The 66,201-nt window shown below is 51.4% G+C and overlaps 5 protein-coding genes across 5 annotated transcripts; 3 read left to right on the forward strand and 2 right to left on the reverse strand.

Annotated features, from left to right (window-relative positions):
* Window positions 1-9,052: 9,052 nt before the first annotated feature.
* LOC309685674 (olfactory receptor 14J1-like) lies at window positions 9,053-9,988 on the forward strand (the record flags this gene model as incomplete). The annotated part of the gene is made up of 1 exon (XM_082501403.1): window positions 9,053-9,988. One exon carries the CDS (start codon window positions 9,053-9,055, stop codon window positions 9,986-9,988), a length of 936 nt encoding a protein of 311 aa, XP_082357529.1.
* Window positions 9,989-14,628: 4,640 nt separating this feature from the next.
* LOC309685675 (olfactory receptor 14C36-like) lies at window positions 14,629-23,580 on the forward strand (the record flags this gene model as incomplete). Its single annotated transcript, XM_082501404.1, has 2 exons — window positions 14,629-14,656; window positions 22,586-23,580. The coding sequence occupies 2 exons, from the start codon at window positions 14,629-14,631 to the stop codon at window positions 23,578-23,580; spliced, it is 1,023 nt and encodes a 340-aa protein (XP_082357530.1).
* Window positions 23,581-35,371: 11,791 nt separating this feature from the next.
* LOC309685676 (olfactory receptor 14J1-like) lies at window positions 35,372-36,301 on the reverse strand (the record flags this gene model as incomplete). Its single annotated transcript, XM_082501405.1, has 1 exon — window positions 35,372-36,301. One exon carries the CDS (start codon window positions 36,299-36,301, stop codon window positions 35,372-35,374), a length of 930 nt encoding a protein of 309 aa, XP_082357531.1.
* Window positions 36,302-44,457: 8,156 nt separating this feature from the next.
* Window positions 44,458-45,390, reverse strand: LOC309685677 (olfactory receptor 5P76-like; the record flags this gene model as incomplete). The annotated part of the gene is made up of 1 exon (XM_082501406.1): window positions 44,458-45,390. One exon carries the CDS (start codon window positions 45,388-45,390, stop codon window positions 44,458-44,460), a length of 933 nt encoding a protein of 310 aa, XP_082357532.1.
* A 7,354-nt stretch (window positions 45,391-52,744) lies between these two features.
* On the forward strand, window positions 52,745-53,680 carry LOC309685678 (olfactory receptor 6E1-like; the record flags this gene model as incomplete). Its single annotated transcript, XM_082501407.1, has 1 exon — window positions 52,745-53,680. One exon carries the CDS (start codon window positions 52,745-52,747, stop codon window positions 53,678-53,680), a length of 936 nt encoding a protein of 311 aa, XP_082357533.1.
* Window positions 53,681-66,201: the final 12,521 nt, after the last annotated feature.

The following is a 66,201-nucleotide window of genomic DNA, read 5'->3' on the forward strand; positions in this document are numbered from 1 at the left end:
CTGAGCCCAGGGCGGTAATCACTCCCACTGGCTGTGCTCCTGTTCCTACCACCCAGGATGCTTTTGGCCTTTGCTGACGGCTCCATGTTTTGCCTAATGAAACCAAAGGACCACCAGAGCCTTTCCTGCAGTGCTGATACCAACCTAGGCAGTCCCTGCCCTTTGTCACTTCCGGCCCTTAGTCAACCTCAGCGAAAGAACTTCAGATCTGTCCTTGTTGGATAACATGATGTTACTAGTGGCCTGTCCTTCAAGCCTGTCTAGGTCCCTTGGGATGGCAACCCTGCCCTGTAATATAGTGTCTGCTCTCCTCAATGAGGTGTCATCTACAAATGTTATGAAAAAAGCAATTTCTCATCTCCTTTGGGTAATTAAAAGCCCTTGAAACATGGTGGAACCCGACTAGATACATCCCTCTGGGCAGAACACTATGCGTTCACCACGTTCTTCCAAGCCCGACTACTGATCTCAGTTATTACCCATCTACTTATCCACCCAATCAGACCACAATGTCCTAACTGGACACAAGAATACTGTGAGGAATGAGGCTGATAGCATAGTGTTTGGCGCAGAGTCTAGTTGGAGGCCTGTAAGTAGCAGTGCTCCCCAGGGGTCAGTACTGGCCCGTCTTGTTCAACATGTTAATCAACGTCCTGGATGAGGGCACAGAGTGTACCCTCAGCAAGTTTGCTGACATCTGTTGGAAGGGTAACACAGCAGGGCATAGGCAGTCCAGGAGGTTCTTGGATTGTATTGCCAATGTCTTTCTCCCAGTGATAGAGGAGCCAATGAGGAGAGGAGCTCTGCTGGACCTTGTCCTTACCAACAAGGAAGGGTTGGTAGGCAGTGTCAAGCTCAAGGGCAGCCTGGGCTGCCATGACCATGAAATGGTCGAGTTTGAGATCCTCAAGGCAGTGAGGAAGGTGTGCAGCAAGCTGACCACCCTGGGCTTTAGCAGAGCTGACTGTGGCTCCTTGATGCAACTGCTCAGTATAGTGCCATGGGATGAAGCGCTGGAGGGAAGAAGGGCCCAAGTAAGCCAGTTAATATTCAAGGCTCACCTCCTCCAAGCTCAGGAGTCATGCAACCCTACAAAGAAGAAGGCAGGCAGAAAAGCCAGGAGGCCTGCATGGATGAACAAGGAGCTCCTGGACATGCTCACAAGTGAAAAGGAGGCCTATAGGGGGTGGAAACAGGGGTGGGAAGCCTGGGAGGAATACAGAGAAATTGTTCAAGCAGCCCCGGATCAGGTGAGGCAAGCTAAAGCCCAGATTGAACTAAATCTGGCCAGGGGCATCAAGACAAACAAAAATCCTTCTTTAAGTATGTCAGCGAGAAAAGAAAGACTAGGGAAGATGTGGGCCCTCTCCAGAAGGAAATGCAAGAACTGGTCACCCGGGACAGAGACAAAGCTGAGGTCCTCAATGACTTTTTTGCCTCAGTCTTCACTGGCAAAGACTGCAGCCACACTACCCATGATGCAGAGGGCAAAGGCAAGGAGTGGGAAAATGAAGAACTGCCCACTGTAGGTGAAGATCATGTATAAACCACCTGAGGAACCTGAAGGTGCACAAGTCCATGGGACCTGATGAGACACATCCGCGGGTCCCGAGGGAACTTGCAGACAAAGTTGCTAAGCCACTGTCCCTCATATTTGAGAAGTCGTGGCAGTCTGGTGAGCTTCCTGCTGACTGGCCAAGGGGAAACATAAGCCCTGTTTTCAAAAAGGGAAATAAGGAAGACCTGGGGGACGACAGGCCAGTCAGTCTCACCCCTGTGCCTGGCCCGATCATGGAGCGGATCCTCCTGGAAACTCTGCTGAGGGACATAGAAAATAAGGAGGTGATAGGTAGCATCCAGCATGGCTTCACCAAGGGCAAGTCATGCCTGACAAAATTTGATGCCCTTCTATGAACGCGTTACAGTGGTACTGGACAAGGGAAAAGCAACTGATGTCACCTGCCTGGACTTGTGCAAAGCCTTTGACATTGTCCCACACGATATCCTGGTCTCTAAATTGAAGAGACATGGATTCGACAGATGGACCACTTGGTGGATAAAGAACTGGCTGGACGGTCACACACAAAGTGTTGTGGTCAACGGCTCGATGTCCAAGTGGCGAGCAGTGATGAGTTGCATTACTCAGGGGTTGATACTGGGACAATATCTTTGTTGGTGACATGGACAGTGTGATCGAGCGTACCCTCAGCAAGTTTGCTGATGATACCAAGCTGTGTGGTGAGGTAGACACACTGGAGGGAAGGGATACCATCCAGAGGGACCTGGACAGCCTGGAGAGGTGGGCCCATGCCAACCTCATGAAGTTCAACAAGGCCAAGTGCAAGGTCCTACATCTGGGTTGGGGCAATCCCAAGCACAAATCCAGGCTGGGCAGAGAATGGCTGGAAGCAGTCCTGAGGAGAAGGACCTGGGGGTGCTGATTGATGAGAAGATCGAAAAGAGCTGTCAATGCGTGCTTGCAGCTTAGAAAGCCAGCCGCATCCTGGGCTGCATCAGAAGCAGCGTGGCCAGCAGGTCAAGGGGACTGCTCTGGTGAGAGCCCACCTAGACTACTGCATCCAGCTCTGGAGCCCTCAACAGAGGAAAGACATGGACCTGTCAGAGCGGGTCCAGAGGAGGGACACAAAGTTGATCCAAGGGCTGGAGCACCTCTCCTCTGAGGACAGGCTGAAAGAGTTGGGGTTGTTCAGCCTGCAGAAGAGAAGGCTCCAGGGAGACCTCATTGTGACTTTGCAGTACTTAAAGGGGGTCTACAGGAAAGCCGGGGAGGGACTTTTTACAAGGGCATGTAGTGATATGACCAGGAGGTATGGCTTTAAACTGGAAGAGGGGAAATTTAGATTAGATATTCAGAAGAAATTTTTCATTTCAATGGTGGTAAGGCACTGGCCCAGGTTCCCCGGAGAAGCTATGGTTACCCCATCCCTGGAGGTGTTTAAAGCCAGGCTGGATGGGACTTTGAGCAACCTGGTGTAGTGGAACATGTCCCTACCAAAAGCAGGGGGGTTGGAACTGGATGATCTTCAAGGTCCCTTCCAGCCTAAGCCATTCTATGACTCTATGATTCGGCTTTCCAGGAGAGACAGGCAGGAAGGATCTGGGGTGGGGTTCACTGAAAGTGAAGAGGTTTACTGGATGTATGGAGCTACTCTGTGGACCAGGTGAAAAGTTTGACGAGCCCCTGTAAGGGAAGGTCAGAGGAGAGGCTAGCAGAAGTGGCCTCCCATAGTGGGAGTTCAGGAACCTGCAGGCAGGGTGAGGAAGTGGGCATAGCCTTTGCTCAGCATGCCAAGGAAGTCTCTGGCTGTAGAAGCCTGAGTCTCCCTGGGGACTGCAGTGCCCCGGGCATTTTCTGGAAGGGGAATACGGCAGCGTGCACACTGCAGGCAGTTTCTGGAATGTCTGAGGACAACACCTTAGCACAGCGACCAGATGGGTCAACAGGGGTAATACAAACCCGGATCTGATCCTTGCAAGCAAAGAAGAGCTGGTGCGGGATGTGAAGATTGGCTGTCATGACCCCGAAACAGGGGGGTCCCAGGTCCCGAGGGGAGGGAGGGACAAGAATAGAAGACTGCAGATGCTGGGCATTAGAGAGCAGACTTGGGACTGTTCTGGGCAGTTTTAGTGGGGATCCAATCAGCAGCAGCACTGAAGGACAGCAGAGCTCACTACAGCTGGTCTTCAAGGACAGCATCTTCCAAGCATTTGTCTGTATCAAAACCCAGTGGAAACCTGAGGGCAAATTCAAGGGAATCATAATGATCTTTGCCTACCTCAGGAGCAATTAAAGAAGAAAACAAAGATATTGACTGGACACTGCTGAATTGAGTAGGAGCCAGCGTAGATAGAACTGAGATACTCCATGTGTGTCTTGCCTCATATTTCACCAGCAAGGTCTCCCAGGCCTTGGTGCCTCAAGGCAAGACTCCGGAGGAGAAGAGCCAGGGCTGGATGGGAATCAAATCAAAGGTGATTTGGGCAAAGTCAACCAGTACCAGTATGTGGGAAAAGAGGTAGCATGCAAGGGTGCCGAGAAAGGAAGAGAATGTCACAGTGAGGCCACTCTCTATCATCTTGGAAAGGTCCTGGAGGCTGGGGGACTCCATGACAACTGCAAAAAGCAAAGTGGCATGCATCTTTCCAAAAGATCCAGAGGATGAGCTGCGGAGCTGAGGCTGCTTAGCTTCACTTTAGATGAGTGTCCTGGTGTGAGGTAAAAGAGAACCAATTTTGTTCAGTAACTTCGCTTCTTAGCTGGGCCTCTTCTAACTACTGAAATTAACTGCATATTGTGCAGACAATGTTCACTCTCTCAGAGTGATAAGACCAATTGTTTATAGCTGATGCCCAGGCATGGTATGCAGAGAGGCTCCTGCTTATACTCATTGCTATAACACGCAAGGCCAACCAACTTTGTTATATGCCACGTTGGAGGGTCGGAAGCGGAAAAGCATAGTGGGGTCCCACCTGCAGGGAGGAGCGGACAGGACAGGTGACCCAAAACTGACCAACAGGGTATTCCATCCCATCTGCCTCATGCTCAGTATAAAAGCTGAGGGATCAAAGGGTCACGGGCTCTTCCTTCAATGGCTGACGTCTGAGGAGGACTCTGTTCGTCTAACTGTGATCCCGATCCTGAATCCAGATCCGGAATCCAGTTCCCGTCCATCACTGAGTCCAGCCTGGGACTGCCCCAGTGCCAGCCGGTGACATGACTGTCGTCTCGGGAGCTTGATACGGTTTTGTATATATTTTTCATTTTTTCTTTTTATTTTATTATTAATATTTCATTAAAGTAGCTTAGTTTCTTCTAAACTCATATGTCTCTTTTTCCTCCTCTGCCTCTCTCTTTGAAGAGAGGTAGAGGGGAGCATCTGTCGGTCCCGTCTGGGGTCCCTCGGGTCCCCAGTGGTGGATTTGGCCTAAACCACGACAATGAGGAACATGTCCCAGGTCATGTCCCCTTGGATTGCTTTTCTGTGTGCCTGGAAGAGAAGGTGACTGGATGAACTCGGGCAATATGTGGATCAGTTGCCATCTAGCACCGACTCTCACAAAGAAAGGGATGTCAGGAGGGAAGCGCTACCAGGTGGGGGCAATGTTGGATAGCAAAGAAATAAAAGCAGGATCTATCCAGTTTACCTAAACATCATTGCTCCCGGCGCCATTTAGATGTGAAACGTCCTGATAGAAACATGTTCTCGGAACACATTTTCTACATTCAGTTTGTTGGAGGAAATGTGGTTTTGCAGATGGCTGCACAAATCTCTGCGTACATAGGATCAGAGAAAGTATGATCTTGCTGGTCTGTGTCTTATGAAAAACATGAGAATGTACAGACCAACATCAAAGTTCTCAAGAGGAGGGCTTCTTACACACACCTTACACCAAGGCCTTTTCCACACGTGTTTCAGCTTCTCCATTTAGCTGTGAAATGGAGATGTAAATAAGATAACAATTTGTCCCCTTCCTCTCCCTCATTATATGTTCTATAGGTCAGAGCAGAGTTGTGCTGGACCTCAGCCAAGGTACGAGGACCACACTCAGATGTGTAACAAAGAAAGCTGGTGCCAAGTGCCCAAGGTCCCATGCAAGGCAAAGGTTTTGTTCAGAGCATGCAGGGGTGGATGGCAGATGGCAATGGAAAGAGGAAATGAGGTGACCCGAAGAAGAGCAAACCCTCAGGACCAGAGAGAAGCAGGGCTGGACTGTGCAGCCGTGGCAGGAGAAGGCTTTGCTCTCTGGGACGTCTCTGCAGGCCTGCAGGGCCTGTGGTGCAAGGGGAAGCTGATCTCCAGGAAAGACAAGGTGCTTTGGAAAATGTCCTCGGCGATGGACATCCTGTGATCCAAGAACATGGGGTAAATCATTGCTCTGTTCCATGATTGCATCATCAAAGGGATGACTAAAGGCTGCGGGAGAAGCACTGCCTACATCTGCTGGATGGAGATGGGACAGGACTTGCCTCACTGCAGCTGCATGAACAAAGGCACTGAACGTCCCAGAGGTTCTCTTGGGGTGTGTTACACGGCTGCTCTGAATGGCAATCGTGTTCCTGCAGGTCTTGTGCTGTCCCTGCTGGCTGCATGCGGCTGTGCAGGAGAGCCCTGGCACCTCCCGTGGCACCACAGGGTGTAGGTCACCTTCCAGTGGAGCAGCTGCCCTGAATGAGGTTGGGCACTGTAGGGGTGTCTGTGAGAAACGGGCCATGGGTGCCAAAGGAGATGGGGTAAAGACAGCTGGTGGAGGAGAGAGAGTGTCACCACCATGCCCCACCAGCCTCAAAATGATGACTCCGGACACTGCCCTGTCCCTCTTAATATTTCCATCAGTTACGAGCACGTGTCTTAGACCACCTCTGGCACCTCATGTGTCACCTGTGCTTTGCATGGGTACAGGAGGTACAGGAGACTCCTGCCTTTCACTGCCTGGGTGTGCTGTCTCCCAGTAGGGCAAGAAGAGGGGATTCTTGGACATAACTGTCTCCAAAAGGGAAATGGCACTGCAGGGAAGAAGTTTCTCTGCCCAGCAGAGGGAGAAAAGATCAGTGATGACTTCAGCTTGTTTCCCAGGTGGTTCCCCTGGAGCCCCAGGGACATCTCTGAGGGAGCCCAGAGGGGACAGAGAGAGTGCCACCATGGGCTGGTCCTCTGCTGCTGAGCTGGGCTGGGCTGCTGGGCTGGAGGGAGCTCCTGGCAAGCGGGCAGCGCTGCAGAGAGACAGCTCTGCCCAGAAGCAGGACTGAGGGCAGTGCCTGCAGGCAGAGAGGGAAGAGAAGAGAAGAGAAGAGAAGAGAAGAGAAGAGAAGAGAAGAGAAGAGAAGAGAAGAGAAGAGAAGAGAAGAGAAGAGAAGAGAAGAGAAGAGAAGAGAAGAGAAGAGAAGAGAAGAGAAGAGAAGAGAAGAGAAGAGAAGAGAAGAGAAGAGGTAAAGGCAGTCTGGGGTGGGAGGACAGGAGAGAGCTCAATGGGGGACAAACCTTCGCAGCCTTTCACATGGTAAGTCTCTGGCTGTGGGGCAATGCAGATGAGTTCCTGGCAGTGTCTCCTAGAGCTGGCACACGCCATGGCTGATAGGAGCTGTCAGGACGGCTCTCCTGGCTTGTCTGGTGTGGAGCAGGAGGATGTGCTTCAGAGCATGGATGTCCTGCTGCACCTTCAGAGGGACAATGACGGACAGCTGCCTTCTCCCAGGGATGGCTCCGGGGTTTGCAGATCGGTGTGCAGGCAGGGGTGGGCAGGGCTGTCCTTGCCAGCAGGGTCCCCGCACCCCGGGGGCTGTGTGCTGGGGCAGGGACTCTGCCAGGTTCAGCTCTGCGCCTGCCCAGGGAGCTCCCATGGTGCTGTAGGGAGAAGCTGTGGGTGGAAGGAGTGACACCAGCATGGTAGGGTAGGGATGATTAGGTCAGGGCATGGTGCTTCTGCTCTCAAGAGAGTGCAGCAGCACAGGTGAGCTCTACCTCATGATATTTTTCAGAGGACCTCTCGGGCAGCACACCAACTCAGCAGCATCTTCCCCTTTGCAGCCACATCAGGTTCGCTGTGAACTGGTCTTTAGCCCCCGCACACTCAGAGGTGCCCCTGGGCAGCGCCCCGTCCCTGGAGGTGTTGGCAGGCAGAGGTGGGCGCACAGCAGTGCAATGGGGTTTGTGAGCACTGACGGGAGCTGAGCCGGGGACAGGGGGACGGCTGCTGGCAGCAGAGACATGGGCAGGGAGTGAGAGGGAGCTGCTGCCTGAAACACTGGCGAGGGGCATGTGGTCCCGTCCGTGCTGTCCCTGAAGCACAGACACCTTCCCCTTGGCAGCTACTGCCTGGTCTCCGTTCCCAGCCGGGGCACAGCTCTGCCCTCCAGCCCACGGGGTCTCGGGCACGCATTGACCCTGCAGCAGCCAGAGCCCAGCAAAGGGCGAACCCCGGATTGCCGTCTGCCTAGCATGTCCCTCCTCCCTTGTCAGGAGAGTTGTGGCATTTCACTGCCGTCCCCTCCTGCCTGAGCTGCCCTTGTTCTCACCGTTGGATAAACTGAGTCAGTGCAGGGGGTGGGGGTTGCGGGTGGCAGATTCAGCTCCCGTTCAGATGCCGACCCTTTGGGTCCTGCTCTGCAGTCGTGTCTGTGGGAGCAATGTGCCCAGGACTCCTCCAGGCAACTTAAGGACATCAACTATTTCCCTGAGGAGTCCTGTGGGGCTGCAGGGTGCTCTCCAGAAGGGCACAGCTCTCCCATAGTATCTCTCTGCTCCCTCGGATCCACATGGAGAAGACATCTCGGTGCTCAGGCCATGGAAATGCTGCTGGGCAGCTGTACGTGGGCAGCTTCAATGATCCCTCCTGGTCCCAGTCTGGGAGGGGAGAGATGAGAAAAGGCAATGAGCCTGTATATCTCCCCTTTGAACCTGCATTCCTTTCTTCTCCGCAGTGTCCTGCTTCTTTTGATGGCAACACCTCAGAGGGATCCTCCTCCAGCTGCAAGCTGCCAGCACAGGGCAGTGGTAAAGGGGACTGATGGGCAGAGCTGCTCTCCTCTCTCTGCACTAAGGGAGTGTCCCTTTGCCTCTCAGGACCCACAAGACTTCAACTGGAGTGCATTAGAAATGTCAGGGATTTCAGCCATCCCAAACCGCTCCGAGATGTGGCAGGTACAACCAGAACAAAACAGAGAAAACAAAATCCCCTCTCCTCTGCTGTGCAGTTGGGCAAATTGCCGACAACAACACTGAAAAGCTCTTTGATATAACACAATTACATTTAATTGGAGACAGCCCTGCTGTCCTATTTCCCTCGTGCTGCACAGCAAGGAGGACTCCTCGGGAGCCCATTGCCCTGCTCCCAGTGGCAGCCTCAGCCAGCAAAAGCCGGAGCTCAAGTGAGGGAGCTGCAGAGAGGTGCTCCTGAAAAGAGGGTCTGAATGTGGGGCTGCAAAGACATATGCAATCCATTTTGCCAGGAGAAGTCTGCTCTGACTCAGTACTGTCTTTTCCTCCTTAACAGATAGTCACAGTTAAGAATAAGAGATACCCAGAGGCAGCAAATGTCCAACAGCAGCTCCATCACCCACTTCCTCCTCCTGGCATTTGCAGACACACGAGAACTCCAGCTCTTGATCTTCTGGCTCTTCCTGGGCATCTACCTGGCTGCCCTCCTGGGAAACGGCCTCATCATCACCGCCATCGCCTGTGACCACCGCCTCCACAGCCCCATGTACTTCTTCCTCCTCAACCTCTCTGTTCTGGACCTGAGCTGCATCTCCACCACTCTCCCCAAAGCTATGGCCAATTACCTCTGGGACACCAGGGCCATTTCCTATGCAGGATGTGCTGCACAGATCTTTTTTTTTTCCTTCTTGTTTGGTGCAGATTTTTCTCTTCTCACCATCATGGCCTACGACCGCTACATTGCCATCTGCCAACCCCTGCACTACGGGACCCTCCTGGGCAGCAGAGCTTGTGTCCGCATGGCAGCAGCTGCCTGGGGCAGTGGGTTTCTCAATTCTCTCCTGCACACAGCCAATACATTTTCACTCCCCCTCTGCCAGGGCAATGCCCTGCACCAGTTCTTCTGTGAAGTCCCCCACATCCTCAAGCTCTCCTGCTCACACTCCTACCTCAGGGAAGTTGGGCTGATTGTGGTTAGTGCCTGTCTCTTCTTTGCATGTTTTGTTTTTATTGTGGTGTCTTACATGCACATATTGAGGGCAGTGCTGAGGATCCCCTCTGAGCAGGGACGGCACAAAGCCTTTTCCACGTGCCTCCCTCACCTGATGGTTGTCTCCCTCGTTATCAGCACTGGCATGTTTGCCTACATGAAGCCCCCCTCCATCTCCTCATCATCCCTGGACCTGGTGGTGGCAGTGTTGTACTCGGTGGTGCCCCCAGCAGTGAACCCCCTCATCTACAGCATGAGGAACCAGGAGCTCAAAGAAGCATTGAAGAAAGGGGTTCAATGGGTTCACCTTCAGCAGCAGTAAGCTGCCCATGTCTCCTCACAGGCTGTCCCTACTGTGCTGGATAATAGTGAGGCCTTCGGTAAATGTGTCATCACAGCATCAGAACTGCCTTCCTGAGGAGCATCTCCGTAATAACAGGGCAGCTCTCTCTGTTGCAGGAAAATTGACATAAACTAAGAAAACGAAATATAAAATGACATTGTAATTGAAGCAACCAAGGACACCTGCTGCTTTTCAAGTCCCCTGTACTGCCCCAACCCTATTTAATAATTTACATAATATGAAAATAGAAAAAGAGTAACTAGACATGATTTATCTATGACTCAGTTAAGGAACTACCACCAGACAATGTAGCATTGTTGAGAAGCAGGGGATTCCTGTCAAGAGAGTGATGAACTGTAGGGCAGGTCAGCGAACCCAGAAAACCTCTTGGAACTGCCAAGATCAGAGAAGTGGTAAAAGGTAATTCTGCCAGGGGGAGATCGCGACCACTGACTCACTGACCACCTACCCAAATGATACCACCTACTCAAAAGAGAACAATGGAAGAAGAAGACAGAGTCTGTGCACTAATTTACATGGGAAACAAAGAAATCTCAACCAATCCTTGAAGAGAATAACAATGAGTAACTATGAGTATATATATGAATTGTTTGAATATGTAAACATCAATGCATAGAAGTGGAGTCTTTTGAAGCTAATTTGTGCTCCCGTTTTGGGCTGAGCACCCCATTTCTGCGCATTAATGGAATAAACTTGGAAATACCTCTGCTCTGTGTGTTATTGGCTTGCACACCGTGTAATAAACCCAGATTTGGGATATCAGGAGGGTGTCATACTGAAGTGAAATAGATCTAGTTTTGTCATTGAGGCAGCAGCAGAAGGATGTGCAGTTCCGTGTGGTGACATGAAGCTAAATAGAGGATTCAAATGAGTCTATGGGCTGAGACATCTTTGGCATCTGAGGAGCATTAGGAGGGCTTTGGAAGAAGCTGCACAGGTTATGGGGAACTCACAGCCCTTAGGAAAACCTCAGAAAATGACAGCCTTGTGTTTGAAGAAATAGTGAAGACAGAGTCATCAGTAGAGCTTGGGACAGCATGGGGTCAGAGTGGGGTGGGGAAGCAGGGGTGGTGGTTGACATCTGCAGAGAAACAGCCACCAGCATAGGGAAGTGTCGAACAGCCTGTGGGGGGTATGGTCCCTTTGTTGGGGCTGGGACCCCCCAACAGAACTGAAATCCTTGTCCTTTTGACTATGGTTGTGGTCTCTTCCACTGAGGCCCCTGAGAGCACTCCAGTTCCTTACATCAACGGGGCCTTCTTGCCTCCACCCCACCCTCCAGAGGGCTTGAGAGGTGTCTTGCCCTTGGCATCACACACCCCTTCATCTCACTGCTCCCAGGAAGAGCCCTGAGCTTCCTGTGTGGGAAAGGATCCCCATTCCCAGGGTGTGGGGGTCAGTGCTTGGACATCCCGCTTGATGAGACAGGTCAAGGGCTTTCACAACCACTTCCATGTTTGATTTTCAACCTGTAAGCAGTGCCTCTGACTTCCTGCTTCACCAGCCTCCAGGGACAGTCCCTTTTCTGGTCATTCCCTCCAAGGTCTTTTCAGGGGTGGCCCTCAGTGCAGCCCACTGACATGCTCAGAAACTTGGAGCTTTGCTGCTGCTTTTTACTTCTCAAGAGGCCAGTTCATTAACATGCAAAATGCCCTAACAAGCCAAGGCTCTGAGCATAATTTTCTTCACTTTACAATTCTTATTTGAGAGATTTCAGAAGTGAAATGATTTTAAAAATGAAAGAAAAGAAAAGAAAAAAGATTCCTTTTTCTTCCACTTGTCTTTGTTTATCTGCTTACGCATTAAGTGATATCAGCAATTTCCAAATGATATTGAAACTGGACCTCTCCAAATGGAGGGTGAATGTGTAGGTATTGAGGTTTGGGCTGGACTGGCCACTCAGGCAGAACGGCAGATGCTCTCCCCTACCGAGGAGAGGCAGGAGAGAGAGAAAGGGACTTACGAGTTTAGAAGGACCTAATCTATGTTAATTAAATATTAATAATAAAATAAAAAGTCCATAATGAAATATATACAAAACCATATCAAGCTCCCAGGATGATGATCACGTCACTGGCTGGCACTGGGGCAGTCCCAGACTGGACTCAGTGCTGGATGGGAACTGGATTCCAGATAAGGATTCAAGATCAGGATCACAGGCAGATGAACATACAGAGTCCTCCTCAGACGTTGGCCATTGAAGGAAGCGAGCTGACCCTTTGATCCCTCAGCTTTTATACTGAGCATGAGGCAGATGGGATGGAATACCCCGTTGGTCACCTGTCCTGTCCACTCCTCCCCGCAGGTGGGACCCCACTATGCTTTTCCACTTCCAACCGTCCAAGGGGGAAATCACAAAGTTGGTTGGCCGTGGGTGTTATAGCAATAAGTATAAGTAAGAGCCTCTCTGCACACCGTGCCTGGGCATCCGCTGTGACCATAGGTCTGATCACTCTGAGAGAGTGAACACTGTCTGCACAATATACTGTTAATTTCAGTAGTTAGAAGAGGCCCGGCTAAGAAGTAAAGGTACTGAACAAAATTGGTTCTGTTTTACCTCACACCAGGACAGGTGTGTATTGTTTCTCTCAAACAGGTTTATTAGGAAAGCGTTTTTCTTCAATTGCCAAAACGCTGGTCAGTACAGGTTGGGAGTCCACACTATTTACCAGCTGGGATATTTGGTTGAGCACTCTATGAAACGATAATCAGGTTATCAAGTTATCAGGTGCGTTTCTCACAGCTGAGACATCAGCCTGCAGAGAAACATTCCGCAGTTTCTGCAACATCTCATCAAGTTCCCACCTAGCTTTTTCAGACGATTTTTCCATGGCTGAGGTGTTGACCTGCCGAGGGACATCATCTAACCAGTTGTCCAATACACTGCCACATGCTACCGCAGATTTATGGTTTTTCCTCAACTGAGACAGCGGCCTGGTCACATGACCTGTCCAATGCTGACACACTGTCCTTTGGGGCAGAAAAAGATTATGTGCATAATGCTGCATGTCAGTATCCACATGACCCACCGTCGGTGCCTCATCCACTTTCCAGCAAAATAATACCAATCCATGAGCACGTGCCGCTGGTGCTCTCCGTACCCACATGCACCAAGTGGGTCCGGTAATTTTGAGTGCATCTGGATCTAATGGTGTCTTCAGGTTGTCCAAATCAGTAAAAATCATCTGCCGCACAGCTATTTCCCTCAGATTCTGAACATCTCTCTCAATAGTTGTCCACTTGGATGGGTGGTATGGGATAGCGTCCCTATAGGGATACTTGCTCCTCACGCTTTACAGGAGTCATCTCCAGAGGCTAAGGGATTGTGGTGGTCATCCAAAAACCCTGTCAATACCCAATTCTCTAGTCAATGGTCCCAACCGCTTGGCTTCTCTACCATCTAAGTCCAAACTATCAGCTCCAGTGTCCCAGCAATCGAGTAGCCAAATAATCACTTGCTCGCCTTCCTGACAGCCGTAATGCTTACGTATGTCTCGCAGCTCACTTAGGGATAATGATGGAGTGGTTTCCTCTGTTTCTTCATTGTGTGATGTCCCTGACTGCCCGTTGCTATCTGGTCCTATTGCACATCTCGTCTTACGCACAGAGTTGACTGATACCGGCACTGACTGGGTCTGTAGTTCAGCTGCATCATCCATCACCAAGGTCGGAGTAGGTGTAATACTTGTTGCAGCTGCGGGTCCTGTCATGGTAGCCAGCGGGGTCTGGAGAGGTGCAATGTCCGTCATGGGGGCTGGCGGGTGCTGTGCAGGAGAAATACTGTGCAGTGCCTGACATAGGAGCCGGCGGGGTCTAAGCCAGCGGAGTCTGGATCGGATGGATGCCTGCCATGGGGGCTGGCAGCGTCTGAGTGTCGCAGGGGACGGCAGGGTCTGTGCAGGCGCGATGTCTGTCACAGGGACAGGTGGGGGCTGTGCAGGTATGATGTCGGCTGTGGGGGCCGGGGGGTTGCCGCTGGACACTTCCCTATACTGCAGATCCACCAATGAAGAAGAAAGAGCCCGCAAAATTTAATTACCCAAGCACAATAACCAAAACATTCCAAGGGTACTCCAGACTTTCAAAAACTGTTGCTATTGATGCCACTGGCGCATACAAAGACTCAAGAGACATCCCCCCTCTTGCTAAATGGCCCATAATATAACCCAAGGTGTAATTATGCACAATGTCCAACATAGGCAAAGAAGTTGATGCAAGATTTTTTTTTTTTTTTTTATTAAATGCATTGAGACACTGGATCCCCATTTACAGAAGTCTCTGGGTCAAACAAGATGTGTGGATACTTAAGTAGGAAGAGATGAATAATGACATTTCTTTGAAGACAAAATCATCACAAGTGGAAAAACAATATAAACAGTATTGTTTGGTCATGACATACAGTGGGACTCCTTTGCAGAAGCACGTAAGTACTCTATGGTTACCGAAAAATTTCCAATCAGTTTCCTAAGGTCATCCTTGAGCTCCTGGTTCCTCACACTGTTGATGAGGGGCTTCAGTGTTGGAGGTACCACCAAATGACAACCAGCCATCACCAGATGCAGGGCTGGGGAGGAGATGGAGGGGGACTTCAGGCAAACATGACAGTAGTGACAGACAAACAGCCAGGTGAGGGAGGCATGTGGAGAAGGCTTTGTGTCGCACTTGCTCAGAGGGCATCCTCAGCACCACCTTCAAGATCTGCACATAAGAAAGCATGAGGGGAAAAAAAAATGCCACCAAAAATAGAAAGGCACTAAAAGGAATAAGCCCAACTTCCCTGAGGTAGGAACGTGAGCAGGAGACCTTGAAGATGTGGGGGATTTCACAGATGAACTGGTGCAGGGCATTGCCCTGGCAGAGGGGCAGTGAAAATGTATTGGCCATGTGCAGCACAGCATAGGGAAAAACACTGCCCCAGACAGCTGCTGCCATGCGGACACAAGCTCTGCTGCCCAGGAGGGTCCCATAGTGCAGGGGTTGGCAGATGGCAACATAGCGGTCATATGCCATGACTGTGAGAAAAAAAAAAACTTTGCTGAAATGAAGAAACTGAAAAGAAAGATTTGACTAGAATATCCTGTGTAGGATATGTCCCTGGTGTCCCAGAGGGAATTGGCCATGGCTTTGGGGAGAGTGGTGGAGATGGATCCCAGGTCCAGAACAGAGAGGTTGAGGAGCAAGGAGTACATCGGGGTGTGGAGGCGGTGGTCACAGTCAATGATGGTGATGATGAGGCCGTTACCCAGGAGGGCAGCCAGGTAGATGCTCAGGAAGAGCCCAAAGGTCAAGAGCTGCAGTTTCTGTGTGTTCAGGAATGTCAAGAAGATGGAATCTGTCATGGAATTTCCATTGCACTTTGGTCCATCAGGACATGGAGGGCTCTTCATAGAGGAAAACGCATCAATACATTTGGACAGACTTCTCATTTCTCTCTATTCCCTTTGTCATGGGGCTGCTGGATATCACAGAGATGCCATGGGTGAGCTGTGCCCTTCTGGAGCCCAGCTGGCTTCAGCCCAGTAGGATCTCACTGGGAAAGAGTGGAATGTCCTAAATATGGGATGTCCTGAAGGGCAAATTAGCTCATTTGTATCACCCTGACCCTGCAGATTAGGGGGGCGCTTGGACATTTTACTCCCATGGAAACATCTGCATGGCAGTAACCACAGGTATTGTTCATGGCTGAACGCAAACCCACCACAGAAACTCCGGTGATACCAACAAGGGGAGCAGAGGCAGAAGGGGAAATGTGGAGAAATGCCATGAGTGTTGCTGTGAGGAGGAAAGAGAGGGACAGAGGGTTGGGCTCTGCTGGGTGGAAGAGGAGACCAGGGCGTTCCTTCAGAGTGGGTGTCTGCACTGCAGGGGATGGCAGGGAGGGTGCCCAAGTCCCCTCTCCCAAGGTGTTTGTGGGAGCAGGTCCCTCCGACTCCCTGCCCACGTCTGGGCTGCCTGGAGCTGTCCCTGCCGGGAGCTGTTTCTCTGTCCCAACATCTCCTCCCTGCCAGTGCTCACTGACCCCATCCCTCCCGCTGTGTGCTCAGCTCTGCCCTGCAGATCCCTCCTGGCAGCAGGGCACTGCCCAGGGACATCTCTGCATGCCAAGAGGATAAGAAGAGGCTCAGACAAACGCTAACGAGAACTGGGGTCTCCGTGCCTGCTCCAGAGTGGAGAAAAAAATTTCACATGTCCCACTGTCAGGGATGTCACAGTCAGGGGTGAGAAGGTAGAATTGAGGCTCCTGAAAGAAGGGAACAAGGCCAAGAGCAGGAGTTCAGGAGAGCAATCTTTGGCCTTCTGAGGGACCTGATCAGAAGAATCCCATGGGATACGGCCCTGCGGAGAAGAGGGGAGCAGAGAGCTCTTTGCTAGTCAAGGATGGACTCTTGCAGCTCCAGAACAGTCCACCCCATCATACAGGAAGTCTGTCAAAGCTGGCAGGAGCCTGGCAAGGGTGAGAAAGGAGGTCCTGACTAAAATGAAGCATGAAGGGGCAGCCCAGAGAAGGTGGACGCTGACTGGCTTCTGGCCTCAATGATTCTTTGACTCTGTGCTGGAGAGAGCCATTTGCGTGAGCGTGTGCTTGTCTGTGCCTGGGGGGAGCAGGGGGACGAGGGGATCCCGGGGCCAGGTTCTGGATAGATGGAAGGTGTCAGACCAGCTCTTGGAAGGATCCGTTTTTGCTGTGTGTCTATATGGGTAGATATCTTACACTAACATAATACAGCACACAAAGAGCCCACCCTGTTTCCCTCTCTCCACTGAGCGTGGTTTTGATTGCCCTAGAAACCTCTTTGTGCACCACGGGTCTTCCCATGATGAGGATGCATTTGGGGGGGGGGGGGCAGGGAGGCTGGGTGAGTAGAGGGACGAGGCTGGCTCTGACAGGGGCCATGAAGCAGCTGCCCAGAGGTGACAGCAAGGACATGACAAGGAAGAAACTTATCTCTTTTGACGTCATTGTCTTTAGGAAGGCAAAGATCCCCTTGAGCCAGTGGTTGCAAGGAAGGTCAAGAGCAGAAAGAAGGCTTAGGGGGACCTCCTTGCAGCCTGTCAGAACCTAGGAGGAGGTCATAAAAATGCGGAGATAGGCTCTCCACCACGGTGCATATTAGGAGGATGAAAGACTAGTGTTGGGTGAAAGAGGGGATGTTCAACCTGGAGATAAGGAGAAGATTTTCCGCCAGTGTCAGGGCTTGTCCTGAGCCGGGTGGCCATGAGCCCCATCTGCCCTTCTGTCTGCCATGGTTGGTCAGGTTGCTGTAACAGAGGTGCGCCCAGGATCAGAACCCAGGTGGGCCTCTTCCACCTGCCTCACCCCCTCCCCTCCCAAAGGACGGAATTCCTCTTGGGTGGGGTCTCTGATGTGCTGGATGACCTCAGCATGCCTGCTGGCCAGCATGTCTCCTGAGGGCCAACCAGGCTGCTGCTGTGGAAGTGCCCTCAGAATCATCACCATGCCAGCCATCTCCCCTTGGCCTGCCACTCCCCTTTCCCTCTGCCCCTATCTTGGTTCTGCTGGGAAGAGCGGTTTTGTGATAAACCTCTTGTCCCCAAACTGCTGGGGCCAGCTGCTGCACAGTCATGCTCCTACAACAGTAGTGGCCTCACAATCAAATCAGAACTTGTCTCACCTTTGCCTATCTCTCCCCATCCACTCCCTTGACTCCTCATCTCTGCTGGACCCCACCTTCAACATCCAAACCCCATTACTGGCTTTTCCCTCTCCTCTGCCCCACGGGTTGCCAGAGACAGGGTGGCACACCTTACGTTTAAGCTTTGCAGTGCTCATGCATAATTCTTGTGATAAAGTGAGTGCTGAGATCAGACTCTATGGTGTGGAGCAGTTAAAAGAGCAGATTGACAGCGATGGCCATCATGTTGGTTTTGCAAGGGGGGGCTTCTGTCTATATACTAAAAGGATCTCCTACTACCAAGATGTGTTTGGTGTTTCAAGCTGTCACTTACAGAGGTCCCACAAAACTGATCTGCAGTTTTGCCCGTGGGCTTCCAATATGTTAGTGCTGGAGTTGGGCTTTTTATCCAGGGTTGTCTGCATGGGTCATGGCACAAGAAAGGCAGTTCCTACACCAGAGATATACATCCTTCTTCAAGTTAGGCCCCCACCCGCTGCTCAGAGTGTTTGTCTGAGCTCACGCATGAACTTCGATAAACTCTCCTTGAATATTCTGAGGCAAAATCTAATGCTTATTGCCTTCTGCATCTACAGCGTAATAAATATTGCTTTCCCTTTACTATGCAGGCTGACCTGATGGGTCTTTTCACATTAATCCTTTTCATTGCCTTGGTTGGAAGCTGACATTTTCCCACCTTGGGTCTAGATTGGTTGTGACTTCTGTTCGTGATGATATGTTACTCTGCTGGAAGCTGAGCTGCTGTTCCAGCTTTCTGTAGCTCATTTTCTAAAACCTTTAGTTCTGTTTCTAAATCTTGTGCTTGTCCAACTTCTAAGTCCAGCTGTTTGATTTGTAACCAGGGTCTATGTCTGTTTACCATGAGATCTTCCTCTCAAATTTTGATTAAGATGATTGTCTTTATTTTGGGAAATTCCTCCTCCTTCAATTTACAGATGGCTTTTTTTGCACATTCTTTACCTCGTCATCCATTTCTCTCAGGAGATCCTGTGAATCATACATGGCACACCACAGGGTTCCAATGGCACCGGCTTCCTTTTTCACTTTGCAATGACTAACGTAAACTTCACAGGCTGGAGAAGTGGGATCTGCTACTTTAAGACAGTGGGATCTCCTAGGGCATTGCCCTGGTTCAATCACCTGCTTATTGAGTTTGTAACATCCTTTTCCTCCTTAACGTATATTTTAGCTCAAGCTGCATGGTCTGTTTTATGCTGTGCACTTCCCATACAGCCTTTACACAGGCAAACACTAACAGGAATTTTGCTGCTCCAAGCGACTCAGTAGAAAAGAGTTTTAAATGTGTTTTCCGTAAGCTCCAATTCCAGATTGACTTTCCTTCAGAGGTCCATTGGTTCTGAGCATCCAGAAAGCCACACCAAAGATGCGTTGTGGGTCATTTCAGTCACCACCATCACCCACAAACCTTCCACTTTGACTGCAGGGCTTGCCTCTCCGTTTACAGACCACGCAATGAAGTTGGGATGAGGCTGTTCGTTAGGAGAGCTTCCCAGACAAGATGCTACTTCAGCCCAGCCAAGGGTGTGTCAGGGACAATTCCTCGAGACAGCGAACCAAATCTTAAATGAACATGAAGTTATTTATGGCTGGAATTCTATGTGCAGGAGCAAGGACTGCCTTCAGTCCAACAGTGCAGTTCCTTCACCCTTCTTGCGGTTTGGGCCGGCCTGGCCACTGCGACAAACGACAGATGCTCTCCCTCACCTCTCTTTCCAAGGAGAGGAGGGAGAGAGAGAAAGGACTTGTCAGTTTAGATAAGTTAGTCAGTTTGGGGTCACTTCTCATCTCCGCTCCTATCCAAAGGTGTGACCCCTCTACAATTTACTGCTTCCGACCCTCCAACGGGGCATATAACAAAGTGAGCTGCCCTTGGTTGTTATAGCAAAAAGTCTAAGCAAGAGCCTCTCTGCATACCATGCCTTGGCATAAATTATATACAATCAGGTTTTGTCACTCTGAGAGCCAACAACTTATGCACAATATGCATTAAATTTCAGAGAGTTCAGTTAGTTCGAGGAGGCTTGGCTGCAAAGTCAAATTACTGAACAGAAAATGGGTTCTGTTTGACCTCAAACCAGCACAGGTGGGCTGTTCTTTTGGGAGGGTATTAGGAGAATAAAAGAGAAGCACTTGAGATTTCAGGGAATGGAAAGAGAAGCAAAGGATGCTGTTGGCCTTCTTTGCCCCTGGCTCCTGTTTTGCCTAATGAAACTGAAGGACCAGCAGAGCCTTTCCCGCAAAGCTGCCACCCAGCCACACTGCCCCTGCCCTCTGTCATTGCACGGGGTTAGTGCACCTCAAGGGCAGGACTTCAGAGTTCTCTTTATCGGACATCATGATATTCCTTTTGGCCCATCCCTCTGGCCTGTCTATGTACCTCTATGTTCCCTCCCTCAACCTCCATGGCCTTTCAATGATTACGGAGTATTATTGGACACGTTGGGACATTGGCTTACCCTGTCATCTCCCTCAGCTGCCACCCTTCCTGTCCCATAGACTGGTAAGGATTGTCTTAGTTAAGGTGACTTGGGAACAATCCACTGCTGGTGGTGTTCCTCCAGATTCCTGCCCCGAGACACAGAGCCCTGGGAGACCTTGCTGGGGCAGACTGAGGCAAAGAGGATGTAGAGAATCTCAGATATAGCTCCACCCGCTCTCTTAAACTCAGCAGTGGCCACACAGTGGCTTTGTTTCTCCTTGAACTCTTCCTGAAGGAGTAAACACTCATTCTGGTGCCCTTGAATTGCCTTTCAGGCTTAGATTGAATTGCGATCTGGACTATAGCAGAGCTTGGAGGAGGCTGTCCTTGAAGACCAGCTGGACTGAGCTCTGCCACCATGTCACAGATCTGTCTGCCACAGGAACGGCTCCAGCTCCTCCTGTCTGTGCCCCTGGCTGAGATCATTGCTGCACGTTTGGGCTGAAGCCCCCCAGCTGTGGCACCAGGCAAGCGGTGACTTGCCATAAGGAATCCTGGTACCAAGAGTCCAAGAACCCGTGTGTGCTACTGATGGGACAAGAAGAGGGGGTACTCATGGCCAGCTCTTCTGCTGAGAGAAATAACACTGCTGGAAGTAAGTGTCTCTGCGCAGATGAGGGAGGGAACATGAGAGATTGCATCAGCCTTTTTCACAGGCGGTTCCCCTGGAGCCCCAGGGACACCTCCAAGGAGCCCAGAGGGGACAGAGGCAGTGCCAGCGTGGGCTGGTCCTCTGCTGCTGAGCTGGGCCGGGGTGCTGGGATGGAGGGAGCTCCTGGCAAGCGGGCAGCGCTGCAGAGAGACAGCTCTGCCCAGGAGCAGGGCTGGGGGCACTGCCTGCAGGGAGAGAGGGGAGACCTGCGAGGCAGAGTGAGCTTAAAGGCAGTTGGGAGTGGGGGGTGCTGAGAGCTCAATGGGGCAGAAATCTTCACCAGCCTCTGTGTGGTAAGTCTCAGGGTGCCGGGCAATGCAGCTCCAGTTCCTGGAGGGATCTCCTCAAGCTGGTCCATCTGAGAGCTGCTGGGCTCTGTCAGGAGGACACTCTCAGTTTCTGTGCTGTAGAGGAGGAGGATGTGCTCCAGAGCAGAGCTTCCCTGCTGCCCGGTGAGAGGGACAGGGCCCGAGGGCTGCCTTCTGCTGGGGATGGTGGTGGAGGTGTGCGTAGGGGTGTGCAGGCAAGGGTGGCAAAGGGCTGTCCTTGCCAGCAGGGTCCCTGCACCCCGGGGCTGTGTGCCGGGGCAGGGACTCTGCCAGGGTCAGCTCTGCGCCTGCCCGGGGAGCTCCCACGGAGCTTCTGTGGGGAGAAGCAGTGGGTGGAAGGAGTGACTGCCAGCAAGGCAGATGCCTTCTGTTGCTGAGATGGACCTGTGTGGGTCAGGGCTGCTCCCGGATCCCCATCACCCCCAGGACATTTGCACAGAGTCCTTTTGAAGAAGGACATCGAGGACTTTTCCCCTGAAAGAGAACAAGTCTGTGCTGTGGGATTTCTCCTCTCGGGTGCTGGGTGGGCAGTGGGAGGTGGGAAAGGATTTCTCCTTTATGGAGAAGGCATAGAGACCCTCATTCTCAATAGCACTTCCCTGAACCCCTCCTGAGCCCCAGCACACCCAGAGATGCCCCCGGGCAGCGCTGTGCTGCCAGGAGGGGTCTGCAGGGCAGAGCTGAGCACACAGCGGGTGGGATGGGCTCTGGGGCACTGGCAGGGAGGAGACCCAGGGGGCAGAGAAGCAGCTCCAGGCAGGGGCAGTTCCTGGCAGCCCAGACACAGGCAGGGACAGAGGGAGCTCCTGCCAGACATGGCCAGGCAGGGGGGATCCCGGCACCTCCTGCCATCCCCTGACCTTCAGACAACTTCTCCGCAGCAAGCCTCTGCTCTCCTCTCCCGCCCACCCCACAGCCACAGGGTCCAGAGCCCGAGATGCCTTCTCAGCAGCTGCACCTCCAGTCCAGGAGAAGTGAGTGTGTCCTATAAGTGATGCACAACATAAAAGCAAGTGTCCTTCAGTGTCTCTGGAGACACTGTCACTGAGGAGAAGGCTTCACTGCACGCCTGTCTGACTCCCTCTCCTCGCTTCCTTTTTTCAGAGCACAGGCGCATTTCTCCTCGTTTCCCCACCCCTCTATTGAACTCTGCATCTAAGGAGTTGGGGAGGGGGTGCGGGTCAGCTTCTCTTCTGCCTCTGACTCTGGGAGTCCTGCCCCAGACGTGCCCTCATGGAAAGTAGGTGTCAAAGCAGTATTTTGCCTGATAAGGGAGGGTGTCTTTGAGTTTGTGGGGTTGGGAATGAGCTGGGTCATTCCTCATTCAGCTGTGGGAGGGGGATTTCTGTGAGGAATGGCATTGGGATTTCCTCAGAGAGGTCTCTCCCAGTTTGTCACTGCCTTTTCCTCCTTGGACAGGTCCCCCTGCCCAGACACAGAAAATATCCAACAGCAGCTCCATCACCCACTTCCTCCTCCTGGCATTTGCAGAAACACGGGAGCTGCAGCTCTTGACCTTCGGGCTCTTCCTGGGCATCTACCTGGCTGCCCTCCTGGGAAATGGCCTCATCATCACCGCCATCACCTGCGACCACCGCCTCCACACCCCCATGTACTTCTTCCTCCTCAACCTCTCTGTTCTGGACCTGGGCTCCATCTCTACCACTGTTCCCAAAGCCATGGCCAATTCCCTCTGGAACACCAGGGCCATCTCCTATGCAGGATGTGCTGTCCAGCTCTTTTTCTTTGTCTTTTTCATTTCAGCAGAGTTTTATCTTCTCACCGTCATGGCCTATGACCGCTACATTGCCATCTGCCAACCCCTGCACTACGGGACCCTCCTGGGCAGCAGAGCTTGTGTCCGCATGGCAGCAGCTGCCTGGGGCAGTGGGTTTCTCTATTCTCTCCTGCACACGGCCAATACATTTTCACTGCCCCTCTGCCAGGGCAATGCCCTGGCACAGTTCTTCTGTGAAATCCCCCACATCCTCAAGCTCTCCTGCTCTCATTCAGACTACCTCAGGGAAGCTGGGCTTCTGGTAGTTAGCATCTTACTAGGATTCATTTGTTTTGCTTTCATTCTTTTTTCGTACGTGAAAATCTTGCGGACTGTGCTGACGATGCCCTCTGAGCAGGGACGGCACAAAGCCTTTTCCACGTGCCTCCCTCACCTGGCTGTGGTCTCCCTGTTTGTCAGCACTGCCATTTTTTCCCACCTGAAGCCCCTCTCCATCTCCTCCCCTTCCCTGAACCTGTTGGTGTCCTTTCTGTACTCAGTGATACCTCCAGCAGTGAACCCCCTCATCTACAGCATGAGGAACCAGGAGCTCAAGGATGCCCTAAGGAAATGGATCACTGGTTTCTTCTCAGAAGCAGCAATGAACTGCCCATTTCCTTCTACATATCACTCGTAATGTAACTCATTACAGGCCCAGACTTTCTTGGCTAGGTTTTAACCTTTCGTTTCTTTGGGTTTTAGCTTTTCATGGTTGTATGAATGCTGTCAACAAAAGAACAGAGCCATCCTTCATCCTATTTCTATGCCAGCATCTGCCTGTCTTCTGTGAGCCAGAGACCTTCAGTAAATATAGAGCTGCTCTCTCTCTGTGTGTTTAAACAAAATAAAGGACCCTGCACTGACTTGTTTGTCTGAGATCCTTTCTCCGAGAACTTCTCTATAGATGCAGGGGCCTTGTCTGTGTGCTGAGGTGGAGGGGGCAGGAGCCACCCGAGCTGGGTCTGCCTCCCAGCCTGACCAGCATGGCCCTGGGCACCACAGCCCCCGGCTCTGCAGAGCTGCACCACCAGCTCGGGGGCTGTGGGACACCTGGGGAGGGGGTGCAGGAACGGCTGGCCAGGCCAGCACGGATGAGCTCTCTCGGGAAGAGGCTCTGAGGGGAGATGGGCTGTGGCGGGAGAAGTGCAGGGCACTGTGTGTGTGCAGGGCAGCCATGGCAAGAGGAACCCTTTGCTGCGGTGGGGCAGCTCGAGGCAGGCTACCCTGTCCGTGGGGCCAAAGGGCCTTCCTGAGGGTGCCCTGGGCCAATTCTCTCATGCCATCCTGGGAAGGACGTTTGGCAGGGGTGGGCTGCAAGGGGTGGGTATCTCCTCAGCATGAAGGCTGGCTGGACCAGTCTCAATGGGGCTGCTCTGCTGGTCTGTGCTGGGAGAGAGCAGGAGGTGTCCAGATTCAGGGAGGGTGTGGGCTGGCAGGGCTGGCAAGTGCCCCAGAGAGGAATACCTCAGGGAAGAGCTGAAGTGTGGGAGTGTGCAGGGTGGGGACACACAGCAGTGTCCTGGCACAGCCGGGCTCCTGCGAGAGACATGATGGACCAGCAGAGCAGGGTCTGGGCTGTGCCTGTGCCCACTGGACACCCCGGCGAGGTTGCCCCAGCGCCATCATCACAGAATCACAGTATCACAGAAACTCCTAGATTGGAGAAGACCTGTAAGATCACATAGTCCAATCATTACCCTAACACAGACAAGCCCACCACTAAACCATATCCCTCAGCACTATATCTACACAACCCTTAAACACCTCCAGTTATGAGGGCTCCACCACCGCCCTGGGTAATGCATTCCAATGCCTGATGACCCTTTCAATAAAGAAATTATTCCTAATATCCAGTTGAAACTTCCCTTGGTGCAAATTGAACCTTTTCCTCTTGTTCTAACACCTGTTACCTGACAGAACAGGTGGACCCCCACCTCTCTGCCACCTCCTTTCAGATCGTTTTAGAGAACAATAAGGTCTCCCCTCTGCCTCCTTTTCTCCAGGGTAAACAACCCCAGTTCCCTCAGCTGCTCCTCATAAGACATGTGCTCCTGACCACTCACCCGTTTTGTTGCCCTTCTCTGGACACGCTCCAGCGCCTCAATGTCCTTTTTGTGGTGAGGGGGCCGAAAGTGAACACAGTACTCAAGATGTGGCCTCCCCAGTGCCCAGTACAGGGGGAAAATCACCTCCCTGGTCCTACTGGCTACACTAGTCCTGATACACTCCAGGATGCCATTGGGCTTCCTGGCCACCTGGGCACACTGCTGGCTCATGTTCAGCTGCTATCAACCAACAACAGAGGTCCCTCTCTGCTGAGCAGCTTTCCAGCCACTCCTCCCCAAGCCTGTATCGTTGGCGGGGGTTGTTGTGGCCAAAGTGTGAGAGGTGGCATTTGGCCTCATTGAAACTCCTACAGTCTGCCTTGGCCCATGGGTCCATTCTGTCCGAATCCCTCTGCAGAGCCTCCCTACCCTCAGGCAGATCAACATTCCCACCCAGCTTAGTGTCATCCGCAAACTGACTGAGGGAGCACTCCATACCCTCATCCCGATCATTGATAAAGATGTTAAACAGGACTGGCCCCAGCACTGAGCCCTGGGGGACACCACTCCTGACCGCCCACCAACTGTAATTAACTCCGTTCACCACCACTCTCTGGGCACGGCCTTCCAGACAGCTTTTTACCCAGCAAAGCGTGTGCCCATCAGAGCCATGAGCAGTCAGTTTCTCCAGGAGAATGCTGTGGGAAACAGTGTCAAAGGCTTTACTAAAGTCCAGATAGACAACATCCGCAGCTTTTCCCTCATCCACTGAGCGCATGACCACGTTGTAGAAGGAGATCAGGTTAGTCAAGCAGGACCTGCCTTTCACAAATGCCTTTGATAATGTGGCACTGAGTTCCACCTGTCTGTAACAGATTTTATCCCACAGTGAGGGACTGCAAAACTAGAAAGGGATACTGCAAATGTGCCAAGAGAATTAGAAAAAGCCGTTAATGAAGAGGCAGACAGTATGACAGCCTTAGAGGAAGAAATCAAATTATTATCAAAAAATGGTAATATAGAATGTCTTAGCTCTAGAGCACCTTTTAGAAGTACAGGACAGAGTAGGTGTGTTCTTGAATAACAGCTGCTGGGGTTTTTATGTCAGTCATATATAGCGGCCTTCCAGTATCTGAAGGGGGGCTACAGGAAAGCTGGGGAGGGACTTTTCACAAGGGTAAAGAGTACGTTAAAAAAATGTAGGGGTAGGACGAGGGGGGATGTTTTCAAACTGGAAGAGGGGAGATTTAGAATAGATATTTGGTAAAAAAAAATATTTGCATGAGGGTGGTGAGCCCCTGGCCTGGGTTGCCCAGAGAAGCTGTGGCTGCCCCATCCCTGGAGGTGTTCAAGGCCAGGTTGCATGGGGCTTGGAGCAATCTGATCTAGTGGGACATGTCCTTGCCCAGGGCAGTGGGGGTGGGACTTGGTGATCTTTAATTTCCTTTCCAATCTAAACTATCCTATAAGTCTTAGATTCTACCATTCTACTCACACCACTCAAGCTGCACCGTCTATTTGATGCTGTGCACTTCCCATACTGCCTCTACAGGGGCAAACACTCACAGAAATTTTCCTGCTCCAACCAGATAAAGCATTTTCATCGTGTTGTCTGTAAGCTCCAATTCCAGATTTACTGCCTTTCAGAGTTCTGTTGGTTCGGAGCATCCAGAGAGCCAGACCAAAAGCTGCATGGTGGGTCATTATGGTCACCACCATCACCCACAAACCTTCCACTTTGACTGCAGAGAGTGTCCCTCAGTTTACAGACCACAGAACAAAGTTGGGATGAGGCTGTTCCTTCAGACAGCTTCCCAGACAAAATGCTGCTTGAGTTGAGCCAAGGGTGTGTCAGGGACAATTCCTTGAGGCAGCCAACCAAATATTAAATGAACACAAGTTATTTGTGGATGGAATTCCATGTGCAGGAGCAAGGACTGCCTTCAGTCTAACAGTACAGCTTCCTTATTCTTACCTTGGTTTGGGCCACACTGGCCACTGCAACAAACAACACATGCTATCCCCTACCTCTCTCTCTAGGGAGAGGAAGAAGAGAGAGCAAGAGACTTGTGAACTTAACAGGAAGTCAACTACTTTAATGCAATATTAATAATAAAATGAAAAAGAAATAATGACATACATACTAAACTGGATCAAGCTCCCAGGATGATAATCACGTCAACAGCAGGCATGGGGAAAGTCCCAGGCTCAACTCTGGGACGGATAGGAACTGCATTCAGGAATGCACAGATAGGCATCAAAGGCAAACAAACAGCCAGAGTCCTCCTGGGACACCAGCCACTGAAGGAAAAGAGCTGACCCTTTGATCCCTCAGCTTTTATACTGAGCATGAGGCAGATGGGATGGATTACCCTGATGGTCAGTTTGGGGTCACCTGTCCTGGCCTCTTCTCCCGACAGATGCGACTCCTCTATGCTCTTCTGCTTCTGACCCTCCAATGGGGCAAAGAACCAAGTCAGCTGGCCTTGGGGGTTATACCAATAAGTATGAGAAAGAGAATTCTGCAGACCATTCCTCGGCATACATTACAACTAATCAGGTTTTATCACTCTGAACAGTGTCACCACAATATGCTGTTAATTTCAGAGAGTTCAGTTAGTTTGAAGAGGCTCAGCTGCAAAGTAAAGTTGCTGAACAGAAGAGGGGTTCTGTTTCACCTCAAACCAGCACAGGTGGGCTGTTCTTTTGGGAGGGTATAAGGAGAAGAGAAGAGAAGCACTCATGATTTCAGGGAATGACAAGAGAAGCAAAGGATGCTGTTGGCTGTCTTTACTGATGGCTCCTGTTGTACCAAATGAAACCCAAAGACCACCAGAGCCTTTTCTGTGGAGCTGCTACCCAGCCACACAACCCCTGCCCTCTGCCATTGACAGCGATGGAGTCACTGTGAAGGTGCAATAGAAGAAATCAAACAGTTTGTGGTGCTGCAATGGATGGGCACATAGTTCTCAGAACAGACAGGCTGGAAGGCTCAGGGGTGGGGTTCCCTCTTGTGGCTGCATCTCTGGAGAGAGATGAGCATTAGGAGGGCTTTGGAAGAAGCTGCACAGGTTATGGGGAACTCATTGGCAAAAGCTCAGAAAAACATGGCTTTGTGTTTGAAGAATTAGTGAAGACAGAGAGTCATGAGTAAAGCTTGGGCCAGCACAGGGTGGGAGTGAGGTGGGGAAGCAGGCGTGGTGGTTGAAATCTGCAGAGAAACGGGCACAGGCAGAGGAAAGTGTAGGACAGTCTGTGGTCAGCGTGCACGACACCCCACCCCCCCAGCAGAACTGAAATCCTTGTCCTTTCCACTATGGCTGTGGACTCTTCCACTGGAGCCCCTGAGAGCACTCCAGTTCCTCACAGACACACTGCTTCGCTGCCTCCTCCCCCACCCTCCAGAGAGCCCGAGAGGTTTCCTACACACACCCCCTCATCTCACTGCTCCCAGGAAGAGCCCTGAGCATCCCTTGAAGGAAAGAATCCCCATTGCCAGGGTGTGGGGGTCAGCGCTTGAATATCCTGCTTGATGAGACACGGCAAGGGCTTTCACAGACACTTTCACAATTCATTTCCAACTGGAAGCAGTGCCTCTGGCTTTCTGCTTCAGGGATAGTCAGGATGGCCCTCAGTGGGGACCGCTGATGCCCTCAGAACCTTGGAGGCTGACTTGCACTGCTCTAGAGACCACTTCAATCCACCCTCAGTACCTGCAGTTCAGGAACTGGGCACCAGAGGGCTCATTAACATGCAAAATGCCATAACGAGCCACGGCTCTGGGCATAATTTTCTTATTATACAATTCTGTTGTGGTTAATTAGAGAGATTTCAGAAGTGAAAAGGTTTCATTAGTAAATGACGAGAAGAAAGGATTTATTTTTCTTACTTTTTTTTTATTTGTCTGCTTCATTTCTCTGTCTATTGATATCAGCAATTTCCAAATGACACTGAAACTGGACCTCTCCAAACAGAGTCTGACTGTGTAGGGCAGTCAAGACCCTGTATGTCAGACACTCTGTGGGCAGCCTTTGTCCCCACCTCCAACCCCGCCTTTCTCTCATCAGCCACCTGGGACTTACAGCACCTTTCCTCAAATCTCAGCTTTCTCTGCTACACTCTGGAGTTGCAGGTTTCAGCCCTTTGGAAACAGTTTCCACCTGTTTCACTTGGGGAATGAACTGCACCCAGACACAGAATTTTCATTGTAGCGAAAAAAACGAGACCAAAGGAAGGCATGGTTCAATAGAAAATAAAATACTCTGTTGTACATTAAGTCCACCTTTCCTCCTCTGAAGTCCGCTCTCCACAGAGGACAGCCTTAGACCAAAGGCAAACACATTTCTGTGCCAAGCACGGATCCCGAGAACCCCCAAAGCACTCCCTGCCCCAGAGTCTCTTGGTTCATATGCGCTCACAGCGAGGCACACGCTGAAGTCACGAGCTCCCTCCATTCACAGAGGGAAGCAAAGAGACAAAGTGAAGGGCATGCTCTCTTTGGAATGGCCAAAGGTGCACTAACCTCAAGGAGTCTTGGTTACATCTTCAGGCAGACTGAAGCATCCACACCCACTCCTTGCCCATCCTCCTCCAGTGCTGGACAGCTTGGGTGCAATTGTCCAGGCTTCATTTTCTCCCGGAGGGAGAGAAATCAGTTGTCTCCACTCAGATGCTTTGCCCTACCCTGCCTGTCCACCAGCCGCAGCTCCACAACTGCTTGATCAGCCCGGGGTCACACTTCCCAGTCCCACATTGGGTCTTCAGCTATGCCTGGGAATCTGGGAGGCAGTGGGCACCTCTGTGTGGGCATCAGCCCCTGAATGATGAAGTGAGGCAGAAGTTGAAACATGCAGAAAAGACCTCGGTGTAATAAGTGTGTCAGAAGTCTTCATTTTCAGAACTTTGATACTGTTCTGTAAATTGTCATATTTTTTTTGCATATGTCCTGGACAAAGACCAGACAGCTGAGGACACTTTGTCTCCCTCTGGCTGTTTACCTCTAGAGTCTTGCCTTGAGGCACAATGGCTGAGAAGAACTTGTTTCTGAAACATGAGGCAAAGAGGGTGTGAAGTATACATCTGTCTCCACCTAGTCTTACTGAGATAAGCTGTGACCAGACATTATCTTTATTTCTTCATCAAGTGTTCCTGAAATAATGTTGAGTTCTTGAATTCTCTTCCATGTTTCACGCAAATTTTGATAGACAAGCTTGCTGTGTTTGGAGGATGCTGTCCTTGAAGACCAGGTATACTTAGCTTTCCTGCCCACCAGTGCTGCTGACCATGGGATACTGGCTACCTCTCCCCAAAATATACCAAAATCTGCTCCACTGATGACCGGCATCTGCAGTCTTCTATTCTCCTTTCTCCCTTTCCTCAGGAGATCGTGCCGCACTATTTCAGGGTCACAACAGACCGTCTTCACATCCCTGAGCAGCTCTTGCTTGCTTGCAAGTATCAGATCTGGGTTTGCATGACCCTTGTTGGCCCATCTGGCAGCTGTGTAAAGAAGCTGTCCCAAAACTGCTGGACTGTTTGCATCCTGCGGTGTTGCCCTTCCAGAAAATGCCAGGTCATTAAAGTCCCCATGGAGGACCAGGCTTCTTCTACACCCAGAGACTTCTTTGGGGTGCTTAGAAAAGACTATGCCAACTGCCCCACCCTGACTGTGGCTTCCTTATCTCCCACCACAAAAGCCCCGTTACTGACACTTCCTCTGACCTCCACTCACAAGGGCTCACCCAATTTGTCACTTGCCCCATGAAGGAGCTCCATACATCCAAGCAATTTGTTCCCTTTGAGGGAACCCACCCCCGATCCTTCCAGCCTGTCTGTTCTGAAAACTATGAACCCATCCATTGCAGCACCCCAAACTCTGTGACTTCTTCTACCACGCCTTGGCAGTTACTCCATCAGTGTCAAAAACCAGAGGCTCCAGCTTGTCCTGGCTGAGGGCGTCAGTGCCTGTAAGGGGTGTAGCACCTCAGGTGTAGCACCAGGCCAAGCTCTGACTGAGAGAAACCTTGGACCAAGCGTTCCAGACACCCTATTTGCAAAGGCTTTGCCTCAGAGAAGAGCCATGCCAAAAGGGATGGAAACCCAAAGTTGAAATGATTGGATGTCAAGAGAGTGAGCAAAGCCTGCCGTCCCCAAGGACAGAGAGAAACAGGGCTGGGAAGTGCAGCCCTGGCAAGATACAGGGGTGCTGTCAATGCTGTCTCTGTTGCTCCAGAAGGCCTTCAAGTGGACGTGGACGCCCTCTCCATGAACAACAAGGTGCTGCTGAGCAGCCCACTGTGAAAATTGTCGGTCTGTCCCTTGACTGTATCTTCAAGGGGGTGAGCCAAGCGTGGGAGGGAGAAAACCCACCATTCTGAGAGTGTAGGCCCATGTGTGATGTGCCTCGTGTTCCTGCACTGCCCTATGTCTACTGAATGGAGAAGGGACAGACCTTGCCGCGCTGTGGTGGGGGCAATCCGTGGCTGGCACAAAGGCACCGAACGTGTCTGCAGGGCAGTCTGGAGTGTCTGTCCCACACTCGCTCAGAAGGGGGATGGCTTTCCTGTGCGGTACCTGCCGGCCACATGTAGCGATGTGTGAGAGCCTTGGCATCTCACAAAACTACAGGCTTCTCTTGGGACATCAAAGAGAGGAACCGCCTGGAATCTCATTAGGCAACGTGGGGATGAAAACCATCATCGTAGTCAATGGAGATCTAGTCAACCCAGCTGACGGAAAAGAGACAAAATGAGCTCTCCCTGTGGTACAGGACACCATTTGGGTAGATGGCACATAGGCTGCAAAGGAAACAGTAAATAGGGACAGGGGCAGTTCTCTTCCACTGTCCTTGGACAACCTCTGGCACCTCAAATGTCACCAGGTGTTTCATCTGAACAGCCAGCTCCTACCCTACATCTTCATTCATTACCATGGCAGCTGAGACAAGGAGCTCACATGCAGGTGCCTATTTAATGCCCACCTGAAGTGAGGCAAGAGGAGTGCCACCGCCTGTGGGTTTGTGACAGGCATGGGAGGGAGCTGAGTCCCCTTCCGGTGCTAGCAATAGAAACGCAGGATGAGATGCCTCCATTGACTCAGCTGAGCCCTATCCCCCACCAGGAGTAAAGAAGGTCCCTGCCTGCCACTGTCTGCATGTCCTGCCCAATAATAAGACAAGAAAGTAGTCTGAGTATCCTGGACAGGTCTTCCAGAGCTGGCACATGCCATGGCTGAGAGGAGCTGTCACGGTGTCTGTCTTGGCTTCTCTGGGGTGGAGGAGGACGTGCTGCAGAGCAGGGCTTCCCTGCTGCACCGTCAGAGGGAAAGGTCATGATGGCTGCCTTCTCGTGGGGACAGCTTCAGGGGTGGGAAGCTGCGGGTGCAGCTAGGGCTGCCCCGGGCTGTCCTTCAGAACAGGGTCCCCGCACTCCAGGGAGCCTCCTGTGTGCCAGGGCAGGGACTTTGCCCCCTGCCAGGATCCCCACTCAGCCTGCCCACAGAGCTCCCCACGCTGCTGTGGGGAGAAGCTGTGAGTGGAAGGAGGGATCCCTGCAAGGGTAGAATCATAGACTCATGGAATGGTCAGAGTAGGAAGGGACTTGAAGATCAACTAGTTCCACCCCCCCTGTCCTTGGCAAGGGCACCTCCATCTAGATGAGGTTGCTCAAAGCCCTGTCCAACCTGGCCTTGAACACTTCCAGGCATGGGGCATCAACAACCTTTCTGGGCAGCCTCTTCCAGTGTCTCACCACCTCAGAGTGAAGAATTTCTTCCTAAGACCTAATCTAAATCTACGCACTTTCAGTGTAAAATGATTACTCCTTGTCCTATCGCTGCACTCCCTGATAAAGAGTCCCTCTCCAGCTTTCCTGTAGGCCCCGTTTAGGTACTGACAGACTGCTATAAGGTCCCCACAGAGCCTTCCTTCTCCAGGCTGAACAACCCCAACTCCCTCAGTCTGTCTTCACAGGAGAGGTGCTCCAGCCCTTGGTCATCTTTGTGGCCCTCCTATGCACATGCTCCAACAGGTCACAGAATCACAGAACATTAGGTTTGGAAAGGACCTCTGGAGATCATCTAGTCCAACCCCCTGCCCGAGCAAGGGCACCTACAGCAGTTGCACAGGATGGCATCCAGCTGGGTTTGGAATGTCTCCAGAGTGGGAGACTCCACCACCTCTCTGGGCAGCCTGTGCCAGTGCTCTGACACCCTCAAAGTAAACAAGGTCCTCCTCGTGTTTAGATGGAACTCCCTAGCCTGCAAGATGGTGATCTAATCAGCATCATGGAGACCTGGTGGGATGGCTCCTATGACTGGAGTGCTGGAAAGGATAGATACAGGCTCTTCAGGAAGGACAGGCAGGGGAGGGACCAGCTGGAGTGTGTGGACTCTGCCTGCAGATGCATAAGGAGCCGACCGAGAACTTATGGGTAAAGATTTAAGGGAGGGCATGGAGAGGTGGCATTATAGGGGGGTTCTGCTACAGGCCCCTGACCAGGAAGAACAAGTGGATAAGACCCTCTATAGACAGATTGGAGCAGCCTCATGTTCACAAGCCGTGGTCCTCAGAGGGAACTTCAACCACTCCAATATCTGGTGGAAGGACAACACGCCTGTGCATAGGCAATCCCGGAAGTTCCTGGAACGCACTGATGATAACATCCTTCTCCAAGTGACAGAGGAGCCCACAAGGAGAGGTGCCATGCTGGACCATGTCCTCACCAACAAAAAGGGGCTGGTGAGGAATGTCATGGTCAAGGTCAGTGACCTTGAGATGGTGGAATTTAAGATCATTAAGGTGGTGAGGAGGGTGCACAGTAAGCTCACTACCCTGGACTTCAGGAGATAAACTTTGGCCTCTTCAGGGATCTGCTTGGTGGGACAAAGCGATACATCCCGGCAAAGAGGAAGTCAGGCAAAGACAGCAGGAGGCCTGCGTGGATGACCAAGACGCTCCTGGTCAATCTCAGATAAACAAAGGAAGCCTACAGAGGGTGGAAGCAAGGACAGGTAGCCTGGGAGGAATTGTCTGAGAAGCCAAGTATCAGGTTAGGAAAGCTAAAGCCCAGGTAGAGGTGAATCTGCCCAGGGGCATGAGGGGCAACAAGAAAGCCTTCTATAGGTATGTGGGTGAAAAAAGAAAGACTAGGGAACACATGGGCCCACTCGGGAAGGAACTGGGAGACCTGGTCACCCGGGACATGGAGAAGGCTGAGGTACTCAACGACTTCTTTGCCTCAGTCTTCCCTGGAAAGGGCTCTAACACTGCCATTGTCCTCTCCCAGCCACTTCCCAGCACTCCCCAGCCTCTGCCCAGCTCTGCCCACCTCCCCTGCCCTCTCCCCAGGACAGCCCAGCCCAGCAGCCCAGTCTGGGCTGGCCCCACAGCACTGCCCGCCGCAGGCTGATGCAGAGCTCTGGGCACTCACCGCACAGCCCCAGCTCCTCCCAAGGGCACAGCAGCTCCTGGGGGCAGACAAGGAGGTCAGCCTGACCATCAGCCCCGGGGCTCGTGCTGGTGCTGAGGGAACGAGGAAAGAGTCTAGTCACTCTCTGCCTCTCCGGAATTCAGATTGTGCGTGATCCCCAGCCCTGAATGAATTTGCCCCCTTCTCTCCCCAGTCAGCCCCACGCCCCAGGACAGCACAGCAGTCCTGGCCCTGGGGTTCCCTCAGGTACCTCCTGCGTCTCCCCACTCTCCCCTCCCTGTGCCTGATGAGTCCCTGCTGACTCCCTCGGCACTGCAGCGTCATTGTGCGTGGACACATTGATTCAGTGCTTTATATTAGTGGACTTCACCTTTGAGGGTGTTTCACCTTCGGAGTCTCCATCCGTTCCAGTCCAAGGGCAACTGTTGAGTCCCTAATACCGCCTCTCTCCTCCCGCCTAAAAGATGCATTTCAGGAACGTCCAGTATATGCCATCAGTCCTGTCATACATGAAGAAGACTGAGGAGATAATGGGAGCTTATGGATCATCTCCCCTTCTATTGGCTACTAAGAAGAGCGCTTTTAAATCCAGAATATTTGGTGAAGTGGAAACCAATTGTACCATGAGCTTAGCTCCAGAAACATTGAAAACACAAGGAGAAGAGACTCATTAAAATATTGATTCCTTGAACATGTTCTTGGAAGGAACTTTGGAGGAACAGCCCATCCTTCAGGCACGGCACTTGGGAGATGCCCTTTTATTGAAGAGCTGTTATCTGTCAGGCCACACCTGACAGTGTTGTGCAAGGGTAAGACACAGTAGGATCAAGCCTCAGGACAAGCAGCATAAACTCAGAAAATTATCTATAAGCAGGATTATCACAAGAGAAAAAAGCAGACTCACAGTCTAAGATAAGCCTTGGGCAATGTGCATGGAAGGGGCAGCAGGTTATTGTCAGCGAAACAGTGTCCATTGGGCCTGTTTCCGTACAGCATCCTTGAGCTCCTGGTTCCTCATGCTGTAGATGAAGGGGTTCATTGCTGGAGGCACCACCGAGTACAGAAATGACACAACCAGGTCCAGAGATGGGGAGGAGATGGAGGGGGGCTTCAGGTGGGCAAACACTCCAGTGCTGATAAAGAGGGAGACCACGGCCAGGTGAGGGAAGCATGTGGAAAAGGCTTTGTGCCGTCCCTGCTCAGAGGGAATCCTCAGCACCGCCCTCAAAATCTGCACATAGGACAGCACAATGAAAACAAAACACCCCAATGCTAAACAGACACTAACTACAATAAGTCCAACTTCCCTGAGGTAGGAGTGTGAGCAGGAGAGCTTGAGGATGTGGGGGATTTCACAGAAGAACTGGTGCAGGGCATTGCCCTGGCAGAGGGGCAGTGAAAATGTATTGGCCGTGTGCAGCACAGCATTGAGGAACCCACTGCCCCAGGCAGCTGCTGCCATGTGGACACAAGCTCTGCTGCCCAGGAGGGTCCCGTAGTGCAGGGGTTGGCAGATGGCAACGTAGCGGTCATAGGCCATGACGGTGAGGAGAAAATACTCAGTTGAAATAAAAAAGAAAAAGAAAAATACCTGGACAGCACATTCTGCATAGGAGATGGCCCTGGTGTTCCAGAGGGAATTGCCCATGGTTTTGGGGAGAGTGGTGGAGATACAGCCCAGGTCCAGAACAGAGAGGTTGAGGAGGAAGAAGTACATGGGGGTGTGGAGGTGGTGGTCGCAGGCGATGGTGGTGATGATGAGGCCGTTTCCCAGGAGGGCAGCCAGGTAGATGCCCAGGAAGAGCCAGAAGGTCAAGAGCTGCAGCTCCCGTGTGTCTGCAAATGCCAGGAGGAGGAAGTGGGTGATGGAGCTGCCATTGGGCATTTTCTTCTTTTGGGCACAGGGACCTTTTCAAAATGTAAAGACAGTGACAAGTTAGGGTAGAATTCATAGAATCATAGAATGGTTTAGGTTACAAGGGACCTTGAAGATCACTGAGTTGCAACCCCCTTGCCATGGGCAGGGACACCTCCAACCACACCAGGTTGCTCAAAGCTCCATCCAGCCTGTCCTTGAACACCTCCAGGGTTGGAGCTTCCGCAACTTCTTTGGGACACCTATTCCAGTGCCTTAACACCATAAAAGTGAAAAATTTCTTCCTAATATAAATCTACCTTCTTCCAGTTGAAAGCCATTCCCCCTCAGCCTATCTCTACATGCCCTTGTAAAATGTCCTTCCCCAGCTCTCCTGTAGCCCCTTTAGTTACTGGAGGGCCACAATAAGTTCTCCCTGGTGCCTTCTCTTCTCCAGGCTGAGAAACTCTAACTCTCCCAGCCTGTCCTAATAGGAGAGGGCCTCCAACCCTCTGATCATCTTTGTGGCCATCCTCTGGACCCACTCCAACAGGTCCATGCCCTTCTTTTGTTTGGGGCTCCAGAGCTGGAATTCTCTGAGTATAATCTATTCAATTTCTCATAAAACACCCCCAAAACACTTTTACCTTTCCAGGAAGACCTTTTGTGAGCTGAGATTGGTGCTGTCTGAGGGTGCCCCAGAGAACAGGAGGTTCTGCTGTTGGCTCTGCAGGACTCAGACCCGCCCTACAGCAAAAGGAAAATAGGAACTTGGGGTGATCTCAGATTAAATCCACTTTTGATAGCAAAGAGCTGTTCAGCATTGTGGCTCCCAATGCACCCGGCTGCAGAGCAGAGCTGTGGGGATGTTGTTGTGTTCGTACTGTTTTAGTTGCCCCAACACACCTTAGGAGTGTTTTTAAGACAGAAATCCTGCTGCGCCTTGTGGGTCCTGAGACACAAACGGGCTGTCATTGCAGGGGGTTGACTAGGTGACCCGTAAAGGCCCCTTCCAAACACACCATTCTAGGAGTCTACGATTCTGTGGCACTGGTGAGAGCAGAGGAATGCGCCTTCCAAGTGCATCTCTCTAAAGCCCTCAGCCCCTCTAATCATACCTGAGGAAGACCTCAGCTCTGCCCTCCCAGCCAGGGACACAGAGGGCTCATTACAGCTGCCCACAGACAGCTGCCCAGCAGCGTTTCCATGGCTTTAGCACCACGATGTCTTCTCTGTGGGACTGCTAGATAACACAGAGATGCCGTGGGAGAACTGTGTCCTTCTGGAGGGCAGCCTGCAGCCCAGCAGGACCCCTCAAAGAAGGAATCACTTATCTTAAATTTGCTCATCCTGAAGGCACGATCAGGTCATTTCCAGCCGCATACACTGTGATTCCAAGAGCGCCAAAGGCAGACAGGATGCAAGTTGGCTGCTTTTCCTCCATGGACATACGTGCACGAAAGTACGTGCAGTGTTGGTGTCTCAGCTGCGCTTCAATCCTTAGCCCCCCCAACCAGGGAGTGTAACAGTAAGAACAAGGGCAGACGGGAGAAGAGGGGATGCCAAAGTACCTCTGCCAGGGCAGGCAGGTGAGGGAGACACAGTTGGACACTTGAGCATATATCTCCTCTGTGGTGGTCAGGTTGCTGGAAAGGCAACTCATGATCAAACCCGCATGACACGAAGGGCAGAGGCTCTGCTGTGTGAGCGAGGGGACCAGGGGTTGCTCCAGGGAAGGCATCTGCACTGTCGGGGAGGGCAGGGAGATGCCTGTATCCCCCTTCCCACAGCATTTCTGGGAGCCCGCCTCTCTTCCTCCCTGCCCATGACTCTCTTACCTGGAGCTTGTCTTGGCCAGGACCTGTTTCTCTGTCCCCATATCTCCTCCCTCTTCATGCTCACAGACCCCATTCTGCCTGCTGCATGCACAGCTCTGCCCTGCAGACCCCTCCTGGCAGCAGGGCACTGCCCAGGGACATCTTCGTGTGCAGGGGTTAACGAGAACCTCAGACAAGTCCTATCAACAAATGGGGTCTCAGAGCCTTGTGCACGGTGGAGAAATCCATTCCCATCTCTCCCTGCCCATCCAGCCGACCAAGAGGAGAAAACTCACAGCATAGACTTGTTCCCTTGCAGGTGAATAGTTCCTTGACATCGTTTTTCAAAAGAACCCTCTGCAAATGTCCTTGGGGTGATCTGGAGCTGGGAGCAGTCCTCAACCCTGCAGTTCCCTTGCAAAAGCAGAAGTAATCCGCCTCACTGGCGGTCACTCCTTCCACCCACAGCTTCTCCACACAGCGCCATGGGAGGTCCCCGGGCAGGCTGAGAGCATACCCTAGCAGGCGGCAGAGCCCCTGCCCCGGCACACAGCCCCCGGGGGGCAGGGACCCTGCTGGCAAGGACAGCTCTGCCCACCCCTGCCTGCACACCCAGTGTCACCTCCTGCAGACGTCCCCAGGTGCAGGCAGCCATCATGCCCTGTGCCTCTGATGGTGGGGCAGGGAAGCCCTGCTCTGGAGCACGTCCTTCTCCTTTGCCCCAGCCATGGAAGGTGCCAGCTGTAGATAGTGCCAGGAGCTGCAGCTGCACTGCCCCGCAGCCAGAGACTTACTGTGCCGAGGGCTGTGGAGATGCCTCCCCTGGTGAACACTCTGCTCTGCCCTCGCTGCCTGCAGACAGTGCCCTCAGCCCTGCTGCGCTGTGCAGAGGAGCTGCTCCTGGGCAGAGCTGTCTCTCTGCAGCGCTGCCCGCTTGCCAGGAGCTCCCTCCGTCCCAGCAGCCCGGCCCAGCTCAGCAGCAGAGGACCAGCCCACGGTGGCACTCTCTCTGTCCCCTCTGGGCTCCCTGGAGGTGTCCCTGGGGCTCCAGGGGAACCCGCTGGAAAACAGCCTGATGCAATCTCTCATGTTCCCTCCCTCAGCTGGGCAGAGACACTTACTTCCAGCTGTGTCATTTCTCCCAGCAGAAGAAGAGCTGGCCATGAGTAACCCCTCTTCTTGTCCCATCAATAGCACACACAGGGCTTTGCACACCAGGATTCCTTATGGCAAGTCACCACCTGCCTGGTGCCACAGCTCGGGGGGCTTCAGCCCAAACGTGCAGCAATGATCTCAGCCAGGGGCACAGACAGGACGAGCTGGAGCCGTTCCTGTGGTAGACAGAGCTGTGACATGGTGGCAGAGCTCAGTCCAGCTGGTCTTCAAGGACAGCCTCCTCCAAGCTCAGCTATAGTCCAGATCGCAATTCAATCTAACCCCGAAAGGGAATTCAAGGGCACCAGAATGAGTGCTTACTCCTTCAGGAACAGTTCAAGGAGAAACAAAGCCACTGTGTGGCTACTGCTGAGTTTCGTAAGAACTGGTGCTGATAGATCTGAGATACTCCATGTCCTCTTTGCCTCAGTCTGCCCCAGCAAGGTCTCCCAGGCCTCGGACTCAAGGATGGAACCTGCAGGAGAACCACCAGCAATGGCTGGGGTCAAGTCCTCGAGCAAACACAATCCTTACCAGTCTATGGACAGGAGGGGCGGAAGCTGAGGGAGCTGAGGGGGCAGCCAGTGTCACAGTGGTCACTCTGCTTTGTCTTTGGAAGATCACGGAGACTGGGGGAATTGTCTGCTCACTGGCAGCGCCCAAAACGTGCATGCCCCTTTCAGAAACTCCCAAAGGATTAGCAGGGGAGCTGAAGGCTGTGCCCCAGAGCATGTTCACTCAGGGCCTTTTTCTGTGTTTGAAACAGAAGGTGACAGGATTTACCCAGAGCAGATCGCACTTGGCCATCCTCTTTGCTTTCTGTGCTGAAAGGACAGGATTGCTGGGCAGAGAGAGCGGTAACTTTTACTGGGAAGTCAGAAGGGCATTCAGCATCACCCCCAGCTTGTTTCTAACTGAGGACAGTAGAATCTGCATGGGTAGATAAACAGGTGGGTAAAAAAAAACAGCTGAACTGCTGGGCTTGGAGGCACGTGGTTCCTGCGTGGTACTGTGCCTGGAGGTATCTCTCCAGTAGGGTTCTGCAGGGGTCGATATCGTAATATGCCCTGTTTGAAATGTTTATAATGACCTGGAGGACATAAGAGTGAAAACTGAGTAGGAGGGTGGTGCTGCACCGCAGCGGGACCCTCCCAGAGGATCTTTGATCTCCATGTTTGGAGGTTTTCAGGTTTCAGCTCCACAGTCACAGCTGACCAGAGTCTGAGGTTGGCGATTTCCCACCCTTTGGTGGGAGGCTGGACCAGAGACCCCAACAGACCCTTTCCCTACAGCCCTTCCCTGAGCCTGGATGTGAGGGTGGCTACAGCAGATGCTCATGGAACAATTCAGGGTGGAACTGTCCTGTGATCAGTGGGTCTCTACTTCGACCTTTAGTTCCAAGCAGGGCTAGTTCTGAGGTCAAGCAGGTTGCTCAAGAAACAGCAGCGTCCCTGTGCAGACTCTGCACACGAGAGCCCAACATCGAAGCCACCATTACAGACACGGGGACAAGGCATTTGACCAGCTCGTTGAACCCAGAAATCGGTATGCCATGCCTCCTGAGATTCCCACAAGCACCTAAGATTTTGTCCAGGGAAGTGTGATTCCTTTTTCGGTGTCCTGCCTGTCTCCGGCCCCATGTGGTGCTTTAGGATGTGAAGAGAATCAAACCCAACCTTTGGACTAGATTAGTTTCATTTTCCATGCTGGAATGCGGGGCAGATGAAGGCAGCTCTGAGCTCTCTGCTGCACAGCTCGGACTTCCGAGAATGGAAACACAGGTAATCTTCTGGTGTGATCACCGATTTGCCTGTCTTTGTGCCTTTTCACTAACCTGGGATCTTTCCGTCGGCCTGAGAAACTACTCCCCTATTCCACCTCCCTCTCTTCATAAAAGGAGGGAACAAAGATATGGAGCATGGATGACTTAAGGACACTATTGTAATCTTTACATTATAGGAGAGAGAAAAGATAGTACAACTAATTCCAAACTATCCTTGAGATGCATTCTGATTCTTCCTTCTTTCCAAACCTCAGCCACCTTAGATCTTGAAAGGACTGCCTCAAATCTCTCCAACTAAAATCCCACAAGCCTTCTCTCAGAGAAGTCCTTTCAGCACAGGACACCTCTGCCCGTCACTTCTGCCCTATGCCCAAACTCTGTTTTGCAGTTGGGCGAAGTCAAGGTGTCAAGGTACTCCCTTGCAACATCTTCCCTACAAAAGTTGTCTTCTCTTCATGCTGATCCCACTTGCATGGCCTCATGTTATGTACAGCTCCATCCTCCTCTTGCAGAGCTCCGCTGGGTGACCAGTTTTCCGTTTCTTTCCTGCCCATTCACCTTCACAACCTTTTTGTATTTTATGCGTACCAAATATTATCTGAAGCAACACATTTATTGCCCCCAGCTTCACCCATTTCCAACTGCAGGCTGAGCTATTTCTCCTCCTTGAGCAGACATTGTGCAAAGCTGCTCCAGATATGGAAACTCACTTAAATGCAGCACATTAATTGGGGCTCAATCAAATATAAAAAACGTATCCTGAGCTAGTTTTTCAGAGACAGTTTCAAAGTGGCAAAGCAGATTCAAAGTGTCTGAAGGAACTGGGGGTTTTTAACCTGGAGAAAAGGACGCTGAGGGGAGACCTTATTGCTCTCTACAACTACCTGAAAGGAGGTTGTAGCCAGGTGGGGCTTGGTCTCTTCTACCAAGTAACAAACGATATGACAAGAGGAATTGGGCTTGAGTTGCACTGGGGGAGATTTAGATTAGACATTAGGAAAAAACGTCTTGACTGAGAGGGTTATCAAGCATCGGACCAGGCTACCCGGGAAGGGGTTGAGTCACCATCCCTGGAGGTATTGAAAAGACATGTAGGGGTGGTGCTGAGGGACATGGTTTAGTGGTGGACTTGGTTAACAGTTGGAGTCGATGATCCTAAAGGTCCCTTCCAACCTAAACGATTCCATGTTTTTATGATTCTATGATTCCATGATTCTATGATTCCATGATTCTATGATTCCATGATTCTATTCTACATAAATTCTGAGAACCAAGTTACAAAGAAAGGGAAAAATAGGTGAAGCTGTATTTTCTAGACTCACTAATTCTCTGTCAGTAAAGAGAAGGTCCCACAGCCTGTGGCACGTTTTCATTAGTTGGCCCTATGGGAAGTTTTGTTTCTTGGGTCTCTTGGCTCGAGCCTGCTGCGTTCCTATTTCCAGCAAGGGCAAAGTTCCCGTTCAGGTATCAAACTTTTGCCCATCCTGCCCGGAGAGCCAGGACAGTTGTGTCACACAACATTCAGTTTCAGAGTGAAGATGGAAAAGAAGTGTGAATTGAAATGATTTGTCCTCCAATGGAAACTCAAATCCTGAGCTGGCTGGACCACATTGGCTGCAGTTAGACATAAGTTACCTGAGACAAATGTGAGTTCAGACCTGGTTGGCAGAGTTTCTCACAGCCCTCCCTGAGGAGAGCAGGGTGTTGCGAGAGGGGAGCGAGTATCTGTTCCCCAAAACCCAAGGTAGTGCCCAAACCATCTTTCCCTTGGCCTCTGGCATCTCATGCCTTGAGATGCAAGAAATGCGGGGCCTTCTGTCAGTAATCCTCCAACAATCCTTCAGGCAGTTGTGTGAATTCCCTATCAGTATCTAAAAAAAGTAACACCCTCCCCCAAAACTAAACAAGCAAAAGCCCCACCAATCACAAAAAAACAATCCAAAGCCACCAACAAACATTAATCTGCCTAAATCTAAATGCAGCAGTTTGCATCTTGGACAGCCGCTCTGGGCAGTGCCAGTGAAATCAGTATTTGCAGCGTGAGCCGTGATACCCCATCCTCAAGAACAAATCCAACGCAGTTCAGAGGAAGGGTGGTCTTTCAAAAGTCACTGTTTGAGTCCCCAGGTGGCATGGACACTGCTGATTCCCCACTCCAGAGCAGCAGAGGCTGGAGCCCCTTCGCAGGATGGGCTTCTTGCCAGGAAGCCACAGCTATGGGGGTGTCTCACCTGGTTCTTACTGTCCCTTAGCTCAGCATCCATTTCCGTGTATTTCACTCTTTTCTATGTCTACTCTTTCTACATGTCGGAATGACAGAAAAGCAAACATTTCCTAAAAGTTTGTCATAATGTCCTTGCTATAGACAAGAAGCCCATCAACCCTGGAGGCAGCCAAGAACATTGCCATGAGCACCAAGAAGATCCAAGAAGCTCAAGGCCTCTTCTGAAGGGCAGCAAATTCTTGCAACTGTGATTTGAGCCTGGAAGTGGGAAGGAATTTTCGTCTGTGCTTGGAGGAGGAATAAGTGTGTTGTGGCAGTATGTCAGGGCCAAAGGCCCTTGCGCAAATCAGGGATGATGGAGACATTTCCATCTTGTGTGCGTGCCTCAGGGCAGGAAATGGGGCACGCCCGCTGCTGGGGGTGTCTGTACTCAGTCATGCCTCAGGAGCTGACCTTGTTCTCTCATGCAAGAAAGAAGAAAACAGGAGGACTGAGTTTGCCATACCTCAGTCAGCCAGTGGGAAACAAAAAAGTAAAGACATTGGGAGAGGAGGGTTGGAGAGGGGGAGGCAGATTAGGAGGAGGAAAGAGGGGGGAAAGTGATGATTGCTGTGTTAAAACATTGGGAAGCCAAGACCCAGCTTGTTTGCCTGTCTTCTGAAGATGGATCTTGGTTTTTCTTTCGGGGGGGGGTGACCCTGTCAGACTAGCTTTCACAGTTGTCCTCTGCTAGGAAGCCCAGAGAACACGAGGGCTGGCATGCATCTACTGGAATTTAGACGTGTCCACTAGCGGGGCTTGATTCAGCTGCCCACTTCTCACTGCCAATAGGGAGGTGCCCTGAGGAGTCCCAGGCATGCAAGAATGGCAGCCCTCAGCTTGGCTGGGTAACAGAAGAGGAAACAGCATGTTTAGCGTAAGTTTTCTCCCACTCCTGGGCAGGTGTGGCATTTCACAGCTCCCACCTGCAGGATCACAATCGTGTTTACTTTAAAGAAGGAAGCAAGCCAGGGAAGACTTGACACTCTTCAACACCAGACCTGTATTTCTTTAAGACACAAATTCCCCTCTCCCACTTCTCATTCCACAACCAGTCCACAGATTCTGCACTTCTAAAGATAGACCTGGGACACAAAATATGCACTTACGAATTGTCCATGCTTGGTCAAAGGAGACCCACAACCTGTGTCTTCCTGGTGGATCTCAACTAGTATGAGCTCTCGACGCAGGCCACAGTTTTTCTGAGTGCATTTCCTAGAGCCCCCTTGACCTCCCTGTTCCGCAGGCTGTAGAGGAGAGGATTGACCATGGGCGTGAGGATGGTGTAGAAAAAGGAGAGCACTTGATTGAGCTGCCTCAGTGAGGCTGTCCTGGGTATCATATAGACAACGACGAGGGTGCCATAGAAAACAGTGACCACCATGAGGTGAGAGGAGCAGGTGGAGAAGGCCTTCTGCCTCCCCATGGTGGTGGGGATCCTCAGGATCGCAGCTATGATGCAGATGTAGGATACCAAAGTGACTACAAACGGGACGACTACATCCAGAAAACAGATTATGAAAGTCACCAGTCTAAGCACGGTGGTGTCACTGCAGGCGAGCTCTAGCAACGGGGCAAAATCACAGAAGAAGTGATCAATTGCATTGGGACCACAGAAGTGTAACTTGGAAAATTGTCCAGTGACTATGGTAGACATCAGTAATCCCGCTAGCCAGGACCCAGCCGCCAGCTGGAGACAGAGCTTCCAGTTCATGAGGCTTGCATAGAGCAGGGGTTGACATACGGCCAAGTACCGATCATAGGACATGGTGGCCAGCAGATAGCACTCGGCACCTGCAAAACAGCCTTGAGCAGAAATGGTTCTGTCCCTGGTTAGGAAGCTGGCCAGCAGCCTGGGCAGGATAGTGGAGGTATAGCAGATTTCTACACTGGATAAATTCCCCAGGAAGAAGTACATGGGAGTGTGAAGATGCCGATGTGCCACCACCAGCACAACAACGAGGATGTTGCCAAACATGGTCACCATGTAGATCATGAGAGAGAGGATGAAGAGAGGCACCTGAAGCTTGGGGACGTTACTCAATTCCAGCAGGAGGAACACCACTGGTGAGGTCTGGTTGTCCCATTCCTCTTTCTCCATGAGGTGCTGTAGGACCTTCTTTTCCCCATGTGGCAGGAAGGGAACCTGGGGAAATGCATGCGTTTCTGTGTTTTTTGTGAAAATGAACTGGGAAGAAGTCACTGCCAGAGACAACATGGAGGTTTTCCCTCATTCGACTGAATTCCAACTTGGTTTAGGGGCACTATTCCTGGCGAAAGGGCAAGAAAAGGTTCTTTGAGAGGGCCAAACTGCTCTTCTTTGAAGAATCTCCTCTGATTAGAGAGGTGAGTTGCCGCATCGAGGTGCCTATTTCTGTGGAATGAAAGAGAATGTTCATTTGATCACATTAGATGATGATGTGTGAAGTTATTGCCAGGACTAGCCAGCATAGGTTTAGCCAAATCCTGCTTTCAAGCAACAGAAAGATGGGCCAGAGAGGAAAACTCCATCATGCAAAAAAGCCTTTAGGGGAACGCATCGTGCCATAGACAGCTTCTTTCCACTGAGGAAGAATGGACACCGAAGAGGGCTAGAGGTCTCAACTCCCTGAAACATTTGCTTTCTGATGACGCAATTCTGTCCCTGGACAGTCCATCTCTTTCCACTGACCAAGAGTGGCCAGGACTTACTAGCTTGGTAGCTGAAGGCACTGCAAAGGGTCTGTTAGACAGGAGACTCACAAGCAGATATGAACTTGGGAGAGAAGGGTGGGAAAAACGGGATTCCAGAGAAGAGGTACCTGAGGTTCTAAGCCAAATGAGGAAAAGCGATGTTGCACAAGGAGGAGGCAAAAAGGACAGGGGTGACGATCATTTGCTGGACATCTCTTCCTCCTCACCTTACATTTCTGGCTGCATTTGCGCTGCCTCCCTGCAGCAGCGCAGCACCTGGACCTCAGCATTGCCACCTGAGTGCTCAGGGCTCCCTGTTCAGCACTGCAATGAAGACACAAGAGTGTCCCGGGGGTGAGTGGGGGCTGAGGCGGTGCAAGATCCTTATGAAGCACAGGTTTCCAGTAAATGCCTGATACACACCTGATTGCCTGCCCAGGGAACGCCTGTGGCTGAAGGAGAAAGCCCACACCACCTCTCTGGGCTTCCATAACACTCGGGTCAGACAAAACACTGTCCCTGATGATGCTCTGCCTCAAACTTCACATATTTGACAGAGAGTTGGAGATGGCCAAGGCAGGCACCTGGAGAGCCCAGAGAGTTCCTGGGATGGAGGAGCCCTTTGACTCAGTGATTCAGTGCACCTACACTGGGATGCATTGTTCCAGAAGGTGCTTCCATGGGGAGGGTGCCCCAGAGTCAGTGCTCTCAGTAAATCACACCCCATGCGGATGGCTGAGAGACAGCTGTGAGAGAGCTGAGGCATTGAGGTGAAGCCCTAAGACACAAGCAAGATGGAGAAAGAGACAGAGAGAGAATAAGAGTTGAGACATTAAAGGACGTGTGTTGGCACGCTGGCCCCATACCCTCCTCTCCAACCTCTTCATGTCCACGGAGGTGTCCGAGTGCCCATCAGCTGATGCCCCGCAGCTCTGTCTCTGCACTGACAACCACGCTGCCTGTATCTGTTCAGTGGCGTCAAGGACCCAGGGAGGGTATCCAGAGGAAAGAGTGGGCTGGAATAAGAAGACGTGCAGGACAGGGCTGTACCAAGACACATGGCCCCACTTCCTAGTGGCCGCTGTGCAAAGAGCCATTGGCACACTAATGACACCCACCTCAGCAAACCCAGCACCTACCTGTAGTCCCCAGCAGGATGTCACAGCTCTTCCTCTGAGGGGAATGGAGCATGAAAGGCAAGGTCTGGGGGCTATCTCCTGCCTCTTCCCCATTCCACCCTCCCCTTTCCAATTCTGCCTGCAGACCCTGACCCATGGCTTAGTCACTGCTCTGTCCTTGCACTCACCTGTCAGCATCTCCTTCTGAGAGTCTTCAGCAGCACCTGAATATCCCCTTCTCTGCAGTGCCTCCCGGGTTTATAGAAGAGGCTCCTGAAGGTTCCTGCTGCAGCTCAACTCTCTGTGTCACAGAAAGTGAGCCCTGTGCAAGTGAAGCCCCAGGGGGATGAAAGCCCTGAGCTGCCCTCCCTTGGACCTCTGTGCTCTTCGGAGGCGGGAAACGAGCTGGGGAATGAGCCGTGATCTCTTCCAGCTCACGGAGCAGAACTATAATGAGATGCTCCTCACGGATCTCCTTCTAGACTCCACGAATGGTTGTTTGGGAGGGAGGAGTGATTTCCTCCAAGCTAAGGAGACTGGGAATGTGGGACAGGATAAGTCCCTCACAGGGGTGCCAGGCTCTGCCCTTTAAGGAGAGAGGAAACCCAAACCTTCCCCAGAGGCCAAGGTGCTTCACTTGCTGGGGACTAAAGTGAGCTCAGCTGCTGATCTAGAGTGACAGTTAGGACTCCACCCTCCTAGAGGAATGGTGCACAGGGTTCTCCTTGGCTCCGGCTTTAGGTTAAGGGAGCTGACTTAGGTTAAGCTCTGCTGACTTGCTCCTCATGACAGGTGGACCCCTCAGGTCTCTCCTCTGAGTGCAAAGGGAGAGAAAGACCCTGAGACATCATTTAGGGTAGCAACTGCACAGAGCATTGTCTCCAGTGGAGTCAGACTTGGTGGTCAGGGCTGTGGCCCAGTAGGGTCTTGAAAACTTCAAAGAGTAGACATTCCATAGCCTGCCTGGACAACTTGTTCCAATGTCTGTCTGTCTGATGTTCTTCCTGTTCCAGGTCAGAATCTCCCATTTCAGGTTATAGAATCATAGACTTCTAGGATGGTTAGAGTTGGAAGGGACCTTAAAAATCATCTTGTTCCAACCCCCTGCCATGGGCACCTTCCACCACTCCAAGTTGCTCAAAGCCCCATCCAGCCTGGCCTTGAACGCTTCAAGGTATGGAACATCCACAGCTTCTCTGGGCAACCTGTGCCAGTGTCTCACCACCCTCAGAGTGAAGAATTTCTTTTCCCATATCCAATCTAAATCTCCCCTTTTCCAGTTTGAAGCCATTCCCCCTCGTCCTATCACTACATGCCCTTGTAAAAAGTCCCTCTCCAGCTTTCTTGTAGGCCCCCTTTAAGTACTGGAAGGCCACTGTAAGGTCTCCCTGGAGCCTTCTCTTCTGCAGACTGAAGAACCCCAACTCTCTCAGCCTCTCTTCATAAGAGAGGTCTCCATCCACCTGCATCATAAGAATGGAATCATGTAGTTACCAAGGCTAATGGTTTCTTCACAAGCAGAGTCCTTTTGTAACTGTAAGGTTGTAGCTGTTCCTGGTGGGGGTCTCTGCAGATCCATCTCTGATCACACATGAGGCCTTGCTCCAGATGTGCCCCAGCTGCTGGTGGCTCTCCATGTGTGTGAGGCCAGAGCGGGGGGACGAGGGGCCCATGAGCAGCCTTCCCTCAGCAGATCCCACCACCCTTCAGGCACACTAGCTGAATGGGGGTTTAGCAGGTGGGTGGGACAAGACAATCTCCAGAGACCCCCTCCAAAACCCTACCGGTGTGATCCTGGGATTCTGTGAGTGATCTGGTTTGAGCCAGTGCACGTGAAGGAATTTTTTCCTGGATGATATTTACGTTCACTCTTGGCTCTAGTTAAGGTCTGACCCACGCTTTGACTCCAGGGGAGCTTTTCTGTCAAAAACAAGAGCATTTTTCCTTTCCCACTTGGGTTCTGATAGTGACTCCCAGACACCCTGGCCACCTTTTTCCCCCACAAGACAGCTTGCTTCCAGACACTGCTCCCCTGACTGAAGGGAGCTGAGGGTCCTCACTGGTGCCTACCTGAGGCTGGTGGCAGCTGAAGAAGTGTGTCCTGATCAACCTGTGCAGGTACAGTCTGGAGAGTCAGGCCCGGCAAGGAGTCAGAGCCCATTTTGCCAAGTTGTACCATGCTGTTCCTCCAGGAGTTCCTCAGCTCTTGCAGCGTTGAGGTCTATGGTCAGCAGGGCCCTGTGAGCCTTGTGCAGAGGGCAGGAGAGAGCCAGTCAGCCTTCTCCAGCCCATGAGTCTCTCTAGGAGAAGACCCAGGTCTGCCTTAGGCACTGGTTCTATCCAGTTCCTGGACGCTGGTCTTCATGGTCTCCTCATTGCCTGCACCCAGGCATTGGAGTCCTGCAGGCCCTGCTCCAGTTGCTGGAAGACAGACCTCGTATCCTCCTCACCGGTGATTCCAGCTTGAAGTTCACTGCCATTCACACATGCCCACTAAGAACAGAGGATGCGCCCGCACAGAAGGTAGTTGGAAATCGGCTCCAATGAGAACACAGGACACAGGCTACTGCAGGGCTCCATCAGAGAAGCCTGCTGACTAGAAACCTGTTTCCACTCACACGGTCCCTTTTTTCCCCTTTGCTCTGTTTTCCTATTTTGTTGCCAAACCACTTTCCTGCTGGTTCTGTTTTCCTTTACACTCAAAAGGAGTTTTCCAGGGCTACACACAACAGGGACTTATGCAAGAGTCCCGATTTCAGTATGTATATAGCAACACACGGATTATGGTGCTGTAGGCATCCTAGTCAAGGGAAGGCTTAAAGGGAAATTGCAAGGAGACTTTTGCAATGGCTGCGTGGGTCTGTAGAAGAGATGCTTCTGAAATGATCATAGAATAATAGAGTGATTGAGGTTGGAAAAAGCCTTTAAGTTCATCGAGTCCAACTGTTAACCTAACACTGCCAAGTCCAGCAGTTAATTTTGAAGGTGACTCATTTTGGCTCATTTTGGAGCTGGTTAATTTTGAAGGGGGTGACTCAACTCAATCCTTTGGTTCCATGTCAATCCACTCTCTCAGACCAGTGTCTCCTCTTGCCGATGTAGATGATGAGTTGGGAGGGTCCCTGGACCACCCACGGGATTAATGACTGAAGTGCTCTGGCTGCACACTTGCACAGGCTTGATGCCCAGCTACACCACCATGAGAAATGTAACAGAATTCATACAGCTTTTGCCAGAAATATCAGTTCCTAGCTGGCAGTCCAGAATACCCATGCAAGCCAGCAAGGCTGGAGAGGCATTTCCTGAGTCTGAAGACAAGTGGGCTGGATCAGTATTTGTTTCATGCCACTGGGTAAAAACACAGAGAAAAGCAGAATCCTTACGGAGGGCAGTTCTGGTCTCCCATTTCAAGAAGGAAGAGGAAGCCCAAGAAAAGGGAAGGAAGGGTCAAAACCACAACATGGTATTAGTTACCCTTGTCATGCGTTCAACTGACTGGATACTCAAAATGGATCCTCACAACCATACCACATCTTTCCTGAAGAGCTTTCCAGTCATTCCAGAGTGGAAAGTCCTCCTTTTCACACCGCTGCTGGTGATTTATCTGCTCACTGTCACGAGGAATGCAGTCACCATTGCCGTCATTTGACTCTGCCGCTAGTACCACACCCCCATGGATCCCTTCCTCAGCATCTTGTCCTTCTTGGCCATTTGGTTCACTTTGGTCATTCCCCTAACATGTTTGGCAGTCTCTGTGGCTGCTTACAAGTCACAGACCTTCTCCTCTGTCTTCCTGGGCCCAGCTGAGTTTAACCTATGTGCTGGGATGTGTTTCCTTTGCTGCAGTGCCATTTGCAACCCCTCATACTACTCTGTCCTTACGAACTCCTGGTTGTGCTCCATGCTCATCTTTAGCTGCTGGGGAATGACAACTCTATCCATGCTCAGCCCCACCAACTTGTATGCCATCGGACCCTCTGTGCCCAGTGTAGAGACTGCTTCTTCTGCGGCATTGTCCCTTTGCTGGGAGCAGCCCGCGTGGGCACCAGCTACTATGAAACATTAGCGTTGCTCTCTCCTCTTATTTTCAGATAATTTAGGTGTCACCCAACAGAGTAAGAACACACAACTCTTTGGGTGTTTGAACTGACCCAGAAAATGGAAACTGGGACTGTGACCTCTGTTGCACTGACTCACTATGCTCATCCTGCTGTAGGTGACTGAGCCTGAGCCGCATCCAGCCAGTGGTTTAACCTCAGAAAGTTTTGCAGGCACAGCCAGTGCAGAAATTCCCCTGTGCCAGACTAGAGGCAAAGAACAAGCCGGGCGATTGGGTTCTAAGACAAGCCTGAGCCCCAAGCTCAAATGTCCATGCAAGCATGGGGCACCGCCCTATACTGAACTTCCCATTTTACTCCTTGGGTAAGTGCTACCCATTCTGCCCTGGGACAGAGCCTGTGGGGACAACACAGGCTGTGGAGAAGCTTTGCATCCCTGCTTCAAACCCACCGTCTCCTCCCCTCCCTCTCCTCCCCTTCCATTTTGAATCATCCTAACTTTGGGGGTCATCTGCTCTGCTTCTTTCTATGTCTAAAAGCAAATGCAAAGATGAAGGGAAAAACGTCAGTCTTCATTGCATGTATTTTTTCTTGTGCTTCCTTCTGTTAGATGTGTATTTTGATGCAAAAATACCCCAGTAAGTTAATGGGTCAGAGATTTGAGACTTGAATAATGAGTTTCATGTACTTCGTTGCAGGTGCCTATGAGAACTTGTTTCCCCAAGGCTCCCTCTACAGTCAATGGAGACACAAGAAAATGCTAGAGGTTGGGTCCTCCCAACCCATAACTGGCATGCCAAAGAAAGATTACAAATCTCTTCCAGACACTCTTCTCTTGCCCTGCATTTAGGTCAGGACATTTGGTAGTAATAGCAATGAGCCGCTGTTTGGAAACCACTGCATTTCGGCCCAGACGAATGTCAGAGGAGACCGTGTGACAGAGTGTGTGGAACCATGGTAAATTTCAATCATTATTTAGAATACTGAAGAAGACAAGTTCTATGTGGTCCCTATTCCACCCCCTCCCCCTTTCCGGAAGAAAGCAAGAAGAGAGCAAGAATCTGTGGAAGAGAGCAGGGGATTACAAAAGAGGTGCTTGATATTACTTGGTTTGAAATCAACAAATCCTCAGGGATTCCTAGCCCAAAAAGGCAAGTACTGAAAAGTACAAAAAAGAGCTTTCAACATACACATTTGATTTGATTTGATTTGATGTTTAACATTTGTGCAATAGAAGAGATGAGTTTGGCACACAGGTATGACAGACGTTTGCAATAGGTCTGAGTGAATTTGGAATTTCCCAGGAATGGGCTGAAATGGCTAAAAGCCTCTTTAAAATCTTCTGTTCTGCAGAAAGAACCCTTTGTGAGTGTTTGAAAAAGGTAGAAAGAAGACGACAAATACTCTGGGGACTCTAACTGAAATGTAAAACATAAAAGCCAGGGTGTGAGAAATGCTTGGAGGACTATCTCTGTGTTCTATAGGAAGACTGCAGGAAAACAAAGACGTAGAAGAGGAAGGATAGACCTGGTCATCCAGACCATGAAATTATCACACTTGGCTTTCTGCCGTGTTCCTGTCTCGGCAGGATGAACTGAAATTCAGCATGGGACCAGAAAATGAAACTGCAGTTGCTGAGTTCATCCTCGAGGGTTTCTCGGGGCTTGATCAAAGACTACAGCTATTTCTCTCTCTGGTCCTTCTGCTCATATACCTGACAACAGTGATGGGGAACACAACCATCATTTTCCTTGTGTGTGTGGATCACCGCCTGCAAACCCCCATGTACTTTTTCATCAGCAACCTGTCCTTCCTGGAAATCTGGTTTACGTCCTCCACGAGCATCAAATTGTTTGTGATCCTGGGTTCTGGTAGGAGAACAATCTCACTAAGCAGCTGCTTTGCCCAATCCTATTTCTATTTTGCCCTGGGCTGTACAGAGTTTGTTCTACTTGTTGTCATGTCCTTTGACCGCTATGTTGCCATCTGCCAGCCTTTGCGTTACACTGCCATCGTGAAGCCTCAGCTCTGCGTCCACTTGATTCTTGCTGCTTGGGTCATGGGCATCACACTCTTGACTTACCGTCCGGTCCTCCTCTACAAGCTGACTTTCTGTGGTTCGAACAAGATCCATCATTTTTTTTGTGACAACTCCCCCTTATTCAAATTGTCCTGCTCTGACACCAGCCTGATTTGGAAAATAGACTCGGTTTTATTTTCGTTTGTCATTCTCGGTTCCTTATGTTTAACTCTGACATTTTACATAGGCATCCTTTCCTGTATTCTACACCTCCCAGCAGCCTCCGGCAGGAAAAAAGCCTTTGCTACATGTTCTTCTCATCTCACCACCTTGGCCATTGTATACGGGAGCTGCATTGCTCTCTATGTGCATCCTTCAGGAGATGTTTCCTTGGAGGCAAACAGAATGGTAGCTTTGCTGAACACTGTCCTGTACCCATTCTTAAATCCATTCATCTACAGTCTTAGAAACAAGGCTGTAACACTGGCCCTGAATGAAGCCATTGCCCGTGCAACACGATAGCTTTTCCCTCAATCACGATGCCTTTCTGGACAGCAACTCCAATGATCTGCTCTCCTATGTTAAATAATACCAATGAATATGCATATAACCTCCAAACGCAGATGTCTCAGGAGATTTATGTTCTCATTGGATTGTTTTAGGTTGAGTGATAAGAAGCTCATCTGCAACGGAAGAAGGCACAAGCAATGTCAGGGGTGTAACTCACTTAATGTCCTGCTCCCCAACCCATCACAGCAGAGCCACCAGCTCATCAAGAGCCCATCTCCAGAAATCAAGAAGAGCACAGAGGCACAGTGGCAGATGGAAACCCCAATTACAGACTCCTGAGGAAGGAACAGCTCAGCTCAGCTCCTTCCAGGGCTGCCCTGGAACAGCCATCAGCCCCAGGTGTGAAACCCATCAAGAAGAATCACAGAGAGCAGCTCTCTGGATCACCATTTGGACTACGGGGATTGTTGCCTAGGGCTGTAGGACACATTATGGGTACGCTCCTTTTGATGCAGCCCAGGATGTGGTTGGCTTTCTGGGCCAGTAGTTCCCTGAGCTGCACTTTTGGCCTCCTTCAAAGTTGGGTCCAACACTTGATTGTCCTCTCTCACAAGACCTCTACAAATCCAATGACCTTTCAAAAATTACATTCCACAGAATTATAGATCTTCCCCTGTGACTTCATTGCCACTATTCTGCCTGTTAATAAAGTGGTTTTAATTTCCCTCAACTTTCAGACCTGTATCACCTGTTTATATACAATGACCATTTCTAAAGTCAGCTTTTCAGATGCAGACTGTCTCGACAAAGGCCTTTTCTATTGCACTCCACTTTTCTCCTGCCCTTCCTCTTTGGTCATTCAGATTCCTGTCACCTATCCAGCTGCTGCTTTGAGCTTCAGGGAGTTACAAGTTTGCCTGTCTTTCAGTTGTCTAATTATCTCCTTTAGCCAAGTCTGTAACTACGTTTATATCTCTCTTTTTGTACCTGTCCATCTAAAGCATTTCTGATAAGATCATCCCTTGTAGCAAAGCAACCTCATTAGAGGCAGCTTGTCCTGAGCATCTGGTTGCAGAGGGTGTTTTATTGTTTATCAAACTTGATCATGCTTTACTTTTCTCTGCTTGCGAAGAGGAAAACTCCTCCTGTGCCTGGGTGCAGCCAGGTCTCTGAGGAGCGCAGGAGGGAGATGGTGCAATGGAGCTGTAACACCCTGCTGCAGACTTCAGTGGAGAAGTCTGAGGTAAGGAAAAGTGATGCAAATCCCAGTTGGCCAATGACAGGGATGGGGAGGACAGGGAGGTGAGGAGCAAAGCTGTCCATACAGTCTCAGACCTCAGAGGACTGCTTTTCCTGGCTCTCCAGACCTCCTGAGGATACTCTCTGCATCAATATCAACTGCTGACAGCTTCTATCACCTCTTCTCTAACTGAAAAGCTAATAAAAAGAACCTTTGAAATAAAAAAAAAAAATATTTTCTATTAGGTTCTCTTTAAAATCTTCCTTCTAAATTACACTAGGAAACATCTCCAATTAGCTCTATTGAAGACTTGAAGCAAATGACAGGGAAAGAAATAGCTCATTAGGACTTTCTGTACCTTAATGAGCCCTATGGTGTATTTGACCCTGAGTCCATCAACCTCAGACACTGAGAGGAGACTGAGCAACATGCTCCAGAAGTCCAAGTCAGAAGCAAAGTACCTTGAAGCCTTGATTGGCCCCACTGAGGGTCGTTACTGCCAAAGCCTCCCCATGGGCTCGTTAGAGGAGATAACTGGAGGCTGTGGCTGCAGGTAGGCAGAGGCACTGTGCAGGTGGCTGTAATGCTGAGGAACCCCTTGGTTTGGTTGATGCAGCAGAAAGGCCAACCCCTGACACCCAGGCCCTGGGAAGGCAGGTCCTGCCCCTCACTGGTGGCTCAGGGCTCTTCCTGGGGGCAGTGGGGTGTGAGGGTGAGCAAGGCTGAGTGTAGGAAAACCGCACACCACCTCCCGGCTTCCCCAAGCACTGGGGAAGAAGAAACCAAGTCCAGAGCCTCACCATAAAGTTGTGCCTGTGTTATGGTTTGAGAAACCCCTCACAATTTATTGTCCTTTAGACAATCACTCTGTCACCCGATGACCCCTGCCCACCCAGGAAAGGGAATCAGGCAAAAAACAAGCAAACACATGGGTGGAAATGTCAACAGATTTAATAGACAAAGATTGGATAATTTACATTACTAACACCAAAGAACCAATATGGATCCAGATACCAATACAAAATATACAAAGACTACACTCAGCCAACGATATCAGTCGGAAGCTGTGCACTCCCAGCAGTGGACAGTAAATGTGGGACACTGCGAGCGCTACAGCTTCGGGAGGAGGGGGAGGGCTGGAGGATCTGGCACTGGGGAAGAAGTTCTCAGGATGGCAGCCATCAAGGGAGAGAATGAACTTTGCAGCAAACTTTCTAATCTATATTGAATGTGACGACGCTCATGGTATGAAATAACCGTGGTGGCAGCTTGGGTCGAGTGCTGAGGTCTCCCTCCTGAGGTCCCCGCTCCGGGCGAGCTCGAAAACGCTGAGACATCGAAACCCACACACCACAGCTGGCTATAAAGTAAATATAGTCACAAATTCAGACACTGGAGTCCTGTAAAAGTGCAGTCTCACTCAAATTACTGTTATATTTGTCTTCTAATGTATATATACACACACACGCAAAAATATAATTCTCTAAAGTGATGAACTATTCATTTAAGAGGTCTGTTGAATTTCTGTAGTTCAAAACGAGGAGTCCCATCTATCGTAATTGTCAGCAGAACTGCTACCCTGGACTTCCGGAGGGCAGACTTGGGGCTTTTCAGGAGCCTGGTTGACAAAGTCCCCTGGGAGGCAGTCCTCCAGGGCAAAGGAGCCCAGGAAGCCTGCATGTTTTTCAAGAAGGAAGTCTTAAAGGCGCAGGAGCAGGCTGTCCCCCTGTGCCAAAAGACAATCTGTCGGGGAAAAAGAACGGCCTGGCTGAACGGGGAGCTAGGGTTGCAACGTAGGGAGAAAAAGAGGATTTATGGCCTTTGGAAGGGCAAGCCACCCAGGAGGACTACAAAGAGGTAGTGAGGCTACGTAGGGAGAAAATTAGAAGGACCAAAGCCCAGCTAGAACTAAACCTGGCTTCTGTTGTCAAGGGCAACAAAAACAGGTTCTATAAATGCATTAGCAATAAAAAGAAAACGGAGGATAAGCTCTGTCCTGTAGTAGATGGGACCAGTAACATAGTGACCAAGGATGAGGAAAAGGCTGAGGTACTTTATGCCATCTTTGCCTCAGTCTTCAGCAGTAGAACCAGTTGTTCTCTAAGTGCCCAGACCCTTGAGATGGAAGACAGGGATGGGGAGCAGAATGAAGCCCCTGTAATCCAAGGGGAAATGGTGAGGGACCTGCTTCAGCACCTGGAGGTACACAAATCTATGGGGCTGGATGGGATCCACTCAAGGGTACTGAGGGAGCTGGCGGAAGTGCTCACCGGCCCACTGTGCATCATTTATGAGAAGTCCTGGCTAACCAGGGAGGTCCCAGCTGACTGGAGGTTGGCAAACGTGACACCCATCCACAAGAAGGGCAGGAAGGAGGATCCAGGGAACTACAGGCCGATCAGTCTGACCTCGGTGCCTGGGAAGGTCATGGAACAGATCATCCTCAGGGCCATTACATGGCACATGCAGGAGAATAGGGTGATCAGGCCCAGTCAGCATGGGTTTGTGAAAGGCAGGTCATGCCTGACAAAACTCATCTCCTTCTATGACAAGGTGACCCACTTAGTGGATGAGGGAAAAGCTGTGGATGTAATCTACCTGGATTGTAGCAAAGCTTTTGACACCGTTTCCCATAGCATTCTCCTGGAGAAGTTGGGTGCTCATGGCCTGGACCAGGTGTACTCTTCGCTGGGTAAAAAACCATCTGGATGGCCGTGCCCAGAGAGTGGTGGTGAATGGAGTTCAATGCAGTTGGTGTCTGGTCACAAGTGTTGTATCCCAGGGCTTGGTGCTGGGGCCGGTTCTCTTTAATATCTTTATCAATGATCTGGATGAGGGGATCGAATGCACCCTCAGTAAGTTCGCAGATGACATTAAACTAGGTGGGCGTGCTGATCTGCTTGAGGGTAGGTTGGCTCTGCAGAGGGATCTGGACAGGCTGGACTGATGGGCCAAGGCCAATGGTGATAGGTTCAACCAATCCAAGTGCCAGGTCCTGCACTTGCATCACAACAACCCCATGCAGCACTACAGGATTGGGGCGGAGTGGCTTGAAAGCTGCCCGGCAGAAAAGGACCTGGGGGTGTTTGTGGACAGTCAACTGAATATGAGCCACCTCTTCTCCCTGGTGACAAGGGATAGGACAAGAGGAAATGGGATCAAGTTATGCCAGGCAAGGTTTAGATTCGATATTAGGAAACACTTTTTTCACTGAAAGGGTTATCAAGCATTGGAATAGGCTGCCCAGGGAGGTGGTGGTTTCACCATCTCTGGAGATGTTTAAAAAAAGGGGAGATGCGGTACTTAGGGACATGGTTTAGAAATGGTTTTTGTCAGGGTAGGTTAATGGTTGGACTTGACAACCTTAAAGGTCCCTTCCAACCTCAGCAATTCTATGATTCTATGATTCTACAACAGGTACTGCTGAATGGTGTTACTGCTGCCTGGGCTTTTCCCCTTGTTGAACCCAGTGAAGTTCCCCTCTGCTCCTTTCTCCAGCCTGCTGAGGTCCCTCGTTACCAGGAAATAGTGGCATCCCAGGTGCCAAAGAGGAGTGAGGAAGGCCAGCAGCAGAGCACAGATGGGCAGACTCCACGGAAGATGACTTTCATGTGCGTGGGAGACTGATACAAGCGGTGCCCTGGGAAGCAGCTCTGAAGGGTGAAGGAGCTCAGGGAATCTCATAGGCCTTACAGGACAGCCTCCTCCAAGGGCAGGAAGGATCTCTCTGAATAGCCGTGAAGAGAAACATCCCTCTGAGGAGGCTGCTGGTGTAAAGTGAGTGAGCGCCAGGGCCAAAAGACAGCATGCAGGAGGTGGAAGCAGGGGCAGCTGCCAAGGAGGAACTGGGAACCCTTGGCCCAGCATGGAGGGAGGGTGTCAAAGCCAAAGCTGCCATGGGCTGGAGAGTTGCAGTGCTGGGGAGCAAAAGCCCAATGAGCTGATGCAGGCTTGGAGGGTCATGGGGAATGAGTCAGCCTCTGCCGGGAGGCCTGTGACAAGTGAGCACTGCAGAGGTTTGCATCTTGAATGCATGCCTCAGCCTAGGAGAGGGGGGGTGCCTCCTGCAAGGGATGGTGCGGGGGCTGTGCCAGTCCATCCATATGGCTCTGGATGGTGCCGACTCTACTTGAAGTCATTCCTCTAAGCCAAACGCATTGGCATTAATGCCAAAGTGGCTAGTTAATATCAAACATGTTATTCCCTTTGTCTCTCTGCTTTGACATCTTTTCACTTTGACTACACTCCCAAAATCTTTTTAATGAGCCACATCAGAACTGAAGACTAAAGGAAATTTGTGCCCTGACTTGGTTCCTTCGGGTGTTTTGTGTGGGAATGAGCCCTCTGGTGCCGAGTTCCTGAACTGCAGCTCCTGAAAGGCTGACCAAGCTTCTGGAGAAGCAGCAAACCTGGAGGTTTCTGAGGGTGTTGGCAGGCCCTGCTGACGTCCCTCACTGAAGAGACCATGGAGGGAATGAGCAGGCAAAGCACCTGTCTCTGGGGACTGGTAAAGCAGGAAGTCGAAGGCACTTGGTACAGGAGGAAATTTAAATGTGAAGACCCCTGTGAAAACCCTTGATGTGCTTTACCAAGCAGAATGGTCAAGCCCAGAGCCCCAGCCCCTGGGAAGGGGTATCCTTGGCCTCTTAAAATACTCTGGTCACTTTGTGGGGGCAATGCAATGTGGGAATGTGTAACACCAGGTGCAGATCAGCAGTAGCGCACGTCCCAGGCTCTGTGGAGGGCAGGTGAGGAGAAAAAATGCACTGGAGCTGTCAGAATCTGGTGTCCTCTCATGGCGCACAGTGGGAGAGACAGAAGCCATAGCTGAGCAGACAAGGCTCTCAGTTCTGTTTGGGTGTCAAAGCCCCACCAAGGCCCTTGGCCGTCCCCACCACAGCTGCACACTCCTACTCCTGTGCCTACTTCCTTCCTGTGAGCACTGGGATTTTCTGGGGCTTTGCCAATGCCTGTGACTTCCCGACAATGCATGTGGATTCTTCAGTCATGATGACCTTCCAAAATGTATCACAGCAGCCCTCTTGTGACATTGGGCTGATCTCCCAACATCTTTAGATTCATCCCATCTGGTCCAATGGACTACTAAGGGTTGACCTTAGCTAAGTATCCCCAGACTTGATCTCCATCCACAGCTGGGTTTTGCATGGGGTTTTGCCTCTTAGGCACATGGAACTGGGAGGCCTTGCTGGTGAAGAAGGAGGAGAGAAGAGAACACAGAAAAACTTGGATCTACACATGCTCTTACCGAATTCAGCAGTGGTCACACACGATGTTCAATTCTTCTTTCAAAGTTCCTGGAGTAGTAACAGCTCATCCTTATGCCCTTGAACTTCCGTGCAAGTGTCAGCTCTATAGGACCTGTGGCTTTTCTAAAACCAACCGTATTTCTGAATTCTTCCTTTGTTTTAACACATGCCTCCTCATCTTGGTCCAATTTTGTTCAATATATTCATTAATGACCTGGATGAGGGGACAGAGTGTATCCTCAGCAAGTTTGCTGATGATACCAAACTGGGTGGGGTGGCTGACACCCCAGAGGGCCGTGCTGCCATCCAGCGTGACCTGGACAGACTGGAGAGCTGGGCAGAGAAGAACCTAATGAGCTTCAACAAAACCAAGTGCAAGGTCCTGCACCTGGGGAGGAAGAATGCTAGGCACCAGTACAGGTTAGGGGCGGACCTGCTGGGAAGCAGCTCTGAGGAGAAGGATCTGCGGGTCGTGGTAGACAGTAAATTATCCATGGCCCAGCAATGTGCCCTTGTCGCCAAAAAGGCCAATGGAATCCTGGGCTGCATAGGGAAGAGTGTGGCCAGTAGGTCGAGGGAGGTCATTCTCCCCCTCTACTCTGCACTGGTGAGGCCACAACTGGAATACTGTGTCCAGTTTTGGGCTCCCCAGTTCAAGAGGGACAGGGAACTGCTGGAGCGAGTCCAGCGAAGGGCAACTAAGATGATTAAGGGCTTGGAGCATCTGCCTTATGAGGAAAGGCTGAGAGAGCTGGGACTCTTTAGCCTGGAGAAGAGAAGGCTGAGGGGAGACCTTATTATGGCGTACAAGTATCTAAAGGGTGGGTTGAAGGAGGATGGAGCCAGGCTCTTTTCAATGGTTCCAAGTGACAGGACGAGGGGCAATGGGCACAAGTTAGAACACAGGAAGTTCCGTTCAAATACACGGAAAAACTTCTTTACGGTGAGGGTGACAGAGCACTGGCACAGGCTGCCCAGGGAGGTGGTGGAGTCCCCTTCCCTGGAGATTTTCAAGACCTGCCTGGATGCAGTCCTGAGTAATGTGCTCTAGGCAATCCTGCTTTAGCAGGGGAGTTGGACTAGATGATCTCTAGAGGTCCCTTCCAACTCTGATGATTCTGTGATTCTGTGATTCTGTGATCTCGCATGCTTCATTTTCTCTATGGAGCTTCCCCATGAATTTTCTGTTTCCCCAAGCTCCTCTCCTGACAGCTGGGCTTGTTTTTTTCTGACTATTGGTATGACTACACTCTCAAACTCGACACATGCTGTCCTTGCAGATGAGGTATACTGAGCTCTGCTGCCCTTCTGTGCTGCTCACATGTGCTCCCCGACTAAAAGTCACAAGACGAGGCCAAAGACTGGTCCTCTGAGGTCTAGCATCTACACTCTTCTATTCTCCTTCCCTCTGGGGGGACAGGCCCCACTATTTCATGGACATGATAGCCAAAGCTGACATTCTTTTGACGTTCATGTCCAGCTCTACCTTCTTTGAAATTAACAGATGCAGATGAGCATTATCATTGTTGGCCAATCTGGCAGCTGTGCTATGAAGACTGGGGTCCTCAGCTGTGTCTTGACCAATATTCTCGAGAAGCCTCCAGGACAGTTTGCATGCAGTTGTGATCCCCTTCCAGTGAATGCCAGGGCAATTAAAGTTGACAGGGTGATGTAAATAGGTTTGTTGTCTCCCACCACAATGTAACCCTTACCAGTCTCTTTTCTGACCCTTACTGGTTCACCCAGTTTATTTATCACCTAGAGGAGCTCCACAAATCTAAGCAGGTTCTTCACCCTGAGTGCAAGCCTCTCTCAAAATTTCTGGCCTCCTGATCATCCTGTACCCACCCATCACAGCAGCCCAGTCATGGGAGATGTCCAAACACCCCTCAGCTCTTCTTCCCTCCAAGTGGAATGAAGAGATGGCACACACAGCTCCAGCCCCTCCTCTCTGTGCCCAGGCTGAAGGCCCTGGGGCATGGCTGGGCTGCGGCACCTCAGCTGTGGCACACTTGGGCTGAGAGCAGACTCGCAAGACCTGCTTCCAAGGCCCCAAGACCTCAGTTGCGCAAAGGATTTGCTTCAGAGCAGAGACATGCTGGAGTGGATGGCAAAGGGCAGTGTGAAGAGGAACTGAGGTGCACACAAAGGGAGCAAACTCTGTGGTGGAGATGAAGCTGGTGTGAGGAAGAACAAGATGGTGTTGAAAATGTCCTTGGTGTGAACATGCTGTGATTCAGGCCCACTGTGAAAATCATTGGCCTGATCCATGATTCTATCATCAAGGGGATGGCTAAACAATTCAGGAGAGAAGAACCAGCATAGTTTGAGAGTGAAGGAACACGAGAGGAGACCATGGTGTGATGTGCTTGCTGTTCAGGTGCTGCCCAGTTTCTCTGGAGAGAGAAAGGGACAGAGCTTGTGCCAGTGCAGGGGTGGGACTCAGTCGGTGGCCCAAAGGCACCCACTCTGTCTGAGATGCTCTGGGTGATGGCTGTCACACAGCCAGGCTGGATGGGGACGGGGTTCCTGTACAGGACCTCGGCTGTCCCTGTCAGGCACATGCAGTTGTGCTGGAGAGCCCTGGCACCTCCCCTACTACTACAGCCCTGAATTTGTAAACTGAATTGAGGTTCAGCTGCCCTGAATTAGGTCAGGCAATGAAGGGATGCACGTGAGACACCTGCCATTCTACTCCAGGGACATGTGGAAAAGACAACTGATGGAGAAGAGAGAGACTTAACTCTGCCCATGCCGCACGACTCCATTTGGTCAGCTGAATCCCTCTATGGGCTGCCCTGGGCAGAAGGAAGAGTTACAGGGGCACATGTCCTCCACGTGGACACCTTCTGTCATTGAAGTTGGCCAAAGGGATTTCCCTGCAGCCTCCACCAAGATGCCCCCAGGTGCTGCCCTGTCTCTCTGAACTGCTCCAATAGAGCTTGCAGTTCCCAACATGCCTCTTGGTCACCTCTGGCACCACAGATGTCCCCAGGTGTCTGTGTCCGAACATCTTCCTCCTGCCCTCCCTCTCCACTCATTCACAAGTGAGCTGAGACCAGGAGCTCTCATGCAGGAGCTGCTCTTGTGCCCATGTGAAGTGAGGCCAGAGGAATGCCACCTGCTGGGGGTTTGTGGTGGGCATGGGATGGAGCTCTTGTAGCCCCAGGGACTACAAACCCAGGCTGAGAAGCCTCCATTGACTCAGCTGAATCCCTTCCCTCCAAAGAGTAAAAGGAGGTTGCTCCCTGGCATTATCCTGCTGTCATGTCTAATACTAAAACAAAACAGTTACTCTTAGACTTAAATTCGCAACAGCTAGAAATAAGTCTCTCTCCGCATCTGAGGGTGGGAACACGAGGGCCTCCTTCAGGCTGTTTACCAGTAGGTTCCCCTGGAGCCCCAGGGACACCTCCAGGGAGCCCAGAGGGGACAGAGGCAGTGCCAGCGTGGGCTGGTCCTCTGCTGCTGAGCTGGGCCGGGCTGCTGGGATGGAGGGAGCTCCTGGCAAGCGGGCAGCGCTGCAGAGAGACAGCTCTGCCCAGGAGCAGGGCTGGGGGCACTGCCTGCAGGCAGAGAGGGGAGACCTGCGAGGCAGAGAGAGCTTAAAGGCAGTTGGGAGTGGGGGGTGCTGAGAGTTCACTGGGGCAGAAATCTTCACCGCCCTCTGTGTGGTAAGTCTCAGGGTGCCGGGCAATGCAGCTCCAGTTCCTGGAGGGATCTCCTCAAGCTGGTCCATCTGAGAGCTGCTGGGCTCTTTCAGGAGGACTCTCTCAGTTTCTGTGCTGTAGAAGAGGAGGATGTGCTCCAGAGCAGGGCTTCCCTGCTGCCCGGTGAGAGGGAGAGGGCCCGAGGGCTGCCTTCTGCTGGGGATGATTGTGGAGGTGTGCGTAGGGGTGTGCAGGCAGGGTTGTGCAGTGCTGTCCTTGCCATCAGGGTCCCTGCACCCCAGGGGCTGTGTGCCGGGGTAGGGACTCTGCCGCCTGCCAGGGTCAGCTCTGCGCCTGCCCGGGGAGCTCCCACGGAGCTTCTTTGGGGAGAAGCAGTGGGTGGAAGGAGCGACCTCTGGCAGGTCATGGTCCTACTGCTGTTGAGAGGGTGCTGCGTGTTTCAGGGCTGCTCACAGCTGTAGATCACTGCAGGACATTCCCAGGGAACGTTTCAAGAACCACAGCAAGGCAGGGGCGACCTGAAAGGAAAGGGTACTGTTCATCCACTCTTCTAGTCTGGGTTCTCTGTGTGGGCAATGGGACATAGAATTTCATCACTCAGTGCAGGAGGAGGCACTCAACTCCCAGTCTGTTTCCCTTAGTGGTGAATAAACCGTGTGGTGTCAGGAATCACCAATCCGTGGCTCACAGGCAGCATCAGTGTGGCTTTTGCAGCCCCGGAGGTGTCTGCGCTGTCCCTACGGGAGACTGCCCAGCCAGAGCTGGCCCTGGGCAGTGCCCTGCTGCTGGGAGGGGGCTGCAGGGCAGAGCTGAGCACACAGCGGGTGGGATGGGCTCTGGGAGCACTGGCAGGGGGAGACCTGGGCACAGAGCAACAGCTCCTGGCAGGGACAGCTCCAGGCAGCAGAGAGCTCCTCCACCCTTCTGCATCCCTCTGTGCTCAGCTGCACCAGGAGAGAAAAAACTGTGTGGAGAAATGGGCTTTGAAACTGCACTCTCAAAAAAGTCTCTTCTTATTTGTTTTCTTCAAGTACATTTTTAGGGAGACCATTCTCCCATGGAGGCAGGCGTAAGGAGGGCTACATGTGTAGAGACCAGCAGGTCACTAGTGGGCAAACCAGCGCTCCCGACTCTGCTCTAGGGCACACAAAGCCCTTTTGTCCCTCAGGGCTCAGCAGGGTTCAGGCTAAAAGGATGGGAAAGAGAAGGCTTTCTACCCCTTCAAAGGAAGGGCCCTCAACAGCACAAACCTGAATGAAATTCTTACAAAGAAAGAGAAGTCATTTTGGAGGAATCTTTTAGGAAAAAGCACAGGAAGGCTCAAAGAAGTCTGCCTTAACTTGTCAATGTCTTCCACTCCATCAGCAGGTCCCTGTGCCCAGAGTGAACAGCAAATGTCCAACAGCAGCTCCATCACCCACTTTCTCCTCCTGGCGTTTGCAGACACTCGGGAGCTGCAGCTCTTGACCTTTGGGCTCTTCCTGGGCATCTACCTGGCTGCCCTCCTGGGAAACGGCCTCATCATCACCGCCATCACCTACGACCACCGCCTCCACACCCCCATGTACTTCTTCCTCCTCAACCTCTCCCTCATAGACCTGGGCTCCATCTCCACCACTCTCCCCAAAGCCATGGCCAATTCCCTCTGGGACACAAGGGACATCTCCTTTTTGGGGTGTGCTGCACAGGTTTTTCTGCTTTTCTTCTTGCTTGGAGCAGAGTTTTCTCTTCTCACCGTCATGGCCTATGACCGCTACGTTGCCATCTGCCAACCCCTGCACTATGGGACCCTCCTGGGCAGCAGAGCTTTTGTCCGCATGGCAGCAGCTGTCTGGGGCAGTGGGTTTCTCTATGCTGTGCTGCACACGGCCAATACATTTTCACTGCCCCTCTGCCAGGGCAATGCCCTGCACCAGTTCTTCTGTGAAATCCCCCACATCCTCAAGCTCTCTGCTCACACTCCTACCTCAGGGAAGTTGGACTTCTTACATTAAATTGTTTTTTAGCTTTTGGGTGTTTTGTTTTCATTGTATGTCCTATGTGCAGATCTTGAGGGCGGTGCTGAGGATGTCCTCTGAGCAGGGACGGCACAAAGCCTTTTCCACCTGTGTCCCTCACCTGGCTGTGGTCTCCCTGTTTGTCAGCACTGGAGTTTTTGCCTACCTGAAGCCCTCCCCCATCTCCTCCCGTTCCCTGGATGTGGTGGTGTCATTTCTGTACTCGGTGGTGCCTCCAGCAGTGAACCCCCTCATCTACAGCATGAGGAACAAGGAAATTCAAGGATGCATTGTGGGAAACTATTTGAATATAATCTACTTCAGATTAATAAAGGTTCTCCCTTATCCCACAAGGACG

This window comes from Vanellus vanellus (genome assembly GCF_965231255.1).
Source record: "Vanellus vanellus genome assembly, contig: HAP1_SCAFFOLD_185, whole genome shotgun sequence".
Lineage (NCBI taxonomy): Eukaryota > Metazoa > Chordata > Aves > Charadriiformes > Charadriidae > Vanellus > Vanellus vanellus.